The 72,089-nt window shown below is 47.6% G+C and overlaps 1 protein-coding gene across 1 annotated transcript; it reads left to right on the forward strand.

The window, feature by feature from the left end:
* Nucleotides 1-24,074: 24,074 nt before the first annotated feature.
* On the forward strand, nt 24,075-44,885 carry LOC146782936 (uncharacterized). Its single transcript, XM_085637590.1, has 8 exons — nt 24,075-24,677; nt 25,273-25,391; nt 36,032-36,135; nt 36,230-36,407; nt 36,510-36,627; nt 41,312-41,400; nt 41,944-42,065; nt 42,700-44,885. Exons 1-8 carry the CDS (start codon nt 24,279-24,281, stop codon nt 44,847-44,849), a joined length of 3,279 nt encoding a protein of 1,092 aa, XP_085493716.1. The 5' UTR covers nt 24,075-24,278; the 3' UTR covers nt 44,850-44,885.
* Nucleotides 44,886-72,089: the final 27,204 nt, after the last annotated feature.

Consider the following 72,089-nt stretch of genomic DNA (forward strand, 5'->3'; position numbering starts at 1 on the left):
CTTGGAGCTGAACCAGGGAGCTCTGATTAATAGGGGTGTTATCAATTTTGGAGAGAATTTTCCTGACCTTCTAGAAAAAGGATTGGAAAGCATTGCAGTCAATGGGTGCGGCCGTCAATTTCTCTTCAGATTTTTGGCTTAGTTCTTTCAATATTCTGAAAGTTTCTTTCTGTTTGTTTGCCGCGACTGAGATTCTTCTCTCGTAATACTCGGCTTTCCTGGTCAGAATAGATTTTTGTATGGGGTGAGTAAAGTTTTGTAACTTGGCAGCTCGGCTGGGTGATATGCTTTGCGTACATAAAAGGAAAGAAATGACGGAGCTTCACGGTAACCTTGGTGTATGACCGTGGATTTTCCACAGTGAGGTTAATCCATCTATGAGGAGCTATTGCAAACAGTTGTGTATTCAAAGGATCAAAGTCACTTTATTCGGATAACGTTGTATCCATAAAAGCACAAAGACACAGCAACAAACAAGTAAAAAAACCATAGCGGCATGCAATATACAAAAATCTTTAGATTCAGAAAAATTCATTAGTAGATCGTCTAAAAGCTCAAGGATTAGACATCATTTGGCGAGCTCGAACTGCAGTTCTCAAAAAAGTGCCTGTGTGAAAGACCAACTGTAGGAAGGTGGATATCTGACTATGGTTACCCCCAAATTTTTGCCTAGTGTCTAGCTGGTTTTTCGACTTAGTTGGCCTGAGACCCTGCCATTCAGGATCTCAGCCTGGCTGTTCTCTCTTTAAAATGGACTCCATGTACCCTAGGTACATAACCTATTGGAATTGGATCACCCTGTGAGCCCCTGTACCAGTGTACACTAGGTACCCAGGGCATTGGTGTATCTAAGGCCTGCCAGGGGCTGAAGCATGTATTATGCCACCCCAGGCTTGGCCTAACAAATTTGACACAACTGGCTGATCACTCAGCTGGGGTAAGTTGGTGTAACCACCTCTTACTTAGGTGTAGTATACCTATACCTAACCTTAAATGGGACACATGTTAACCTATAAGTCACTCCTATGGCAGGCCTTAACAATCCTGAAGGCAGAGTGCTTGGTTCCATGTGAGATGGTGCTCTGGCATGAGCTGAGCCTGTCTGCAGTGGTCGGACAACTTCCTTCTACTGTTTCCAGATATCGTCATACCATATACTCTTAAGTGCATTATGAACCTCGCGGTTAAATGCTAACTTTGGTTTGGCTTTATCAAAACATGTCGAGTAAGGTGTCATACGAATTGGAATACTAACCCCTCGCCAATTCTGGCGACGGGGTTAGCATTCCACCCTTCTAGAGGGACACGACATGTACAGTAACTGAAACCCGGGTAAAATCAGACATAGCCTCAGCTCCACAAAATGGATGCTGCCACCACAGACACAAGTCTGCCCTCCTGCTGCTGGGAGTCCTTCCAGCTTGGGAGGTGTGGACAAAGGGTTTCCTGCCAGGGGAGGTGCGTGCACCACCCCAGACAGGATTTTGTGTATTGGTCAGGTAGGGCTTGAAAGAAACCAGACATGCCTGAGGCTCACAAGGAGCCTCGGTGCATATGCCAGTTAAATCCGGTCCTGGGGCACACCAGTCCCGGGCCTGGGGCGAGCTGGACAAAGGATTGGGGGTGTAACCACCCCCCTTCCTGGTCCCACCCTTAGGGAGGGACCTAGCAGGTAGTCCGGCCCCTAGAATACGCTTAAAGGTAGGAGCTGTGTCCTAAGACTTCAGACATCCTGGAATCAACTTGAAACTAAGAAGAAGACGGGAACTTCGACACTCTGCCGCACAGAGGACTGAAGCCAATCTCCCCTGTGGTCAGGGAGTGACCACCTTGCTAACGCAAGCACCATCCAGTGAATCAGTGTCTGCTTTGCCGCCGCCTCCCGCCGGAGCCCGAGCCCAGAGACTGACAAGACCTGGACCTCCAGACCTCTCACCGCCCGATCCACAGTCCCTGAAAACAGGAGACCCGTGGAGGCACCGAGACACGTGGAGCCAGCCATCTTGGAAAGACCAAGACAAGCTGACAAGTGCAACAACCGAGGCTCCCTCCAAGTTGTGCTTTGGGATCTGAGAAGCCCAACACCCGAGCCGCATCTGCACCAAAGGTGAGCCCTCCAGCAACTCCACAATCTGCGTGGGCCCTTCTGCATTTTGCCAATCGACACACCTAACCGGTTGCTGGCCCGCTGGCTAGTGGCCATCTTGGCAACGAACTTCACAAAATACACCACTGGTCTGGTTGCTCCAGACTGGCCCTTGCTCCCCTCCAAAGGAGCAGTCCCTCTGACCTTGCTGGTCAGAACCATCAGCTTATTTCATCTCCTACAACAATTGCTTTTGCCAAGGCTTGTTTGCTTCGATCAAGTCGCCGACACTGCCGACAGCGAGAGCCTGCGTGGGACAGCTCGTGAACCGACTCCTGGACGTCGTCAACCTTCAGGGACCACGTGGCTGCAGAGACAAGCTACACCTTTCTTCCTGTTCGCACCCGACATCGCCTGGTACCCACCTGGTGCCACGCTGGTCACTGGCTAGTGACTGTGAACACTGTCCCCTCTGCTTACAGGTCTTCAACATCTCCAATCCACTCTTGGATCCACCGCATCTCTTCCGGACCGGCCGCCTGCAGCATCTTTATCCACAGGCTCCATTGAACAGATAGAAGAAACCCGACGCACTTCGACGCCTATGCACCCGCTTCCTGTGGGTGAGGTAAAGCTGGCACTCCGGTGCCCAAGTGTAGAGAATCATCTCTAGTGTCTGTGTTTCCAATCTTAAGTTCCTAGGTCATCCGGAAGATCCTCTTTGCAGTAACTTTGTACTTTTTACGCACCCATTGAAACCTATGGGAGCACGCGTGTGACTATTTGCTCTGCACACGCAACCCGTGGACCTCCTGGTCACTAACTGAAGTTAGCTCCTTGTAGGCCCAGCGATTCTAGAGGCCCTGGGCCTTTTCCCTTTTCTGTTCGTGGTACTTATACCACTATTTTAGTATATGGTTTGAGTGGCCACCAGGGCCTATCCATATAACGTGCAACTTCTGTGTATTCTATTGTAATCTTGTTTGACGATTTGTGGTCCTGTGCTCATAAAGAGACTAGGGGTTACTTTGAGAAATAAATACATATATATTTTGAATATATATCTGTGTGGTGTCCTTTCATTGGTATAAAAGGGGGTTACATTTGGTAAAACAGCTGGCTTAACACGTTTCACGAGTTTTGCCTCAAAGACTGCTTAGCCTACGCTACCACTAGGGCAGCTAGTCCGAAAAGGTTGACTTACAACCACACCATAAGGGTTGCTTGGCATGGTACAAGGTGGTCACTTTAACTAGTGAACATCATATACCAGGCCAACTTCTCACATTGGTGAGCAGCGGTTGGATTTGAGCTTGCTGTGTTTTACCTCTGTAATCTCTTTGTTACCAATTGAAAGATCATACAGGTACCTTTAGGTACAGATAAAACAAGATTAGATATACTTAAGTTCTACTGAACTTAGTTGTTGTAGAGCAAAGGGAGTAGCACACCCTGACTACAACTACTAGATAGGTTTAGTAGGTAAACCCAAGTGTAGGTAGATTGCAACACATCCACCCACACTTAAGAGCAATGGCTGGGGCAGAGGGGTCCACTGTACCCATCTCTGTCGAGAGTGACCCCAAGAGGGCACCATCCATCTTTGCTACCCTAAACCAGAATGAGCTCAGGCATTTGGCAACTCTTAGAGGCCTTAAACAGCCCAAGAACCCTACCTCTGCTGAGCTCAGAGAACTCTTACAGAATGATGAAAATCAGAAAGAGCTCGAGAAAGCTTCCCAGTTAGCCCCTTTAGGGACAGGAACAGGAGGCCCCCCTTCTGAAGATGCCACTGAGGTACCCCCTTCCAATAGCCCTCCCTTAGATGAACACCATACTACAGAGGAGGAAAGTGATGGGGATACAGATGTGAGTGAGGATGAAGGGAGAACTAGCCCAGTGCCAAGTGTTATACTTGGCTCAGCTAAACTAAGGCTATTGGGGACGGACAGTGGGTTTACCCCATTGGATCTCCCCAGTGGACTTAACACAGGGCTTGGGAGGCAAAGGAATCGCTCAGGCGAATCCAATGCTTCTCATGGCTCTAGAGGCTCTCAAGGTCACTCCAGGAAAAGGATGACCACCCCTCAGAGGAGGGAACATGAGGCCAGAATGCAGGAAGCCCAGCTGAGGATCAGGAAGCAGGAGCTAGAGGTAGCCCTGATGGAAGAAAAACTGAACAAGGCTAGGCAACCTAGAGAGGGTGGGTCTATACCCACTGGTGGCAGCATTGTCCCTAAGAACAAAGATAGGGTCTTTGATAATAGGAACCTGTCTAAGGTTGTGCCCCCCTACAAAAGTGGGGATGAAATCCACAAATGGATAACTGCTCTTGAGAGAGCCTGCAAAGTACAGCAGGTTCCTGAAGACCAGTGGGCAGCAATCCTCTGGCTCTCCTTTGAAGGAAGAGGCAGAGACAGACTCCTCACTGTTAGAGAAGAGGATGTCAGAAACCACAGGGTCCTGAAGAGTGTCCTAGTTGATGGGTTAGGCTTAGCCACTGAACAGTACAGGTTAATGGTCAGAGACACCCAAAAGACACAGACTCAGGACTGGTCTGAATACATTGAATGTGCCACTAAGGCTTTGGAGGGTTGGTTGCTGGGAAGTAAGGTGTCTGATTATACAGGATTGTACAATTTGATGATGAGAGAGCAGATTTTAAGTAATTGTCAAAACCAGCTTCTCCATCAACACCTGGTAGACTCAGATTTGACCTCTCCCCAAGAATTGGGAAAGAGGGCAGATAAATGGGTCAGGACCAGGATCAGGCCTAAAAACCAGGGTGGTGACCAAAAGAAAGATACCACCAAGCCTCAAGAGAAGGGTGGGGATAAAGCAAAAGAGAAATCTTCCTCAGGGCCCCAAAACTCCACACAGGGTGGTGGGTCCCAAGCTCCCTCCTCTACCACAGCTAAAAAGCCTTACTGCCATGAGTGTAAAACTCCTGGGCATTGGAAAACTGACAGCAGTTGCCCAAGGGCTAAAAACAAAACTGTTCCTCCAATTACTCCTGTCACACCACCTATTACTGTCAGCAGCAATCCCCCAGGTGGTGGGAGTGCCCCCAGAAATCTGGGTGGGTTTACTTGGGGAACACAGGGGGACCCTGGCTTAGCCAATTCCCCTGCAGCAACTACTCTTGTCTGTGATGGTGGCATGGGGTTTGCCAACTTCACTGCCTGTCCCAACACTTTGGGTAGGTACAGACAGGAGCCCTACATCAATGGTACCAAAGCTGAGGCCTACAGAGACACTGGAGCTAGCATCACAATGGTGGCCCATTGGCTAGTTCCCTCTGAACAGCTTTTGCCTGGTTGCTCCTACCAGGTAACTAACATTGATGGCAAACAGAACAGTCATCCCATGGCAGAGGTGTGTCTCAGCTGGGGAGGTGTCACTGGCCCTAAAAGGGTGGCAGTGTCCCCAACCTTGCCTGTAGACTGCTTACTGGGGAATGACTTAGAACTCTCAGCTTGGGCTGGAGTTGAACAAGACACCCATTCTAAAGTGGTAGGCCTTTCAAAAAAGGGTAGTGGGGTTGTGCCAATCACAACCCCTGTCCAACTAGATTTCCTCCCTGAAAAGGTTGGAAGGGCAGTGGTAGCCACAGCCCAGGCACAGACAGACTTCCCTGTAGAGACTGGCAGAGCTGTGGCAGTCACAGCTCAAACACAAACTGAGTGCCCCCCTGAAAAGGTTGGCAAGGCTGTAATGGTCTCAGCCTATACTCAGACTGACATAGGTGTAGTGAAGCCTGAAACAATGGATCACTCCACACAAACTGAGAGTAGTGGGGAGGAAGAAAAGTCTCCCTCTCCCCAGACATTAGGAAAAAGTCAGCCTCCTCAGGGAGCTGACCTCACCCCTTGTGAAGGAACTGCCCCAGAGGTAGCCAGGCCTAGCCTGGCAGAACCTCTGATGTCAGTGGCCCCTTCCAAGGTGGGACCCAGTCTGGTGCAGGTAGCCTGCCTCTCTCTACCCTGCCTCAGTCAGCCCAGGGCTGCAGAGGTCAGGGAGGCCAGTGGACCCCCAGAGGGCCCCTGTCCACAAGCACCCCCCCCATCAAAAGAATGAGGATTGCCTGACTAGTAGCCCTAGTCAGGTGATGGGTAAAAACATTCCTGAGGGATCTCCTTTTCAGGTAGTTAGGGACCTCCCCCAGAGGGATTCTGTTGGGCACAGGCAAACATGGGACCTTAGGGCCCCAAACCTGACCTGTCCCTCCAGTAAGCCCACAAAAGGGACCCAGCCTCCAGCTTTAGGTAGCCAGAGGCTGACCCTGAGAGCACAGTGCAACTCAGTTAAGGAAAGAAAGGCATCCATGGTGGAGGATGATTGGAGGAAGCTGAGGCCTCACTTTGAGGACCCTCACTTCAGTACTCCATCTCAACACCAGCCTTTTACTTTGCCAAGACACACCAAAGGTAGAGATTCCCTATGGTGGAGACCCTCTGATACCCTTAGGGTGAGGGATTGCTTAGTGGACCATGAGACAGGGGGTAACCATGCCAGTGCTGGTTCCTCCTTATATGGCCACTTGGGCAATATAGGCTTACCTGGTCAAGGTCAGCCTTATCTCCCTTCGTTTGGGGGGGGGGGGGTTGTGTAGGAAGGTGGATATCTGACTATGGTTACCCCCAAATTTTTGCCTAGTGTCTAGCTGGATTTTCGACTTAGTTGGCCTGAGACCCTGCCATTCAGGATCTCAGCCTGGCTGTTCTCTCTTTAAAATGGACTCCATGTACCCTAGGTACATAACCTATTGGAATTGGATCACCCTGTGAGCCCCTGTACCAGTGTACACTAGGTACCCAGGGCATTGGTGTATCTAAGGCCTGCCAGGGGCTGAAGAATGTATTATGCCACCCCAGGCTTGGCCTAACAAATTTGACACAACTGGCTGATCACTCAGCTGGGGTAAGTTGGTGTAACCACCTCTTACTTAGGTGTAGTATACCTATGCCTAACCTTAAATGGGACACATGTTAACCTATAAGTCACTCCTATGGCAGGCCTTAACAATCCTGAAGGCAGAGTGCTTGGTTCCATGTGAGATGGTGCTCTGGAATGAGCTGAGCCTGTCTGCAGTGGTCGGAACAACTTCCTTCTACTGTTTCCAGATATCGTCATACCATATACTCTTAAGTGCATTATGAACCTCGCGGTTAAATGCTAACTTTGGTTTGGCTTTATCAAAACATGTCGAGTAAGGTGTCATACGAATTGGAATACTAACCCCTCGCCAATTCTGGCGACGGGGCTAGCATTCCACCCTTCTAGAGGGACACGACATGTACAGTACCTGAAACCCGGGTAAAATCAGACATAGCCTCAGCTCCACAAAATGGATGCTGCCACCACAGACACAAGTCTGCCCTCTTGCTGCTGGGAGTCCTTCCAGCTTGGGAGGTGTGGACAAATGGTTTCCTGCCAGGGGAGGTGCGTGCACCACCCCAGACAGGATTTTGTGTACTGGTCAGGTAGGGCTTGAAAGAAACCAGACATGCCTGAGGCTCACAAGGAGCCTCGGTGCATATGCCAGTTCAATCCGGTCCTGGGGCACACCAGTCCCGGGCCTGGGGCGAGCTGGACAAAGGATTGGGGGTGTAACCACCCCCCTTCCTGGTCCCACCCTTAGGGAGGGACCTAGCAGGTAGTCCGGCCCCTAGAATCCGCTTAAAGGTAGGAGCTGTGTCCTAAGACTTCAGACATCCTGGAATCAACTTGAAACTAAGAAGAAGACGGGAACTTCGACGCTCTGCCGCACAGAGGACTGAAGCCAATCTCCCCTGTGGTCAGGGAGTGACCACCTTGCTAACGCAAGCACCATCCAGCGAATCAGTGTCTGCTTTGCCGCCGCCTCCCGCTGGAGCCCGAGCCCAGAGACTGACAAGACCTGGACCTCCAGACCTCTCACCGCCCGATCCACAGTCCCTGAAAAGAGGAGACCCGTGGAGGCACCCAGACACGTGGAGCCAGCCATCTTGGAAAGACCACGACAAGCTGACAAGTGCAACAACCGAGGCTCCCTCCAAGTTGTGCTTTGGGATCTGAGAAGCCCCACACCCGAGCAGCATCTGCACCAAAGGTGAGCCCTCCAGCATCTCCACGATCTGCGTGGGGCCCTTCTGCATTTTGCCAATCGACGCGCCTAACCGGTTGCTGGCCCGCTGGCTAGTGGCCATCTTGGCAACGAACTTCACAAAATACACCGCTGGTCTGGTTGCTCCAGACTGGCCCTTGCTCCCCTCCAAAGGAGCAGTCCCTCTGACCTTGCTGGTCAGAACCATCAGCTTATTTCATCTCCTACAACAATTGCTTTTGCCAAGGCTTGTTTGCTTCGATCAAGTCGCCGACACCGCCGACAGCGAGAACCTGCGTGGGACAGTTGGTGAATCGACTCCTGGACGTCGTCGACCTTCAGGGACCACGTGGCTGCAGAGACAAGCTACACCTTTCTTCCTGTTTGCACCCGACATCGCCTGGTACCCACCTGGTGCCACGCTGGTCACTGGCTAGTGACTGTGAACACTGTCCCCTCTGCTTACAGGTCTTCAACATCTCCGATCCACTCTTGGATCCACCGCATCTCTTCCGGACCAGCCGCCTGCAGCATCTTTATCCACAGGCTCCATTGAACAGATAGAAGAAACCCGACGCACTTCGACGCCTATGCACCCGCTTCCTGTGGGTGAGGTAAAGCTGGCACTCCGGTGCCCAAGTGTAGAGAATCATCTCTAGTGTCTGTGTTTCCAATCTTAAGTTCCTAGGTCATCCGGAAGATCCTCTTTGCAGTAACTTTGTACTTTTTACGCACCCATTGAAACCTATGGGAGCACGCGTGTGACTATTTGCTCTGCACACGCAACCCGTGGACCTCCTGGTCACTAACTGAAGTTAGCTCCTTGTAGGCCCAGCGATTCTAGAGGCCCTGGGCCTTTTCCCTTTTCTGTTCGTGGTACTTATACCACTATTTTAGTATATGGTTTGAGTGGCCACCAGGGCCTATCCATATAACGTGCAACTTCTGTGTATTCTATTGTAATCTTGTTTGACGATTTGTGCTCCTGTGCTCATAAAGAGACTAGGGGTTACTTTGAGAAATAAATACATATATATTTTGAATATATATCTGTATGGTGTCCTTTCATTGGTATAAAAGGGGGTTACATTTGGTAAAACAGCTGGCTTAACACGTTTCACGAGTTTAGCCTCAAAGACTGCTTAGCCTACGCTACCACTAGGGCAGCTAGTCCGAAAAGGTTGACTTACAACCACACCATAAGGGTTGCTTGGCATGGTGCAAGGTGGTCACTTTAACTAGTGAACATCATATACCAGGCCAACTTCTCACACCAACTCTTCATCGTCCAGGGTAAGTAATCTTAAATAAGCGTTTTCCAAGCTGATGGGCAGTTGTGTATTCAGTAAATCTGTGAGTGGATGAAGAGTGTGACATCACAACAAGTTGTATGTGTGCACCTACACCTGCAGAGAGTCCCGGCTTCATTGCAAATGGAGCCACCATGCTTGAGTACGCAAGGACCCCACCCCCCTCCACTGAATTGAAGATGTCGGTGAGAAAATGGTGCTTGGACCAAGATCTCCATATGGGAGACTTGCTGGGGGGCAGCCTAGGAGCCCCCCTTCACGGAAGGGGTTTCGCCTCCTCCTCCGCTAACGCCTGGTGGGACATGGTCAGTGGTGCAGACGAGGGCCCCATGGGGTATGCCCACTCCTTCCTGCTGAGGACAGTTAACCATTATGGCTCATTACCTTGTTTTGCGGACAGAGCTCTTCCTGGCCACCTTAGCTCATGATGGATGGACTTCAGGGCCATAGAAAGTTCAGTGCAAAGTGTTGCCAATTCTTATGTTTTAGAAAATACACGAGTGTGCTCTAAAATATAGTTTTCTGGACAGCGCTGGGCGATTTTTAGGTCTCGCCTGAGCCAGCGCTTTAGCGCTGCTCTCGCGAGAGCTTTTGTAAATGGGGGATCTGGAAGTGCAAACGAGTGCTTTCAGGCCTCCAAATACAGTGCATGTGCGCCGGGCGCGCGCACCATTTGGCAGCCTGCACACCATTTGCTTTCACTTTCGCGGCCGCTTTGATATTTGATCGCAATCGCGATCACTTTCACTTTTGCGGCCCCACGGCCGCTTGTTTATCATTGCCAATCCTTATGCCCGTGCGCCACCAGGCCAAGTTAGGACCCACTGCCCCTATCCGTGCGCCACCATACCAGGGTAGGAGCCATGCCCTCCTTTCCGTGCACCACCAGACCAGGGTAGAAGTACTCGGGACTGTCTTGACCAGAAGCGCTCTCCAGATTGTACAAACGCACGTTTACAGAGACAAGTGCCCATATTACACCCGCCTGCCCCCGAGACAATCACAGCACCTCTGGAGGAATCGCCAACATTACACACTCCCAGGGTGAATCCGGCTGGGAAACGTGTTAGATGTGTGCCTGCTGTACAGTTGTAATATAACTAACTAGCGCGCGACGGGGGAGCAGGTTTAACATGTCAGTATTTGGAAGCCCCTGAGTTATGTGTAACCATGGCCGCTTACCCAAAGCTCCATCTAAAACTGCCCCTTAAGCGTGGCATATTAATACGGTGGTGCAGTGCATATGGCTAGATAGTTTGTGGAAGGGGCATTACTTTGGGGTGGCAGAAAACTTGGAGACTGCCATACACCGTCAATTATTATACGTGAATAGCTCGCGAGGCTAGGACAGTCGCCTTTTTTTTGCACATAATAAATGATTAGTGACCCTTGGAAGATAACAGAGTGGGTCTGTCAGCCCTGTATCTGTAGCTTGCGAGTGTGCCAGCAGTACGTGCTTAACTCGCTGAGCTAGCACTTGCTTAGTTCGTCACCTTCTGAAGGCTGAGAAGTGGTGTGAGTGAGCCAGCAACGATTCGAACCTTCGACTGCCAGCTGGCGGAGCTCCGCAGCAGGCGCGTTGACCCACCCCGGCTGCCTTGGACCCTGAAAGCATGCCTCCTTACCATGATGCGGGAGCGCTTTCCTTCCAGGCACAGGGCGGCTCCTTGCACGAGATCCGTGTCTTGGGACATCACCCTTCGGAAAAGGACAGAAAGAAGCGGCCTAAAAAAACAGGTGGCTCCGAATTTCTCCCAAGTTCTGCTTCAAAACAACAGGCTTATGGGCGCCTATATAAACCAGCTCCAAACAATAAATAAGAACTTTTCTAGTGGGCATTTAAACCCCCTTTTTGCAACAAAAGCTGTGTCTTTTTAATGAAGCAATTTGGATGTGGATTGGTTATTTTTTTCGCTGCACTTAACCCAGGGCCTCTTGAAGTAATCGCTCGGTTCCCGTGCAATCCAAGGCAGCGAAAAAACAAACTACCTGCAATTACAACTTGCCGTAAATGCCCGACACAAGAGGCTTCCGGAGTGTCAGTTTCAGCTGTCACTCAGCCAATCCATCAGGCCACCCAAAGAATTGCAAATTTGATTTTTTAATGGCGGTAATTAAAAATCGAATTTTTTTCCCAGCGCACAAAACGCCGAGAGGCAAAGTGGCTGCATGGAGCACGTCTACTATTCACAACAAGCATTTGCAATGCAATAGGTCTCGCATTTATACGAGTTTGAGCTATTGGCATTGTAAATGACAGTGCCTTTTATTTATGTTTTAAAAAAACCAAACTTAAATAAAAAGCATTGTCATTTACAATGCCAGTAGCTCAAACTTGTATAAATGCGAGACCTATTGCATTGCAAATGCTTGTTATGATCAGTGAGTGATTATTAGGTTACTGGAAGCAATGGGTGGTTAGAAGGAACAGTAAGCGGGTATAAAGTGTACCGGAAGTACACAGTGATTGCAAGGAGCAGTGAGTGATTATTACGTATATTGGAAATACTGGATGATTATAAGGAGCTTTGGGTGATTATTAGGGGAACTGGAAGGACATTGTGATTTTTAGGAGCAGTGAGTGACTATGAGGTAAACTAGAAGCACTATAATTATAAGGAGCAGTGAGTGATTATTAGGGGAACTGGAAGGACATTGTGATTTTTAGGAGCAGTGAGTGACTATGAGGTAAACTAGAAGCACTATAATTATAAGGAGCAGTGAGTGATTATTAGGGGAACTGGAAGGACATTGTGATTTTCAGGAGCAGTGAGTGACTATGAGGTAAACTAGAAGCACTATAATTATAAGGAGCAGTGAGTGATTATTAGGGGAACTGGAAGGACATTGTGATTTTCAGGAGCAGTGAGTGACTATGAGGTAAACTAGAAGCCCTATAATTATAAGGAGCAGTGAGTGATTATTAGGGGAACTGGAAGGACATTGTGATTTTTAGGAGCAGTGAGTGACTATGAGGTAAACTAGAAGCACTATAATTATAAGGAGCAGCGAGTGATTATTAGGGGAACTGGAAGGACATTGTGATTTTCAGGAGCAGTGAGTGACTATGAGGTAAACTAGAAGCACTATAATTATAAGGAGCAGCGAGTGATTATTAGGGGAACTGGAAGGACATTGTGATTTTCAGGAGCAGTGAGTGACTATGAGGTAAACTAGAAGCACTATCATTATAAGGAGCAGTGAGTGATTATTAGGGGAACTGGAAGGACATTGTGAATTTCAGGAGCAGTGAGTGACTATGAGGTAAACTAGAAGCACTATAATTATAAGGAGCAGTGAGTGATTATTAGGGGAACTGGAAGGACATTGTGATTTTCAGGAGCAGTGAGTGACTATGAGGTAAACTAGAAGCACTATAATTATAAGGAGCAGTGAGTGATTATTAGGGGAACTGGAAGGACATTGTGATTTTTAGGAGCAGTGAGTGACTATGAGGTAAACTAGAAGCACTATAATTATAAGGAGCAGTGAGTGATTATTGGGGGAACTGGAAGGACATTGTGATTTTCAGGAGCAGTGAGTGACTATGAGGTAAACTAGAAGCACTATAATTATAAGGAGCAGTGAGTGATTATTAGGGGATCTGGAAGGACATTGTGATTTTCAGGAGCAGTGAGTGACTATGAGGTAAACTAGAAGCACTATAATTATAAAGAGCAGTGAGTGATTATTAGGGGAACTGGAAGGACATTGTGATTTTCAGGAGCAGTGAGTGACTATGAGGTAAACTAGAAGCACTATAATTATAAGGAGCAGCGAGTGATTATTAGGGGAACTGTGATTTTTAGGAGCAGTGAGTGACTATGAGGTAAACTAGAAGCACTATAATTATAAGGAGCAGTGAGTGATTATTAGGGGAACTGGAAGGACATTGTGATTTTTAGGAGAAGTGAGTGACTATGAGGTAAACTAGAAGCACTATAATTATAAGGAGCAGTGAGTGATTATTAGGGGACCTGGAAGGACATTGTGATTTTCAGGAGCAGTGAGTGACTATAAGGTAAACTAGAAGCACTATAATTATAAGGAGCAGTGAGTGATTATTAGAGGAACTGGAAGGACATTGTGATTTTCAGGAGGAATGAGTGACTATGAGGTAAACTAGAAGCACTATAATTATAAGGAGCAGTGAGTGATTATTAGGGGAACTGGAAGGACATTGTGATTTTTAGGAGCAGTGAGTGACTATGAGGTAAACTAGAAGCACTATAATTATAAGGAGCAGTGAGTGATTATTAGGGGAACTGGAAGGACATTGTGATTTTCAGGAGCAGTGAGTGACTATGAGGTAAACTAGAAGCACTATAATTATAAGGAGCAGTGAGTGATTATTAGGGGAACTGGAAGGACATTGTGATTTTTAGGAGCAGTGAGTGACTATGAGGTAAACTAGAAGCACTATAATTATAAGGAGCATCGAGTGATTATTAGGGGAACTGGAAGGACATTGTGATTTTCAGGAGCAGTGAGTGACTATGAGGTAAACTAGAAGCACTATAATTATAAGGAGCAGCGAGTGATTATTAGGGGAACTGGAAGGACATTGTGATTTTCAGGAGCAGTGAGTGACTATGAGGTAAACTAGAAGCACTATCATTATAAGGAGCAGTGAGTGATTATTAGGGGAACTGGAAGGACATTGTGAATTTCAGGAGCAGTGAGTGACTATGAGGTAAACTAGAAGCACTATAATTATAAGGAGCAGTGAGTGATTATTAGGGGAACTGGAAGGACATTGTGATTTTCAGGAGCAGTGAGTGACTATGAGGTAAACTAGAAGCACTATAATTATAAGGAGCAGTGAGTGATTATTAGGGGAACTGGAAGGACATTGTGATTTTTAGGAGCAGTGAGTGACTATGAGGTAAACTAGAAGCACAATAATTATAAGGAGCAGTGAGTGATTATTAGGGGAACTGGAAGGACATTGTGATTTTCAGGAGCAGTGAGTGACTATGAGGTAAACTAGAAGCACTATAATTATAAGGAGCAGTGAGTGATTATTAGGGGATCTGGAAGGACATTGTGATTTTCAGGAGCAGTGAGTGACTATGAGGTAAACTAGAAGCACTATAATTATAAAGAGCAGTGAGTGATTATTAGGGGAACTGGAAGGACATTGTGATTTTCAGGAGCAGTGAGTGACTATGAGGTAAACTAGAAGCACTATAATTATAAGGAGCAGCGAGTGATTATTAGGGGAACTGTGATTTTTAGGAGCAGTGAGTGACTATGAGGTAAACTAGAAGCACTATAATTATAAGGAGCAGTGAGTGATTATTAGGGGAACTGGAAGGACATTGTGATTTTTAGGAGAAGTGAGTGACTATGAGGTAAACTAGAAGCACTATAATTATAAGGAGCAGTGAGTGATTATTAGGGGACCTGGAAGGACATTGTGATTTTCAGGAGCAGTGAGTGACTATAAGGTAAACTAGAAGCACTATAATTATAAGGAGCAGTGAGTGATTATTAGGGGAACTGGAAGGACATTGTGATTTTCAGGAGGAATGAGTGACTATGAGGTAAACTAGAAGCACGATAATTATAAGGAGCAGTGAGTGATTATTAGGGGAACTGGAAGGACATTGTGATTTTTAGGAGCAGTGAGTGACTATGAGGTAAACTAGAAGCACTATAATTATAAGGAGCAGTGAGTGATTATTAGGGGAACTGGAAGGACATTGTGATTTTCAGGAGCAGTGAGTGACTATGAGGTAAACTAGAAGCACTATAATTATAAGGAGCAGTGAGTGATTATTAGGGGAACTGGAAGGACATTGTGATTTTCAGGAGCAGTGAGTGACTATGAGGTAAACTAGAAGCACTATAATTATAAGGAGCAGTGAGTGATTATTAGGGGGAACTGGAAGGACATTGTGATTTTCAGGAGCAGTGAGTGACTATGAGGTAAACTAGAAGCACTATAATTATAAGGAGCAGTGAGTGATTATTAGGGGAACTGGAAGGACATTGTGATTTTTAGGAGCAGTGAGTGACTATGAGGTAAACTAGAAGCACTATAATTATAAGGAGCAGTGAGTGATTATTAGGGGAACTGGAAGGACATTGTGATTTTCAGGAGCAGTGAGTGACTATGAGGTAAACTAGAAGCACTATAATTATAAAGAGCAGTGAGTGATTATTAGGGGAACTGGAAGGACATTGTGATTTTCAGGAGCAGTGAGTGACTATGAGGTAAACTAGAAGCACTATAATTATAAGGAGCAGCGAGTGATTATTAGGGGAACTGTGATTTTTAAGAGCAGTGAGTGACCATGAGGTAAACTAGAAGCACTATAATTATAAGGAGCAGTGAGTGATTATTAGGGGAACTGGAAGGACATTGTGATTTTTAGGAGCAGTGAGTGACTATGAGGTAAACTAGAAGCACTATAATTATAAGGAGCAGTGAGTGATTATTAGGGGACCTGGAAGGACATTGTGATTTTCAGGAGCAGTGAGTGACTATAAGGTAAACTAGAAGCACTATAATTATAAGGAGCAGTGAGTGATTATTAGGGGAACTGGAAGGACATTGTGATTTTCAGGAGGAGTGAGTGACTATGAGGTAAACTAGAAGCACTATAATTATAAGGAGCAGTGAGGGATTATTAGGGGAACTGGAAGGACATTGTGATTTTTAGGAGCAGTGAGTGACTATGAGGTAAACTAGAAGCACTATAATTATAAAGAGCAGTGAGTGATTATTAGGGGAACTGGAAGGACATTGTGATTTTTAGGAGCAGTGAGTGACTATGAGGTAAACTAGAAGCACTATAATTATAAGGAGCAGTGAGTGATTATTGGGAACTGTGAATGATTGTAAAATGTATGTGAAGCACGGAATACCTGAGTGGTTAAAAAAGACAGTGAGTGATTATAAAATGTACTGAAAGCGCAGAGTGGAAGCACTGACTGGCTATACAGAGCAGTGAGTACTCCAAGCACTAAGAAACTGGGTGGTTATAATAAGAAATGTGTGATTATGAGACGTGCATTGTGCACTGAGTGATTAAAAAGTGCAGTCAGTAATGATATGACGTCATAGAAGCACCCCGTGATCGCTATACCACTTTCTTCAAGTACAGTGTGATTATAAAAAGTATGGAGGAGTGATAAAATACGATCTATACATGAATGCATATAAGGAGCAGGAAGTAATTATAAAATGTACTTTAAGCACATAGCAAATGCGTGCTCACAACTCCACAAGGAGCAGAGAGAGTCTGACTGCACTGAGTGATTATAAGAAGGCCCTCAAGGTCTCCCCCACCCCCCAAGCATTACTATGCTTGGGCTTCGCCGGACTGGCCTTCTCGTTCATGCTCTGTAGTTTCATCTTCCCTCCTCCCTGTTCTTTCTAAACCCCCCCCCCCCCCCCCTTCATTTTCCTCTTTCTCTGGCTTATCTTCTCACCCCTCTTTCTTCTGTCCCTTTCTTATACATCAGCATTGTTTGTTATTGGAGCACACATCCCACTCAGCGTTCATATCTCAAGATGGGCCCATGCTGGACTTGCACGTCACTGCATTCATTCGCTGTTATTACTCAGTGCTTGATCTATGGCGGCAAGACAAAATGCTGCAAAAAAGAAGCAATGTGTGATCATGAGGTGTAATAGAAAAACTGTGTAATAAGAAGTAGAAGTGACTGATTATACAGTGAATGGAAGCATCGAGTTATTCCTAAAATCAGTGACTGGTTCCAAGATTCCTAGAAGCACTGAGTGATTATGAGTCTTAGTGAGGGAATATTGGAAGCAGCAAGTGAGTATAAAAGTCAGTGAGTGACTATAAGAAGTCACATAAGCACGCAAGGATTATAAGAATAAGTGAGTGAGTATAAAATGCACTGGAAGCACCGAATAAACAGAAGTGAGTGATTATAAAATGTTTTGGAATGCCGCTAATAAAAGTATTGTCTGGTCTAAATGCTGTCTATAAACTAGCACCCACGTGGTGTAGATTTTCTATTGGGCGCTATTTTTGGAAACTATGTGTAGGACACAGTATTTTTGCCAGAGTCCATATAGGCCACAGCATTATTGTACCAATGCACCATGCCCTCTGGGTTGCATCCTTCTGTGAGAGGCTTTGGTTAGGCTGGTAAGGGGCTGGGGGCTGCCTGACGTGCTCATCATAAAGTCACAGAGCACCCCTTCTCTCTTGGAGGGAGGGGCAGCCAATGTAGTGGAAGGTATGGACAAAAGGCGGACAAACCGACGGATTTCCACCGGTTTATGCGGGTCCCCTTGGTTACCGGCCTTTCAGACCCCGCACGGCTGACGTCAGCAACCTACAGGGGACGCCATGTCTGAAAGGCCCCAGCGAGGCTAGGCCTGTTAACCCTTGATTTGGGGTCCTTTGTCCCCTCGGTCTGCATTCCCAGGGGGGTCAGTCTGTTGCGGGGCGCTTCATTCTCAGAAGCGTGCAGCCCCCAGTCACCTCCACGCCCAGGGAAGGCGCAGGCCTCAAAGGGCAGCTTTTAAAGGTGGCCGTCTCACCGTGTCCACTCAGTGGGATATCGGTTTTAGTAGGAAAGATATCTGTTTCACTAGGACATTCGAAGTTCGGGTGCTGTTTATAGGGGGCAGTCGGGGCCCCCTGCCGGAGGACCCCTCCTGTACTCCGAGCCCTTCCCATGGTGCTGTGGGGCAATGCGTGGCATCTCTGTGGACTTCAGTGGGGACCCGCATAACTCTGGCCTCTGACTCTTCTCAACAGGAGACTGGGGGGGGCAAGAGGGGGGCAGGCGGCGCCACAAATCATGGGCATAGAGGGGCCCTGCTGCAGCGCGCTTGGGGTAAAAAGTGCGGTTATATTGGATGGCACATGAGGGTTTAGTCCCCCATTGGAGAGATGTTCTATGCCACGTTTTATGCCTACAGAGAGTAGCATTTTGCCACGTTTTATGCCTGCAGGGAGTTGCATTTTGGACCACAATGGTGCTTAGTGTACAAAGTAGGCGCTGTCATCGCAATGTGGGGCGACTGAGGGTGCAAAACAGGGTCGTTCGAATCATGATTGAGGGCCGCTCTGTGTCTCAAATTATGGACATATAGACAGGGCCACTGGAATTATGCGATTGTGCGGTCACTGCGTTTCTCGCATAATTATAGATTGGCCACATAATCCGAATGTATGACGGTATTCCGCATGCATTTATCACGCAGGCCTTGGGAATGACGCCATTAGAACCAACGCGTCTTTAGCACGCATTCGATCTGCACGCAAGTCATTATAACGAGTTGCCTTAGGGGGGTGCTGGATTTTGGAATAGTTTAATTTACTATTCCAACTCCAGTCTGTGCAACAGCAGGGAAGATGTTTGACTTAATTCCAACACCATTCCACAAATGCGCCCCCCCAAAGCAAGTCGTTGAAACGACTTGCGTGCACAACGAATGCATGCTGAAGACGCGTTTGTTCTGTTGCTGGTGCTGTGAAGGCACAACGTTTCCCCCTAATCCACCATCTGCTGCATAATCTGCAGATTTTCACCCCAAAAAAATGTTTGTAGCTCAAGCGGTTCAAAAGTTACTAGAAGTGCAGAGACACATGTTGCCGCGCAATGGAAGGTCCTTTTTGTTGCTTATTGCTATATTAGAGTGTTAATATGGATCTAATGACAGCATTTACAAGTACAAAAATGACATAATGCTATCATCAAAAGTGCTGCATTACGCCACATAATTTGCCTTTTCTTGCCACATAATTTTCTCGGCCCTACCACATAATTTGGCCCTACCCTGTCGCATTATTCCAGCGGCCCTACTTATAGAGTTTGAAAGGCCGGGTGGTGCGCGCCCTACTCCAATCACATTTCTAGTTATAAACGTGTCAAATTCAGGAACATCTCTTACGCATGGCACGTGACCCGAGAGAAGGTCTCAAGCAGAGGCTGTTGAAGGCATTGGCACAGAGGGTGATCGTCCAGGGCACTCACCTTCCAACACCCCCCCTCCCCCAGAAAGTGATCTGTCTCTCTATATCACCTCTGTTTATCTGTCTCAAACTTCTCCCATCTCTAGCTCAGACCCTGTCTCCCTTTACTTAGAGCCCCATTTCAAGGATTTTAGGGACCCAGCCCTGACATATTTTGCCTGTTTCCGTGTGGCCTCGATTCTGAAAATGGTCAATAAAATTCAAAGTAGCTCTGAATGTTGGACTCAAAGTATGTCTTGCCCGGGGCCCCAAAACTCTTTAAGATACCACTGGTCCCAGTGTTGAATTCTTTCAAAGCCAAATCTGCCTTTCGCCCTTCTGAGGACGATATATGCATTAACGTGCAATTATGGCTTCTGCCCAAACCAACAAAGGACTGGTGGATTGGTTGAGTATCATGGAATTGGGTAATGATAGTGATTGCTATTAAACACCACCTTAGATCGAATTACCTGTGTTATTATTTCAAGTCCCTGTGTCCCAGAGCAACTTATTATGGTGTTTTATGAGTCTTTGGGGCTCATAAATTCAAGGTACCACAAGAAATGGAGCATTCATTCTACTATGTGCATGTTTCTTGAATTCTCTCTCCATATACCCCTATTTACCCGGGTGGGATGGGTGTAAGAAGAGAGTATTTCTATAGCGCTCACAGTTCTGTGCTTTAGAAACACTGCAAACATGAGGTGTCTCAGTAACCATAACTCAAGGCTATTGCAGCTCCTGTTTCTGAAATCTGAGGAAGATCTTCCATGCAGGTGCTCGTATTCTTTAGACCAGCGGTGAGTGAGGCGATGCACTTATTGAACTTGGAGAGTGTTAACAATGTTTCGACCCATACGGCCACCGCCTAGTCTTCCTCAGGTCAGACAGAAAAAGCAAGAGATACTCTTCACCTAATTTGTAAAGTAATTTTTTAAAACAAATTCCATATTCTCATTTTTTAGAAACTCCAAATAGATTAAGGGGTGACTGATACAAGCATCCCTACAAATACCTTCTATTTGGACTACATACAGTACCCATCACCTTTCACATGTAGTAAAGCTCTTGATGGTGAAGATTGCAAATAATTACAAGTGCTTTCCTTCACACGTGAGACCTCCAGCGAGCGATACAATCGGTAGATGTACGCTATACATACGTATTGTGCATAAAAATCATTTTCGTCACAATGTGTAAACTTTCTTTGGGTTGTCATTTTTAAGAAACATGCTTTCTTCTATTGATCACATACCCAACAGGATTAGTTTGACAATCTGATGACTTACAAATCGCCTCCGATATGTTTCAGCATGCGTTAGACAAATGGTACATTATCTTTTACCTGTAGCTGAAGTTTTCTTTATAATTTATCTTTGTTCTCTGTATCCTTTGTTTGCGTCATCTGTCGGCTCACACCTACAGGTGTGGACATGTGACTTTAAGGATGGTGACATATCTGGATATTTATAGGTGTCTCCTGTAGGCTGTACCATTGTCATTTACAGGATCAGTACAAAAATAGACTCCTCTACTCTCAGAATTTACTTTTATCCGTCCTTCTCATTGTGACTTACCACTTCATTAAACATTGTAATTGTAAAAAAGATCAGGTCAATAGGGATACTGAGGCCATCCTGGAGAGACCTTGTGCAACAATGTGTGGGCTTCACACTCTGTCAGGGTGACGTGAGATGCTCGGTGCCCTCAGGATGACCAAGATGGCGTGGACCAGGCCTTTCATCCTCCCGGAGGCCCATCTGAAGCAATGGGCCTGCCGCAAAACCACCTGGTTTAACAGTAGGCCCAGTTTCACCTAATGTTATCGGCATATGCATAGCGCCTTCTACTCTTAGTGTGGCACAAAAGCGCTTTCCTAATCTGGAAGACCTGTTCATGTGTTTCTGACTTGGTGATAAGTTATTTATGTATAGTTATTGGGTGTGTATGGTTAGCAGAGATGTGTTAAGTGTTAGCCAATAGTTGATGTTGGTTAGTGTGGGAGTAAAATGAGTTCAGCCCAACTGAAGGTCTTTGTAGGACCTTGCGTCAAGCTGAGTGAGGTAAGGGGCTGTCCCTAGCCTGGCCGATGGTTTCAATCCAGCATCGCTAGCCAGGTATGGTGGATGACGCCAAGCTGTGTGAAGGGGGTGTGGTATGTTTGAGCTTCAGGCCCAATGCCCCTGAAGGTCTGCGTCAGATTTGCCTGGTTGCCGCTTATTTTCATTTCTCAAACACCTGACAGCGCTTCACACCCGCCCACTGGACATTCTGAAGAGGAGGCTGGGGATGCGATGCTTTTACAACCCCCATACTGGGTGGGCAGCCTCTCATTTTCAGGCCTCTCTGTGGTCTGAGACTTAAATGACAAGGGTGAGCAGCAGTATCCAAGAATTGTCAAAGCCCCGCCCCTTACGTCATAGTTCCCTGAGGTCTTATTGGGTCCACAGGGCTGCTTTACATAACATAATATGTGTATTTGTAAAGCGCACGTTCATCCAAGGGTATCTTGGCGCTGAATAACCTATGTTTATTGTTACCCAACTCAATGGTACTCATTTTATCAACCTCAGAAGGATGACAGGCTGAGTGGCTCCACCGGGATATGAACCTGTGACCATGAGGTGAAACACAGGTCCTATGGTGGGCGCATTGGTCCACTGAGCTACCAGACCCTGCTTGATAAGGTGCAGTTTCCACATGGGCCCAACTCCCCCTTGGACCCGTGGTCCCCATAGTCCTGGCTTTCATCGTAGAGGCCCCTTTCCCTATCGGCCTAATTTCCTAGTAGGCCAACTTTCTTACAGATCTGGTCTTAAGCCTGACTTCCGGTAGGCCCAATGTCCCAGGAAGCATGACACCCTCTTCCGGTGGGCATAGGCGCATGAATGCTGCTGACGCGTGGAAAGAAAGGGGACGCCAGGGCCGTGGGACCCGCGCAGGGGCGACGTGACACCCCGGCCCTGCCATCCATTACAGCTCCCCCTTTATCAAGTTTAGCGCCGGACAAATGTCTCTTCCTCTAGGCCGCAGTAGGCCCTGAATAGACATGGCTGCCCCATCCCTTTCACTGGGGCGGGGGGCGGTGACATCTCTGGGGAATGATGGACTCTTTTTAACGGGGTCCCATTGTCGCTGGCCCCTCAAAAATGCCTCAGGCCACTCTGTTGACACCCCTAACCTGCGTCATCCGGCCTACGTATGTTGGCAGTTGTAATTATAAATTAGGCGGCCTTTGTGAATGCCACATGGGCTGTGGTTTGTTTCACTGAAAGGCAGCAGCCTGCCAACCTGTTTTTTTAGGTCTGCAGAATAACTTGAATTTGGGGAAAAACCTTAGAAGTGGGTCTTTTCCGCCCATCTTAATTTTCTTGGGAAGTTGCGCCACTTGACACACAGCCCTGATTAGCACAACCTATGTGAGAAGTGATTTTCTTGGAGACTGGGTTCCCCATGCCAGGGGTGACATAAGTGGGCACATTCGCCAAGTGCTAGCTTTTGCAAAAAAACATTCTGCATTCTGGGATTTGTAGTAATCTTTTTAGCATAGTGTGCACTCAAATAGCCCGACATGTGCAGGGACTTTGAATAAAAAAAAGTCTGGGCCGCCTGACGGTGCCACACTAGACTTCGGACACGCTGAATCCTGGGATTTGTGGTTTTAATAGAGTGTTAAGTATACACCCCAACAACAAGCCTCAAAAGGTAGTCCTCGTTTTGCTTCCCTGCACCCACGTGGACTATAAATGCCATCTAAGTGAGAGTGTGTTCAACAGGAACACAGAACCGGGGCCATATGCCACCCCATATTCTTAAACCAGTGGAAAACATGTCCATGGATTAATGATTCAAGGGGGGTGGGATGGGGTGGGGTGGAAGGCATCCATTGAAGTCAAAGTCAGGCCTGAACGGAGCATCTGTTTCCGGTTGCATTTTCTGACTTGTGACTCTGTCCTGTTATAAATGCCACGTGGTCATGTGACCCAGTGTCATGAGTGATGTCTACAACGACTCGACGTTTTAGTCAGTGGAACGCTGCATTCTGGGACTCGTAGTGTCATTTTTAAGCTTCAGAAATCCAAAGATGCAAACTGTTGTTGTTCTGTCTGACACGGAAGCACTTGGCAGCGATGTCAGATTAAAGAACCGGAGGACAGGACGGGTTAGACACATTTTAAGACGTATAGTGCTGACTTGAGTCTGGGGGTACACGTTCTCTGCTCAAACATTAAAGTTTGGCCCTCAGCCTTGTGAATACTTAGACCATGGGATGCCTTACTGCTCACCTCATGGGGCAGGTCTAACCTGAGGACAGTGAGAGAACAGTTTTTAATTGGCTCTGTGTTTGCTAGGAAGGGAGTGTCATAGCCTAGGATTGGCTCCGGTGTGAGTGCACCGGGAAGCGGCTGTCGGTGACCTGGGATTGGCTGAGGGTGTCAGTTTTTTAGGAAAGGATACCATTGGTTGCGCTATCAAGGGGCTGTCATGATCTGGGATTGGCACCAGGTGTGCCAGGAAAGGCTGCCACTGACCTGAGATTGGCTCCAGGTGTGATTGAACCAGCAGGGGGCTGCCAGTGACCTGAGCTTGGCTGAAGGTGTCAGAAAAGGGTGCCATTGGCTTGAGACTGGCTCCAGGTGAGAGAGAACCCGGAAGCAGTCGACCTTGGCCTAGGCCAGTCTGGAGCAGCCCCAGGTGTGCCAGGAAAGGCTGCCGGAGACTGGCTCCAGGTGTGATTGAACCCGGAAGGAGTTGTCATTGGCCTAGGCCAGTCGGGAGCAGCCCCAGATTTGTGGATATAACGGCTGTCTTGGCGGCTCTTCTCCACGCTGTGTGTTCTTGGCATCATGGGGTGGTGTTTGGTCCTCGGCACTGGTCTCTGGTTGATGAGTTTTGGGCTCTGTCTTGATAAGAGGGGCCCTGTTTGGGACTCTTCCCTCTGGGACTCCCGGAAGAACTGGTTTCCTGGCTCCCAGTCCCAGGTGGGGGTGGCCAGCAGCGGCCTCTGGGTCTCATCCGGGGGCCCGGGTAAGTCCCGGGCCTTGCCTGCCCTGCAGCCGGTGAGAGTGCAGTGCCAAAGTGACAACATGATGGTGACGGTGCAGAGGGACCTCTTCGGGACGGGGAGGCTGGTGCAGCCGGGTGACCTCCGGCTGGGGGCCGCTTTCTGCAGCTACACGTCACTCAACGCGGACAACACGGTGACCTTCGAGAGCGCGCTGCACGACTGCGGTAACACCAGGCAGGTGGGTGCGCTGCCTGCTGGTCCGTGGGGTAAATGTCTGCCCCTGGCACGTGTCCTCTCCCCTGCGTGCCCAGGGCGTTGACTGTCCCAAACTGTAAGTACCAGAATACAAACAAAAGGCACCCCCTTAGCACATCATGAGCAAACCTATATTGCTCAACTCGCACCACTGGTCTCCTCTTCATTCAGGATCAGTGCCGTCATCCCTGGGTCGCCTTTTCCAACCTAATGCATTCTGGGAGCTGTAGTTTTTAAATATCGATTAACTGCAGGCAGCCTTCAGACAATGCTAATCTTATGCATTTGTTACGAGTTCTTTAGTGGGAGGTGAGCGGCTCAAACCCTGCACTTGATGATTCCCCAAAATTCCCGTCAGAGGGCGCCCTTAATAGCTGTTGGGTATTGGGCGCCTCAGAGCACCTGGAATAACTGTTTCTGAGCCGGTACTTCTCGATATGCTTCCCCCTCCGACAGGCCTTTCTGAAGATGTAAAGGCCCCGTTGTTTCCAGATGTGGTCATCTCTGGCTGGGTGTGGGCGGGGCGCCTCGCCTTGTGCCCCCGAACTACCGATGACCAGTATCTTTCTGTTTCCTAGGTTACCCAAGAGTTTGTAACCTACAGCTCCGTCCTGACCTACGCTCCCACCCCATCCGGCAGCCTCGTCATCACCAGGACCAATCAGGTGTCCGTCCTGCTCCAGTGCGTCTACCCCAGGTGAGTGCAGCGCGGGCACCGTGCCCGGGGCGGTTGTCCGCGTGAGGGGTTGTCGTCGCTTTAACTCGGGGTGTTAAGGGCTCAAGGTGAAGCGAATCTTCCGGACCAGCTCCCCCAATGCTTATTTCTAGGCACCTTGCATCGGCCTGGGTTAACGTTCTCCTCCCCCTCCCCCAGAAGGCCTTTTGGGAAGGAACTGAACTCACATTCATTAGGGTGGTGGAGGGGGGGGGCTAAACATGTAACTTACGGTACACCTGTGTCTGACTTTAGTAATGTGGTCCAAGTTACTCTGAGCTGGTTGTTGCACCGTATCACAAGCCGCTCAGAACATCCTTTTGAAGGTAAAGGAATGTGTAGAATCCGTCCATGTTTCTCATTAGGAGGCCGGGTCGCCATCCTGGCGAGCGTGGCGAGAAGGATGCAAGCCCAGGGGAGCGCTGGTTGAGCTAGATCTGGTCCAACTCGTGAGTTGGTAGGGAGGTTGGGGTTAAATGCTGAGCTACATGACGATCTGCTATAAGGGGGAGTTGGTGGGGAGAGCGGGTGACATGCTCGGCTAGATATGGTATAACTGGAGTTAGGAGGATGAAATACTCGGCCGGATCTGCATATTGGGGGGGGGGGGGGGGGGGGGGGTGTGTCACGGGTCAGAGGGAAGCAGTTTTTTCATGAACTGCCGATCTGGGGTGACAGGAAGCTTACAAATGGAACTCGGACTCTAGTGGCTTCTGATTCTGTCCCGGAATAGGGGGCTGTGGTTCTCGACTCCTGTGAATCCCTGTTAGTGCGGGGATCGGCAGAGGGAGTTGGCGGTGTCTGATGCATCCAGAAGTCCCCCGCAGAGTTCTCCTTCGTGTTGAGTTCCAGCACGTGCAGCCTGACACGAGTGGGCTGTGGAATGTGTACTGTAGCATGTACTGACCGCACCACGCAGAGGGTGGTGGTGTAACCGCCAGAAAGCCATAACGGACGCTGCTTATCACACCTGATCAATAAGGGTATGGTTTACCCGGCATTAAACACCTGGGTTCTGACAAACATGGAATCGGGTGGGGGGGCAATCATGGCGAGCAGTGACCGTGCTGTGGCACTCTATGGCGGGGTGCAGCACACATTTGTTCCAGTGTCTACCTGGACATGGTTTCATGCATGCTAATTGGAAACATATGACCATACACAGAACGAGGTATGAGGCAAAAGTGACTGCACCTATCATTCAGTGGGGGCCAAATCGCTATTCTCTTTGGGTGCCAAGGATCTGAGGTTCAATACCTCTAGGATCTGAGATCCTACAAGTCGTAAATGAAACGCAGTGATCCAGCACACCAGTCTGTTCAAGATACAGTAATGAAAGACAGAATGTCAGTCCATTCTGCAGGTCTGGTTTCAAATTTTCTTTATTGAATTCTTCTTTAAAATCAGCGTAGCCAACACGTTTCGTCTTCAAGGACTTCTTCAGGGCTACAAATGAGTAAATGCATAATGGTTACAAAAAACACGATCATCAAAATATTTTTTTTTTTAAATTTATTTTTATATATATACACACACACAATCTAAAATGAGCTGTCTTTATATATACAAGCTCGCAGGCTTTGGTCTTTGCTGCCGGTCTCGGGACTCTCGTGTGGAGCTGCTGGATCTTACTGCACAAACGTTGCTACGGACGTTGGGGTTTTAGCACTCAGGACTGCGAGGCCCAGGGCATATTGCGCGAACATCATCCCCAGCACCTGGCGTCCTCTTCATGATTCCTCCCCCCTAAAGCACATCACACCTCGCGGCCCCTGCTTCGCGGGAGCCGCTCGCAGGCTTTGGTCTTTGCTGCCGGTCTCGGGACTCTCGTGTGGAGCTGCTGGATCTTACTGCACAAACGTTGCTACGGACTTTGGGGTTTTAGCACTCAGGACTGCGAGGCCCAGGGCACATTGCGCGAACATCATCCCCAGCACCTGGCGTCCTCTTCATGATTCCTCTCCTAATTATTTAAGTCACTCCAATACCTGCGCGAGCGGGGCGAAGCCCAGGCCCTCTTAGGCCGGGCAGGGCAAGTTCTTTTAAATTTGCTTTAAACAATTTGTTGCCTCCTGTTGTCACTGATTTTATTGTAGTTATGGCGCAGAGTCCGGTCAAACTTAGTTTGGAAAAACCAGGGGGTATGATAAATGGTCCCTTAGATAATTATTTCACAAGGGTCCAGACGGTTGTAGATAGGGAAAATACTTTGGCCGAACGAAGGACAGAGCGTAGATGCTCCGTTGAATCCTTAAAATTTAGGGCTTTTAAAGAAACCACACTCCAGCCCCTTTCCTGGGACGGAGGTAGAGTTGGTGGTAATGAAGTTCCTCCTTCGCAGGAGAGTGTCCCCTTTTTGCTGAGGGATTGTTCCCCTATACACTATGCCCCCACTGTTGAAGATACAAGTGACACCCCTCTTCACAGCTCTTCATGCAGCCCCGCTGACCCAAACATACAGATCCCTGTCCTTGGCAAACTGGTTAGAAAGAAGGTAAAGAAATCCGTAATGGACAAGATTCATGGCCCACCACCAAGTAAACTAAGACGCAAGCAGGGGGGGGGGGGCGGTTGGCTAAATCCAAGAATCGCCATTCAGATTTTGGGAAGCATACAAAGCCCGCTGCTAGGACTGTATAGGGGTTAGCGGCTGCACCAACAATCTTGACTAATTCTGCACTCTTTTCTCCATCTGTCGGCAATGATACTGTTGTGTGCAGCACTGAGTCACCCTCTAGCCTTGTTGAACTGCTGACAATGGCAGCACCTTCTACTGTTCCACAAGTCAATTTGGGTCATTTGATTAAGTCTCTCATCTTGCCAATTGTTGAGAGTTTGAAGAGAGTGGAGAAAAGGCTTGCGGATATAGAATCCGCTATAAGTAAGACGGCCGATTTGGATAAGGCTCAGGTGAATAGGACTGCTCCTTTCACCCCCATTGTTCACCTACCACTACTGTACCCATAGTCACACCACATTCTAGTCGTTACGTTACAGCCCACTAACCAGTCAGCTCCTGTCCACCAAAGGTCACTGCCCCTCAAGAATGTAATTATTCCGATCGGCAACACAGCTAGCGACCCTTTGAGGGGAAGCTTCGAGGATCATACAGAGAATGAGTGGGGAAGTTATAGTAACAACAGGGTCACAGCGAACTGTGGACCACAAGTAAATCTACCCCCAGAAGCTGAGCCCCTGGTGGTGGTCTTGACGAGGGTGCCCACTTTGACAGATAACACGAGGGAAGGGTTCTCCCAGTTGAAAAATAAAACTATGCATTGGCTTAGTATAAATAGACCAATTTTAAAGAACATCAACGGTGAGAAACTGCACGTTAGACGTCTTCCTTGGTTGGGTGGCAGACGTAAAGACATTGAGGGAGACATAGTGTTGGTAAACTTTAGAGATCCACGCGCAGTTGATCATATATTAAATTGGCCTACGGGAAATGGTAACCACTGTATCATCCCTGTGCCTTGACATATTTTTACCCTAGATCCCTGGTGTTTCCCCCAACCCACATAAGTGAACAGTCTCCCACATATATAAACCCATCTATGGCACCCATCATGAGGCACTTTGTACATGGCCACCCCACAGTTCCTGCTACCGATCCCATCGGGTGGAACACTGTACCCCCCAGATTTAACAGAATTAGAAACAGGAGAATAGATCATATGAGACCCTTTACTCCCCTGGAGACAGGGAATAGGTTCGATGTGTTCACCGGTATGGAGGAATGTGATTGAAAATTACAGTCCTTGCTGGGCAGGAGGGTCCGTTTAGGCGCCACTAGTCGAGTGGACAACGATCTTGAGGTTTCTAGAAAGGCCATTATTCCTGGCATTGAGAGAGATTCCATCGGTAGCCAATAGACTTGATATTAGCGGGATACCAACCCCAACACAACCACTGCTCCTTGGGTGCACTGGTGACACTTGTCTAGTTTCAAAATCAATAGGCCCACTTGAAGTTAATAACGATTCTCAGTCGGGTGGTGATAAGGGAATTAGCCCTGATACACTTGTAATAGGTGATGAGGCCATCCATTTGGTATCCTGGAATGTGGCTGGGTTGGGGAAAAAAGATGGCCCTTCCATTCTTGAAAAGTTGTATGTATGTTCCAAGAAACATGGAGTCTGCATCCAATACACAAATCTGGTTATGCAACCCTTTGCTTGCCCACTTCTAGTTGTGGGAAGGGCAGACCAGCGGGCGGTTTACAAGTTTGGGTTAAAATTGACTTGAATTGGGATGTTTCTACCCATGAATTAGTGAGTAGGGACATTCAACACCTTTCATTTGCAGGTCATAAAAAGGGTAGCAGGTTTGATTTATTAAATCTATTCTAGAGGGTCCCAGGGGGACACTATCTCTTGTACTTTAACGATTTTAGAACGGGCACTAGCCAACTGCCCCCCATCCTCTAAAATAATTGTGGCTGGGGATTTTAATTGTACATTTGAACCCCTTAGTGGGGAAGATCCCTTGGGTATAGAGGAGGTGGACTCCCGGTGGTCCATCCCAGCCCTGACACTTGCTCCTATTAAAAAATGGTCTTCTAGGGTAATACAGATCAATGCCCTTACAGCGGAGTACAACCTAAGAGCAGTAAACGGCAGATAATTTTCTGACCGGGCCGGAGCGATGACATTTAATAGGCTCAGTGGTCCATCCAGAATCGATTTATATCTTACTGGATGTGACACTGTGGCGCGACGTAATAGATATGGAGGTGGTACCCTCACAGGATAGTGACCACAACCCCCTATGTATGAAGTTAAGGTGGGGCAAACCAACAGGTGTTCTGAAGCACGCCCCCCTGAGGTCAACCAACGAGCTTGTCCCCTACAATGGTAGTCGTAGGCTGAAATGGGACAAGTTTACTCACAGGTTGATAACTTGACGAGTATCGGGGAGCTCGTAGTAGATCTGACAATTGAGCTGGCGGGCCTAGAAATGGGTATAGATGGGGATCAGGGGCCGCTCTTCCCCTCGGTTTATTAAAGTGTAATTGAGGAAGTTGGCAATTTCTTTTTAATCCCGGCCAGAAGTAGCAGATTGAATAATAAGCCCTACAACCCCTGGTACTCGGACCAGTGTAAAATGAAAAGGAAGGAGATAACAGTTGCCCTCCGTAATAAGAACCAATCTTTAGTTAGAATAGCCAGGAAGAATTACGCGAAGGAACTGGTGCGGGCCAAACGTGAGTGGGAGGAACAATACTGGCAGGATCTTAAACGTGCATCTAGCAGTAAGAACGCATTGCTGTTTTGGGAATTGATTAACAAGGCTAGACAGCATAGCAGGCCACCAATAGTTAATCACATAAGCCAACAGTGGCATTCCCACTTTTCTGCACTATATGGCGGTTCCGAAACGACCCGCTCTTCTCTCCATAATCCAGTTAGCAGGGCCCCCTCTTTATTGATGTTTGAAGAGCCATTTTTGGCTTTCGAGGTAATATTGGCCATTCGACACTTAACCCCGAAGAAAGCCGCTGGTCCCGATGGGATACCAGGGGATCTCCTTCTGGAAGATCCTGCAGCTTGGGCTAAACTCATTGCCCTAATAAAGAACTTGATCTCTAAAGGTCATCCGGTGCCTGACTCGTGGAAGGGAGCAGAGGGGATAACTGTGTACAAAAAGGGCGCTAGAGATGACCCTGCCAACTACAGACCGATCAGTCTGATTGACGTGATCCAGAAGGTGGTTGGCAGGGTCATTATCTTAAGGGTGGGTATCTGGATGGAAGAGGAGCACATTCTCTCTCATTTCCAAGCCGGGTTCCGACAAAAGGTGGGCACGATGGACCAGGTCTTCCGCTTCTTTGCGATCTATTGGAAGTCTGTGACCATCAATAAAGGTAGTCTTTACCTGGCCTTCATAGATCTCAGAATGGCTTTCGACCTGGTCCCTCGTGCACAGCTGTCCGATATTTTAGAGAAGATGGGTCTCCCAGGACCACTCCTGGGATTTATTGTAAAGCTCCATGAGGGGAATTATGCGAGGATCAGATGGGGCGCCCAGGGTCAATTGACTGAGAGGGTGCCGTGAGGAGAGGAGTACGCCAGGAATGTGTTATGGCACCGACCCTGTTACCACTCTTTGTGAATGGAGTGGTGGACCATCTGAGAGAGGAACCGGCAGACGCGCCCTCCCTGGCAGGGGAAAAAACACCTACCCTACTCTTCGCAGATGACACCATCTTGATCTCCAAAACCCCAGCAGGCCTCCAAAAGCTCTTGCAACGTTTTAGTGAGTTCTGCATTGATAGAGGTCTTACCATCAATACCTCAAAAACTAAGCTTATGGCCATATCACCCCCTAAGAATTTTAGGAACAACATCTTGCTCAATGGTGAACCATTGGAGTTGGTTGATTCCTTTGATTACCTGGGTATTAGGGTAAACAATCGGATGAGCTGGAAAGATCATTTGGCCAAAATGCTATTAAACCATAAAAGAGTTTCAGGGTTGGTCTTGAGAGAACAGCGGGAGTCGTTGAGCAAACCCGTGGCACCGACCCTAGCAATTTATGAGGGCCAAGTACATCCGTCTGCCGTGTTGTGTCCAAATAATTATTCCAAGGGCCACACTTACCATTGACCCGCAATATCCCTTAAATAAGGAGCAGTTGGCAACGTGGAAGGTTCAAACGTTTATTGTCATCATAGATCTCTATATAGAGGAGCCTCGTCGATCCTCACCCATCAGGTGCGCCGAGGAAGACTGCTGGCTCCTTGACAGTAACACACTTTTATACATTTATCAGCACAGCATACAAAACCTTATATGTGGAAAAGTACCAGTTAGTCCTGCCGCCCCTAATGAGCTCATGCCTATTTCTAGTTTCGGTTACACATACAAAGGGTTACTATCTTTACAGAGAAGGTCGGAAGGGTGACTCCCTTCTCGTCCCAGGTCTGGAGGAATTCGCTTGATACTCCCTTTTAGCAGATGTGACATTGCTTCTCAGCAACTCTGTCTGTCTCCTAATTATTACCGTGAAAAGGGAAGGCAGATGGTGTGTAAGAGGCCACGTGACTCCTAAGAGCAGGAGCCGCAATCTAAGATGGAGGCAGTTTGGTTCTCGGCCCTTTTGTCATGCTAAACGTAACGGGGATTTCGATCCTTCCAATGCACCATGGCTAAGCATACCGTCATTAGATATACTGCGCTAATCATACCATAATGACCTGAATACCTCAGCCGTATATGGATCCGAACTCTGGGGGTTTGAGAATACATCGGATCTAGTTACAGCTGAAAATAAGTTCCTGAGAGATTTGGTAGCCCTCCCTGTTTCCACCCCGTTAATCCCATTACGGTTAGACCTGGGTCGGCGCCCAAGATTTAGTGCGCCTGCGCCCATTACTCTTTTTTGGGTCCGACTGAGAAGGACCGGGGAGCTTCAAAACTATGCAGCTGTCCTAGTTTAACTTATTCTGCTGGATTTAGGTAACCAGATCAAGTGGCTGAGTAATCTGAGACAGCTGGTTGTGCAAGTGGGTCTGAGAGAATCTTGGAAGAGTCAAACACCGCCCCCCCAAACTAGAGGTTAAGAAGCTGTATTGGGATTGGGTTCAGAAGGAGGCCATATGTAGAGGTGCAGGGGGTCCACTTACGGAGCGTTTCTTGGAGTTTAAATGGTCAAGGAAACTCGACCTGGTCTTTGATTACATAGAGAAACCCCTGGATAGATCACTCTACCTAAAAGTTAGGCTTGGGATCCTTCTGGTGAATGATTTCACCTCCGGATGGAATCGACAGGGTGGCTCTATGAAAGCCTGCCCGGGTTGTGTAGCCCCCACTGAGTACTTGGCGCATTTCTTCTTTGCCTGCCCAGCATACAGGGTGGCCAGGAGGATATGGTTCAAGCCACTATGTAAGGGGTTGGGCCTTAGGTGTCATAAAATGGCCTTGCGGGTTCTTTGCACTGATAAGACTTCTTCTGCCATGGTGTGTGGTGTAGCTAAATACTTGGGCAGTGCATGGCTGACACGCATGAGAAGGATCAAGTCCCCCTCCCCCCCCTCACCTACCAAATAGTTAGAGGGCTCTTGGGTAGGTAGCACCCGTGTAAATTGTTAGTTGTTTTATGTTCACTTACTAAAATGAAATTGTATAGTATATGCTGATGTACGTATTTTTGATTGGGTGGGTATTTGGTTTAAATTCTTTGTACTGTATAAATTGCATACTTTTATGATGGAATATTTTATCGAATAAAGTAAATTACTACATATACAATATTTAAAAAGATGAAACGGCCCATATTTTGCTGTTTATTATACACCTTTTATAACAAGACTGGAAAAATGATCTTCACTGTCTTTAAACCTGCTGAACCAGTATACAGCATGTATCGGACTTGAATGCCACTTCCTAAGAGATGTCTTTTGGAACAAACATTCGTTAACAAACTTATTTTTTTTTTTATTTTATTTTTTTTCTCCAGATAGGGCAAAAACAGCCATTTATAGTCACTATTTAAGTTCTTTCACAGATGGGGCAAAATTGTTTCAATAGTGACAACAATGTTTTGGGGATATAATATTCCAACAGATCATAATGGATACAAATATACCTTCTAATGACACATGGGGATCTAAGATATATTTATTATATTTCAAGACCAAATTTTTAATCTATAAATGCAGAACACAATCTTACCTGAGTTTGAAAGCAAAGGGGCTTAATTTTGTTCTTCTTAAGAACTGCGGTCTATGGCCAATGCTCCCTATATTATTTTTTTGTTTTGTTTTTTTTGTTTTTTATATATATATTTTTCCCCCAAACCAAAATTATATGTAGCCTAGGTATATAACTAGGCTACATATAATTTTGGTTGAAAGAGCATTGGCCATAGACCGCAGTTCTGCATTTATAGATTAAAAATGTGGTCTTGAAATCTAATTAATCTTAGATCCCCCATGTGTCATTAGAAGGTATATTTGTATCAATTATGATCTGTTGGAATATTAGATGTCCAAAACATTGTCACTATTGGAACAATTTAGCTGAAACTAATCCTATCATGTTTGGTATCAAACATATTGGAATCATACCCCCACACTGTAAACGGTGTTGGAGGTATAATTCCCAGTACTGGAACGGGCCTCAGTTAGGCTCTGTGCTCTCGGTATCAGTCTTCTAGATCCGGGCAGCATATAATGGTTGCTGCTGACCAGAGACACATTTCTGCCCTCCTGCTACTGAGCCAAGCTCTAGCAGGGGCAGGCAGAACAATAGGCATCCTGTCACAGGGAGGCGTGACCACCTTCCAGACAGGATGTATTGGGCCTAGGTGGGTGAGCTTGCTAGCGCCACTAAGTCTGCATGAGGGGCACATTTGGTGCCTCTGCACATAGTCCAGTTCAAAATAGCCCTCGGAGCCGTTGGCTCCTGCTCTGGTGCAAAACTGGGTAAAGGACATGGGAGTAACCTCCTGCTTTCAGCCCCCCCCCCTGGAAGGATCTCCTGAATCGTACCAACCCTTTCCTTGGGGTACCTTTAGCTTGGTGTATGTCCCTAGATTCTTCGTGGGACAAGATTCTAGTCAGACACCACTTCTACATTCTGGGCACTCTGGACTTTGTTTGGGCTCAACTTTGTCTCCCTTCTAGACTGCTGCATCACCTGTGCACCATACAGGAACCTTCCATGGTCTGTGGGCATCAAAGACACCAGAAGGCATCTCCCTGGAAGGGAAGGAGTCACTTCCCTGCATTCGCAGGCCCCGCAACTAAGCTGACAGCTCTGCTGATCCTGAGCTCCTCAGGATTCTGAAAAGTTCCGCAGCACAGGTGGTGGTTCTCCACAGCTCTTGAAGCCTGTCCTTCTCTCTCAAAGTTGGATTCCAGTATCCCTTGTGGGAGCCGCAGGAACCGAACTCTTGTTTAACGTGTTGCCTTGCAGTTGCAAAGGCTTGTTGGTGTCCTTCCACAATGATCTTCGGGCTCTAAGTAGCTCTAACCTCAAACACCTCCAGTAACCAGAGTCTTTGTCGACATCCCATCGTTTGCACCCTGGCCTGCATCTTTTGGTGAGCTGCATGAGGTCCTCTTGCAACTCCGTGCCTCCGGCCTGGGGGTCCTGTTGATGGTTAGCTTTGCTTCTTTTGGGCTCTCCTGCTTGCTTGGGGCTTGCGCTGACCCCCTGCTTGTGGTGAGTCCCCTTGACCTTGCTGGTCCTGACATTGCAACTTCTTTAACTTCTGTATTGTTGTATTTGCCGAGGCTTGTTGGTGCTGATCCTCCCCCCCCCCCCCCCCCCCCCCTGGCACACAGCACCGGTTTCAGATTAGTCTGAAAAGTGGAGTCTGGCGCAGTAGGCCATGCAGATCCAACTGTCGTGGAAGTCGCCCAACGCTGAATTATTGGGGTGGTCTACCCCATTCACCCTCCATGAAGACACGCCCCTCTGACCAGTGACTGCAGGCCATTTATGAACACCTGGGAGGGTTGAGCGCGTCGTTGTGGTGTTGGCGAAGGGAGAGTTTACTGTCTTTCCCACACTTTTGTGTGGAAGTCACTGTGCAGATTCCTGCAGGCAGGTCTTGTGTTGTATTTACTGCCTCCTTGTCTAGATCCGTCACTGAGCTTTACTTCACCCTTGCAGGCATGCCAACGTGAGCAGCAAGGCCATCGCGCCCACCTGGACCCCCCTGCGCACTACAGTGTCTGCAGAGGAGGCGCTGTCCTTCTCTCTGCGCCTGATGACCGGTAGGTGAAGTGTGGCTTGGATGGACATTGTGGGGTGACCCCCCCCCCCCCATGCTCTGCACCCCCTCCTCAACCTCTCTCCTTGGGTTTCTAGATGACTGGGCCTCTGCCAGGAGCAGCACTACCTTCCAGCTGGGGGATGTCTTCCACCTTGAAGCCTCAGTCGGGGCTGTGAGCCACTTTCCTCTTCGAATATTTGTGGACAGTTGCGTGGCCGCCCCAACCACGGACCCAGACTCCCGCCTCCAGTATGACATCGTGTCCTCCTATGGGTAAGATTCCGTTTGTCCTGTCTGTGCAGCAGTGGGAAGGTGACCAGAGGTTCCATCACTCCCTTCTGTTAAATTTGTTTTTACCCCCCTTTCCTACCTTAGGTGCCTGGTCGATGGGAAGCTCTCTGGCTCGTCGGCCTTTGTATCTCCCCGGACGCAGCCAGATAAACTCCGGTTTACAGTAGACGCCTTCCGGTTCATTGGGACAACCAACTCCCTGGTATGACTGTTTGTTTGTGCTGGTGAAAGAGTTGGTCAAAACTCTAAGCCTCTGACTCCGTTGCAGTGTTCGGCCCAAAACCAGTCATGTGACACTAGTGACTCGAGTTGTAGGCCTGAGACTGCGTTTTATGTAGAGCGCCTTCAGCGCTGAGGTATTTTATTTTATCAATTTATAGGGCGCAACAGCTACCCAACAAGGGTTTCCCGGCGCCTAGACACAGCTAGCATTGAGGACCGAGGAAGGGATGACTGTTTGGTGGTTATTGTTCATACAGCCAGGTCTTTACAAGCTTTCTGAACCTACAGTAGTTTTCTTCCTTCCGGATACCAAGGGGGAGCGTGTTCCACAAGGAGGGTCCCAGATGGGCAAAGGATCTACCGCCTGTTCTTGCACGTTTAAACCTTGGAATGCAGAAGTAGGCTGCTGTCTGTGACCGGAGGTTTCTCTGAGGTACATAGAGACGGGCAAGAGATTGAAGATATTTTGGTGCTGTTCCTGCTTTTATTCTGAACATGTAGTTCAGGGCCTTGAATCGGATTCTGCTCTCTATCCTGAGCCAATGAAGATTCCGACGATGGTTCGAGACTCCAGAGTTCCTCGGTATGTTACAAAGGAGTCTGACCGCAGCGTTTTGTGCTACCTGTAGTCGACCTATCACTGATTTATTTGCGCCTAAATAGAGGATGTTGCCGTAGTCAAGCCTTGATGTGATAAGGGCATTGACTACGGTCTTTTGCGTTGACACTGGCAACATCCACAGGATCTTCCTCAACCATTTAGCTATGGTGAGACACAGGCTGGTTACTTTACTGGCCTGTTTGTCCATGGATAAGGTGTTGTCCAATATAAAGCCCAGATTTCGAGCATGGGGTACCGGGGTGGGAAAAATGCCCATCTGGTCCGGCCAATGTGCAGGATTCCAGAGAGCTTGATCCTTACCCAAAATCAGTATTTCCGTCTTGTCGCCGTTCAATTTTAACTGGTTAGTCGTCATCCAGTTCAGGATTTTTAATAGTCCTTCCTTGAGTAACGACGGAGAGTGGGGACAAGATTCAGATAGGGAAAAAATGATTTGGGTATCGTCGGCATAATTCATAAGCGTTAGACCTAACTTTTCAACAAATTCTGCCAGAGGTTTAAGATAGATATTAAAAAACAGAGGGCTCAGGATGGACCCCTGAGGCACTCCATGTGACGCAGGTAGGGTGTCTGACACGGCTTGTGCAGATGTGATCTGAAAGGTTCTATTTGCCAGGAAGGATTTAATCCAATCCAGAGCCTTCCCTCTTACACCATTTCTATGTAACTCTTTAATAAGTGTTTCATGAGAGATGGTGTCGAACGCCGCACTTAGGTCTAATAGCACAAGTGCAACCGTCTGGCCTTGATCAAGGAGTTTTCTGATGTGTTCAGTGACACCTAGCAGGGCAGATTCAGTCGAGAAACCAGCCCTGAAGCCAGATTGCGAAGAATGGAGTAGGGAATTTTCTTCTGCAGAAGTGGCTAAAGTAAAGTGTACGTGTCTCTCCAGACATTTAGAAAAAGCAGGGAGCAGAGATATAGGTCTATAATTGGCCATTATTTCTGGGTTTGCAGTAGGCTTTTTCAATAGGGGCGTCACCATGGCATGCTTCCATATGGCTGGGACGGTGGCGAGATCGAGTGATAAATTTAAGAGATTGGCAATGATTTCCAAAGACTGGTCATCCAACTTCTTAATAATTTTAATAGGGATGGGGTCCCTAGGGGAGCCGGATTTAACAGTCTTTAGGATTCCTTTCAATTTCTCTAATGAAAGAGTAGGCCATACTTCCAGTAAATTTTTACCCAGTGCAATGGGCTGAGGAAAAAAAGGGTCGGAAGGAGGGGGAGGATCAGAAGCCGAATTTATTGTCTTGATGTCTGAGATGATTTTGTCGATTTTCTCAGTAAAGAAACAAGCAAGCGCCTGGCATTGTTGTGTGCTTAGTGGGGGAGCGACGGCTGAGGTATGTGCGCCCGCCAATTCCTTAACTTTGGAGAAAAGAGTTTTGGGCATGTTAGTAGCTTCAATAATAGTTTTAGAGACAAAAGCAGCTCTCGCTTTTGTACAGGCAGCATGATAGTGATTTCTGGCTTCATGATAACTTCTTTTGGCATTAAGATCGTACTTTTTACGCCATTTGCGTTCTAGCACTTAGCCTTAAAATAGAAAAATCAAAATGCAATCATTAAACCATGGGGCTGGAGGACGATGCCTACTCCCTTTGGTGCGAGTGGAGGGCAGGCAATTATTATTTGCTGCATTTGTTAGCCAGTTTTGTGTTTCTATTGCTACGCGGTCCATGTTGGAATTTAGGCTAGGAGGGTTATGTTTTAATGCCGCGTTTAAGGCATCGATATCGACTGACTTCCAATTTTTCCTGGGAGTGACATCAGAGTTTTGTTCCAACCTGGGGGTGGGTGGAAGAGTAATGCTAAAATTAAGAAGGTGGTGATCGGACCAACCGGAGGGTATGGTGGCAGTATACGTAAGTTCCCTGATGTTGGATATTATGGGGTCCAACAAATGGCCCGCTATGTGAGTAGAGCTGGAATTTAATATGGACAAATTGAATGCAGCTAGGTCTTCCAACAGATTAGAGCATGAAGGGATAGTGGAATCTTCAAGGTGTAGATTTAGATCACCCAGCAGGGAAAAATTGCTTGATGACATATAGTAAGGAGTGATAGAATTTGCAAAGTTAGATACCCATTGAGAAGGGCTGCCCGGAGGTCGATAAATCAGAAGGCCTGACATTGTAAAATTAGGGTTCAATGAGATTTTAAAAAGGCCCGCTTCACAGTCTGGAATAGATGCAGGTTCCAAAGTGCATTTAAATTCTCTGTTAAAAATGATAGCAATCCCACCCCCAGCCTGATTTTCCCTGTCTATTCTGACAATGGCATAGTTATCGGGGAGGGCAATTGCAACATCCGGGCCGGCGCTGTCATGTAGCCATGTCTCAGTTAAAAAAACTGCGCTAGGACTTTTTTCTGCAAGGAGATTGAAGATATCATGCTTATGTTTTGGCAATGATCGGCAGTTTGTACTATAAAAAACGTATGTTGGCGGCACGTCTTTACGTAGCAGTTTGCATTTCCTGTGTCTCCTAGATGGGTCGGGGTGGGGTTGGTAAACAGTGGTGGATAGATTACATTCGGAGCAGACATGAATTCCAACTTTGTGAAGGTTGAACAAAGAGCACTTCGGATTGAGGTTGGGGCGCAGCGCTTTCAGAGCAGAAGATGTTCTTACCAGCCTAGAGGGTGTAATAAGAGTAGGAGCCTCTGCCTCGTGCCCCGTCCTGGCACGGACGGGCACAGACGGGCTGGTCTTTGGCGTGTCTTCGGCGTGCTGATGGTGTGCCCGCTGCGCTCGACCGCTGCGCTGTCGAGTAGTGAGCATGATAAGAGGGGATAGAGGAGTGGGCGTGGCCCCGTGGGTGGGCGTGGCCCCGAGTCACGTGGGTGCAGTGACGCTGAGAAGGGAATTTGGACTTCCCCCTCGGCGCAGTTACTGCAAAAGAGCCAAGCCGCTGACTCAAAGTAAGTGTTTAAGTCTTTAAAATAAACACAAGAACACAGTGCAATTTAAAAAGATTTACAAAAACACACAAGTCTAGCAGCACTTAACAGACACCCCGGCTTCCGCCTCAGGGTGCTACGCTGGTCAACCTGTGAGGTCTTAATCGCTCACAGGTTTGAGAAAGTTGCAGGAGTACAAATAATTCAATTCCCCTATTGCAAAGCTCAAATGGAGCAGGTCTTTTCTGCGTGTAGAAGTGAAACATAAACGTGTTTCAGCTTTGACGGAAGATGAGCCAGCCTTCTTCAGAGCAAACCATGTGTGCTAAAGTCTGGATTGCTACAAGATTTCAATGTTACTGGTTAATTTTCCTGGTGGTTAAACTCCAAGACAGGCCAGTGTCTTGTCCTTGAGTCCCTTGAGATGCATCAGTGTTTATCTTGTCCTGGTTCTGCGAAATCTTCACTATGGGCCAAAAGTGCTGTTAGAGATGGGGTTTCCTGGATTATTCACATGACTGCAGTGACCTGCATCTGCTCCTGAAAGACCTGACCAGAGCAAGACAGGCCAGTGTCTTGTCCTTGAGTCCCTTGAGATGCATCAGTGTTTATCTTGTCCTGGTTCTGCGAAATCCTCACTATGGGCCACAAGTGCTGTAAGTGATGGCGTTTCCTGGCTTAGTCACATGAAGGCAGTGACCTGCATCTGCTCCTGAAAGACCTGACCAGAGCAGTTTGTCCTCCACCAGGTTTGAGGGTTGTCCGTTTAAAACCCACAAGAGGTGGTGGAGTTCAGGCTGCGCTGACCCTACTGGAGCAGGGTCCAGACTGATTTGCATGGTGGGTGAGTGGTTAGACTTGTTGCGAGCAGCCTCCGCTGGTGGCTTTGCCTTTCTGTACCATGTGGAGGGTGCATGTGATGGGTGGTACTGCACCTTGAATAACTTTTGTGTTCAATTGGCGCTGGGGTCTTTCCAAGCCTGCACCCCTAACATCCCCCCCCCCCCCCCCCAACCCCCAAACAGTCCTTTGTGGGTACACCGGAGGGCACTGTAGGCCTTAGTTCTCAGGAGGGTGGTGGTCTGTAGCACGTGTGGTCTCGTGCCATTCTAATGTCTGTTTCTTCTGTACCCAGATCTTCATCACCTGCAGCCTGAGGGCGGTCCCTGCAGACAGCGCCCCCAGTCCCACGACCAAGGCCTGCTCCTACCAAGCTGGCAGTGGGTGAGTGTGCTCGGGAGCTGGAGAGTGGTTGGTGTGGACTGTAAGGATGGTTATTTGTTAATGCTAGGGTTCTGAGTGGACTTCGGATGGTCTAGGATTGGTGGATGGTCTGTGGTCTGCCAAGTTGACTGCAGGATAATCTGTGACATTGTGTGTGTGGACTGTGGCAAGATGCAGCGTTCTGTGGCCCCCTCCGATGGTCGGCTGTATGAGGTGTGGCCTACAGGGTGGTCTGTATGGCTGTCTGTGGGCTGTGTGATTGGTCCCCGTCGGGTGACTGTGAGATTGGTCGGCGGGTGTCTGGGCTGTGTTATGGGTCCCTGGAGGGTGTCTGTGGGCTGTGTGATGGGTCCCCGGCGCGTGTCTGTGGGCTGCATGATTGGTCACTGGCTGGTGTCTGTGGGCTGTGTGACTGGCTCCCGGCGGGTGTCTGTGGGCTGTGTGACTGGCCCCCGACAGGTGTCTGTGGGCTGTGTGATTGGTCACTGGCTGGTGTCTGTGGAGACTGATGGACCTCTGGTCCTTTCATCTCTTCCTTTGCAGCTGGTCTTCCGTGGAGGGCCCACCTTCCGTCTGCAGCTGCTGTGACTCTGACAGCTGCGCCTCATCTGGAGGGTCCCGGGCCTTGCACCACTTGTCTGCGTCCCGGAGGCACGGGAAGAGAGGTCAGTAGCAGACGCAACCTGTGATCTTCTGCATGGAGGGACTGTGACGTGGTGTGGGTTTCTAAAAATGCGGGTTGTTGCTTTTGAGTTGTAGTGGGTGGGAGGTGGAGCAGGAGAGTCCACTTGAAGGTAAACGCCAGTTCTGAGATGGTCGGTGTTAGACGTGGTCTCAGAACTAACCTAAAGGCAGGGCCACTGGAATTATGAGGCAGGATTGAGTAAACTATGCAGCAAACAAAGGCATAATGCTGCACATTTTGTAATATTACCTCATCAATTTGAAACTTGGTAAGATTCTGGGCATTCGCTGCGCCTCGTTAGTACCAGTTTAACACCCAAATACCGCAATAAGCTACACCCAAATACCGCAATAAGCTACAAAGGTTATCAGTCCTGCTTTGCACAGGGCCTTCCACTGTGCGATAACATGGGTTGATGCATTTTAGTAACTTTTGATCTGTTTGAGCTAGAAACACTTTTTTGTGTTATCTGGACTAGGAGGAGGCAATAAAACTGTCATGGCTGCACAATCATGATCCCAGTGGTCTTTCCTTAGGGTTGTGCAGACGGTGTACTTTTAGCTGGGTACTCTTCCTGTAAGAAGGAAAACTAAATTACCATGTTCTGTCTGCAGGGGAGCCGACCTTCAAGTCCCGAGCTCTTGCCGTTGGACCCCTCGTTGTGCTGAGTGAGAATGATGCCACCGGGGCAGATGTGCCACCACTGGATATCCTTGGCCTGTCTGATGGAGAGCCCAGGAGCATGCTGGGACTGCAGTCTGAGCTCCTGGCACCTGCGATGGTGCAGGAGGGCGAGCACCATCACAGAGAGGAGAGCGACACAGACTTTGGCATGGAGGATGGGTCTCCTGAGGTTGTGGACTGGGACGCTGGCCTAGATGAGCCTCTATTGTTGGACCAGAGATTAGAGGGGGACATTGTGCTTCTAGAAGCGGGACCAGGAGCAGAGGAGCTGGTTAGTCCCCTGATGGAGCAGGATTCCCTGCTGTTGGACTCCCAGGCAGAGGATCTTGAGTCCAGGCTGCAAGAAAATTCTGAGTTGCGCGTCGCTGGCCCTGAAACTAAATCAAGAGGTGCCCAACTGAGTCCTACCCCCCTTGAACTAGCTGAGGAGTTTGGGGTTCATAAAAACTGGTCAAAGGACAGTCCTGATGTGCCACAGGAGCACAGTGCCCAACCCGGATCTCTGCTGGCGCTAGACCAGCCTGGAGCCCACCCTGTAGGCCATCCTGCAGTACACACGGCCCAGCTAGGACCCCTTGATGTGCTGGACCTACCTGAAACCGATCACAAGATGCAGATTGCCCAACTAGGACCTCTCCAGGTGCTGGACCTACATGAAACTGATCCCGAGGTGCACATTGCCCTGCTAGGACCACTGCAGGTGCTGGGCCTACCTAAAACCGATCCCGAGGTGAACATTGCCCAGCTAGGACCACTGCAGGTGCTGGGTGTACCTGAAACCGAGCCCGAGGTGCACATTGCCCAACTAGGACCACTGCAGGTGCTGGGCCTACCTGAAACCGATCCTGAGGTGCACATTGCCCAGCTAGGAACACTGCAGGTGCTGGGCCTACCTGAAGCTGAGCCCGAGGTGCGCATTGCCCAGCTAGGACCACTGCAGGTGCTGGGCCTACCTAAAACCGATCCCGAGGTGAACATTGCCCAGCTAGGACCACTGCAGGTGCTGGGCGTACCTGAAACCGAGCCCGAGGTGCACATTGCCCAGCTAGGAACACTGCAGGAGCTGGGCCTACCTGAAACCGATCCAGAGGTGCACATTGCCCAGCTAGGACCCCTGGAGGTGCTGGACCTACCTATAACACAGCCCAAGTTGCACATTGCCTTGCTAGGACCCCTGGATGTGCTAGACCTACCTGAAACCGATCCAGAGGTGCACATTGCCCCGCTAGGACCACTGAAGGTTCTAGATGGAACTGAAACTTCTCTTGAGGTAGCCATTCCTCAACAGGGATCACTGGAGGTGCTGGACAGATCTGAGAACCATCCCATGCAGCTGATGCAAACGTCACAGTTTGGACCCCTACAAATCATGGAAGATCACATCACTCTGGGTGAAAAGCTCTCGGGCATCGCTGAAACTCACCCAGTTGCAGAGGGGCTCCGTAGTGTGCATGTATTACAGACTGTCCATTCTGAGCCTATCGTCCTAGTGAATGAAGAGGGTTTCCCAGTAAGTGAGGCGTTGTCGAGTTTGCTGAATGTAGGCCATGTTGTAGACTGGGCTAAGCCTCACCCAGGGCTTGAGGATCCGAGGAAGATGCTGCAGGTTGTGAATGTTGGGCCCATCGTTCTTCAGGACTCCTTATTTGGTGATAATGACACAGCAGTGCTTACTGGGCCAGACACTGAGGCCTTGTGGGAAGGATCCGGTAGCCCTTTATTTGAAGCACCTCGTGCGGAAGCTGCAGTGATGCGGATGGAGTCTCCAGCGGTGGTGCAAGGTGAGGGATCTGCCTCTGGACCAATGCCTCAATCAAACCATTTCACATCACTGGAGGAAATGCTGGGGAACCCACTGCAGCAGAACATCCAACGACAGCCCCTGTTACCGGAGGGGACTCCGCGTCTGGCTGGTGATGGGAGAGTACCCCCTGAGCTTGAAGGGATGCGGGTGAGAGCAGCAGCTCCTGAGAGGCTGGTGGAAGTGATGCTGCTGACTGTTGGCGGGGTGGTTCTGGCCTGCATGGTGGCACTGGGAGGGTTCTTGGTGCACCGGAAGAGAAGACTTTCCCTTGTGTGAACAGCACGTGTCGTTACAATAAATGTTTGTACACTACGATTGTCTTATCTTGTACTTCTGCTGAGTGGGGTGGGGGGGGGGGTTTGGTGGGCAGGAGGAATGGCTACTGAAGGGTCAGATCTTCCTAACCGACCACTTAAGTGGTCTGTACTTTGGTCATTCTGGGCGTGTTGTCAGCTCTCCTTTTATTCTTCTCTCCTTCCCCCCCCCCCCCCCCTCCCCAGCAGAGGGGTGGGGTGAGGGGATTTGACCCGATTTAGGGCCACCCGGGTCTCTCGCAACCACCTCTCAGCCTTCCATACAAATGAAGACTGTCAGGCAGCAGAGAATACAAACCAAGTGTTTTTTTTTTTTTTTTTTATTCAGGTACACTCGAGCGGAGTCCAGTCTGACGAGACTCCTAGAATTTCTGCAGAGGGACTGACTTCAGCAAGCATAGATACATTATGTAAATATTTGAACCAAGAATGTCCCACCCATAATGGAAATCTACTAGCAAGTGCAGCTAAAGCAAAGAGGGAAAGGAATGTTGAGTTTAGACTCTGAGGCTGGGCACACATTATCTATCACTAGTCTAGTGGGAGAAAGCCTCTATCTATGGGAAAGGTATGTGTTAATAAGAACAGTGTTCATTAGAAAAGCAAGGCCTAACCTTGGGTAAATGGAACTTTCTGCATCCTGCTTCTTGACGGGAATATGCAGTTGTCGACAATTCAAAATGGCGGTTAAACATAAAATGGTGCCACAAATGTTAACTTATAAGAACAAAGCACAAGTAAGGTAGCTAAACATAGTGAATGCTAAAAAGAGGGTATGATGTAATTACTAATAGTTTAGATTCTGGGTGACAAAGATGTGATTCTGAGAAGCAAAAGGACATCACCTAAAACGATCCATATACTCAGTAACAGAAGTTGCAAGGGACACTGTAGAACCAAAGATACCCTCAACAATCTGCATCATGTCCTTTTGCAACATGATAGCAGCGCTAGTGTCAAGAACTGACTTCTTTGGTTTAGGGATGAGAACACTTAGAATTGCAGCAGGTCGGGAGACTGCATGCAAAGGCAACATGTGAAGAAAATACCAGCAATCACAGCTAGGAAGTTAAGTATCTTCTAGCCTCTGGACGTGAGCATACTCCAGAACCACCCAGATAGTTCAAGTACCATTTTTCTTGGTTTGTGTCAGATGAACCTATGCAATTTCTGTATGGCAGCATACACATTGGGAGGGGGGGGGGGGGGGCATGGTCAGGTATGTATACGCAACAGCTACTGCCAATGACGCAACAGGCCTCAACCCTATCTGCAAGAATGACGTCTAACACATCTGGATCTACAGGGTAACTAACCACGTAGCCTGAAGCTCAGCAGTGATGTTTGTCAGTATACCAGCTGTTGTATAAATAACCCCTTCAACAACCCTTGTTAACTGGCCAATTTTAAGGCTATTGGACCTGGGGGGGCGGGGCAAAAGGGTATGATACCTCAACTGTTATTAGGTGGTATGCCTCTGATCTATATCCTTTGCGTCAATGATCCTTCTGACTCTGGGCAAGTATACACTCCTACGCTGCAGCTGATGTTCTGTATGGTAATTGGAGGAGCAACATACACCGGGATGAAGCCAGATATAAGCTTGGGGATCCACAGACAAAATAGACATTAGGGGGTAAGAGCAAAGGAGGACTATTAATAGTGCTGAGTGGGTAGGTGAAATTGTTCCCCCCCCCCCCCCTCTGTGGACACAGAGCAGCTGCTGAGCTGACCACAGACACTGGTATTGGTTTGTCCCTAGTGACAGTACTATCTTGGAAAGATTGGGAATACTTAGAAGTGTTTAAACTTCTGGAAATTAGCCGTTTCCATTCGCAGCCATGTGTTCTTCACCCTGTCATATCTTCTCATACAGGAGATTAGGGACAAAGTACCAGAGATGTTTTGTCCTGCCTTACCTATAGGAGTAAATCCATGATGAAAACATAAATCAACTACAGTGCAAGATTCAACAAGTGTCATGACCTGATCAAAATGGTGGAAGTGAAACAACCCTTACAACTTCCTAGATATGTAAATCAACGGATGTGTGGTATAGGTCATAGGTATAGAGGCGCTTCAAAGGAAAAACACATACATATCATGTAATTCACTTATATGACGGTGCTGTAAGGTGTAGAGAAACCACAACACTCTACAGGGAAAGCAAGCGCTCGACGTAACTGTTTATCAAATCTCCAGCACACGTAATTATTAAACTTTGTTTTTAAACTTGACCGAATGTAAGTCAGATACAGTACATAAACATCAGTGAGTCATATATGATTTCTTCTTTGCTCTTTATTTCAAGAATCTCTCAAATGAGACATCACAGTCACAGCCAACACGTGTTTCGTCGTATAGGGAAAGCAATCCCACGACTTCCTCAAGGCTATTTTCTGTCCAAAAGGTTATTCTAATGTGGTTAAAATTCCGGACCACATGGGGGTCTGATCCTTGACGGGGAATTGGAAATTCTCAATCTTTTCACCAACGTTGCGTGTATATCGCTTAGATCTGACTTATAAGTTGGTGTTCCATGTATCTGTCCTCACTATCAAGAAATGGAAGCGCCGAGTACAGCGGCCCATTTCGCGTGTGTACACACGCAAAACGGGCCGCTATACTGTATCTGACTTGCATTCGGTCAAGTTTAAAAACAAAGTTTAATAATTACGTGTGCTGGGGATTTGATAAACTTCCTAGATATGACAAAGGCATGGACAACTAAATATCACTGATGAGCAATCCACAAACCCAACAATTTGTTGTATTGGACATGTCATGAGCGTGATGCAACAAATGTATAAATACATTATCTGTCTTTTGGTGCTCCCCTTTGTGAGGGGCCAAAGTAACAAACATGTGTTCAGAGGGAATGGGTGTTGTACCAACCAAGGAATGTATGGGATACTTCTTATCACCAAGATATTCCAAGTATTGCCACTAGGGCAATCGCAACTATTAATGCAAAAACTGTTTTACTCTTTGTAGACCAACCCCATGCTGGATACGGTGGTTCAAATGGCTGCTCCTCCTCATAAATAGGCCGACCAAACGGATGCATTATGAATAAGGGTGGGTGGAATTTGCGAAGTGCCTCTCGCGAAACAGCAAAAAATCTCTGCGATCACGTGAAATTTTGCATGATTGCGGATATTTTGTGCTGATTAATGCGTTACTGAATTTGACCGTCAACTCGGGCACCTGCTTTATTTATATCGAAGTGCTTCCTGTTGAGGTTTAAGTTTTGTAACAGGAGCATCGTTCCAGAATGAATCCTGCCCTGCATATTTATCCAAGAAGATGCCAACTGGAGTACTTTCTACTGGCTAATCAGTAAGTGCTAATTCGTTGGGTAAATGTATACTGCTTTTCCTACACTACAGCTGTGTAAAGGGCCAGAAGAGCTGTCTCCAGCGACCCTGTGTGTCTGTAACTTTGCCACTGTGCTGATGGGTGCCAGGGTCCCTTGAGTGAGCTACCCATCATAGTGGGGAAAGGGCAGGAAGATGTTGCACACTGCCAGTGTGTGTGGCGGGGCTTCTATGCAGTTCACATGCCTCTTGTTTATAAAGGGTCCGAGACTGACCAGAGCAGCAGATGAGGAGACAGAACCTCCTGGTGTCGGGAACTACATGGGGATTGCGCTCGAGAAACCCATGGATGCACAGGCCTCCATCCATGATTACAGCAAGTTGCTGATGGTAGATATGGGGAGAAAGCACACCTGCCTAGCCTCCACCGTGCTCACAAATTTTTTGTGCTGATTAATGCGTTACTGAAAGTGTCCTTCAACTCGGGCACCTGCTTTAAATCTGTTTGTGCTCCTGATAGGAGAGGTAGTCCCTTAAAGTTATATACTGGCAGTGGATGACACTGGTATTTTGACTAAGGGTGGGCGACCATGTCTGTTCGATTGCGGAAGTTTCGACATTTTCGCATTCTGCGAAAAAAATGTCAATTTCCATGAGCAGAACGGAAATTGTCACCCACCCTTAATTATGAAGCAAAAGGGACTGCAGTAAAAAGTAATAACAAAGGCAATGGTTCCCAGTGTTCGTCTGAGCCTCACTGGTACAGGCTCCTGTTGTTCATCAATGTTTGTGCTCTTGAGCACCGGCGGTGGAGCTGCTCAGTCCTAGCTCTTGAGGAATCGCACGTCGCACAGGATGTGGCCCCCTCCTCCAAGGGAGCACGTTCGTTCTATCCTGTCCATTGTCAAAACAACCCACCAATCTTGCCTCACCCTAAACTAACTGGTATTATGACAAAGTACACCCTGACTTGCACAGTCCATTCCTAACTAATCTGACTTTTCCTTTGGTGCACTGTTCTTCAACAGAGGACCCAAATTGTACCTGGTGACTCCAGGCACAGGGGGTGTCCACAAAGAGGCTCTGGTTTTGGGAGGGACTGCTGTATTTAGTGCATCGTCCTTCTCTGCATCCGTTTGGGTCCATGTAAGCTGTCCGTCACTAAAGGTGACGAACTAAGGTATCTTTTCTCCATCAGTATCCCCAATACCCCATCCCTCACCCATTCATCATAGGGTAAGGGAACTCTGCGGCAGTGACGGGAATTAATCTAATTCTTTCGGCCAGTGACTGCCACAGCAGTCCTGGTAGCGAGGACGACTTGCTGCGGCCCCTTCCGATGGGGCTCCAGGCTCTTCTCCCACTGGAAGTTTTGGAGCCATACCCAGTCCCCTGGCTGGATGTCATGACTGGGCCCCTCTGGTATGGGTGGAAGTGATTCTCGAATCTGTTGGTAAATAGAACACACATTTTCAGGTAACTGACACAAGTAATTGGCCAAAAAGGGTACTCCATCTCTGAAAACTGTTGCGCCAGACATTCGCAAGGTGTCCAAACACTACCTCATAGGGTGACAAACCTGTCCTAGAATGTGCTGTAGTTCTTGTGGACAAAAGAACTAGTGGTAAGGCATCTGGCCACTGCAACCAAGTGGTCTCCTGAATCTTTGCCAACTTCAGTTTGAGAGTATCATTGTACTTCTCAACCAAACCTGCTGACTAGGGATAATTCACAGAATGCAACTTTTGTGTGATGTGTAATCCCTCGCAAACTACCTGAATAATCTTGGCATAGAAATGACTTTCGTTATCACACCAGATCAAACCGGGCAAACGGAAGTGAGAAACTCCTTCCGGAGTATCTTTGCAGTCACAATGGCTGTATTTTCTTTAGTGGGGGTAGGGCTCAACCTATTTACTGAACACACAGACTACCACCAATACACTTCAAATTATTTTCCCTGTCCATCTTTGAAGTCTATTAGCAGGACCTCAAAAGGGAGGTGCAAAATTACTGAGTGGGGTACCCTTGCCAGGATTGTGCATCATGCAGTATTTCACTAAATATGTAGCTGTCTTTGAGATGTTGTCGTTTTGCCATAAGGGGTCTCACACCTTGCAAATACCCTTAGCACTGATATGAGCTGGGCAATGTAACTACAGGAAGAACGTGTGCATCTGGCAACATCCATTTTTGCTTCCCTGACTTACCAATTCAACATCGTTCAAGTTTGCTGAACTTTGTTGCCACATTGCTAACTTCTCCACCGTGGCATTCTGTATTTCTTTTACATTTTCAAGTGTATCCTAAAACATAGAGAACTCTGGCTCCCACCTGGCGGGACCTGCTACAAACATTCTTTTCATCTTTGTTCGGGCTGTTTTCTTAACGGTCTGATTTGCCAAAGCAATCCCCTTACCCACATCGTCGGTAACTATTTTTTATGGGTGCTGCACTTCACGACTGACAATTCTTAGGGAGTGCCAAAGCAGACAAAAGCCTATATTTGAGAGGGCCGTGCTGCATTCGTGTCCCATGGGAAGTAAGGAACCCTCTCTGCCCGAAATTATGGGTGACTCCGAAGGTGTACTGGCTGTCAGTATAAATATTAACAACCAGTCCCTCGCTCAATATACAGGCTAGTATTAGGGCAACTAGCTCTGCAGCTTGGGCCGAGTGATAGGGAACTTGTGATGTCTGAACTACCGTATGCAGTATAGTAATTGCATACGCAGCTGTTGTGGTACCATCTGGTAATATAAAACCAGAACCATCTACATGGTTCCCTTTTGATGGTCAGATGAGGGAACATCAGTCAGGACTACCCGTCCTTTCTTCTCCTCTTCTGTCTGGAAGATACAATCATGTATGTCAACGTCCTCTTCCTCAGAAGGGAGGGGTAGTAGCATGGCTGGTTTCAGAGGGGCACCGCGTTTGATCGTAATGTGCTTTTGAAAGGGTGTTGGCTCGTAACCTGTCAGACATGCACTGGTTAGGTGATGGGTCCTTGTCTTAGTCAAAAGTGTATCCACAGCATAGGGTATCATAACTGTGAGGTCAGTATAGCGTACAAGTCCTGCCAATTGCCTTTTTGAAATGGCCACAGCCGCGAGGGCTTGGGCAATGGGATCAAGCACAGCAGAGAATTAAGCACAGTTATCTCCAAATTTTTGTATTAAAACAAAGTGCACAACCACCCATCTCATGGATGTACAATATGAAGCATTTAGCGTAGTTAGGGGTACCAAGCACTGGAGCCGAAAAGTGCATTTTTTAATTGCCCAAAAGACTGCTAACATTCTGGCATTGAAGGCAAGGATTCATGCACATCTTTTAGTGTTGGCGAAAGTAGGGGCTTAATAAGCAGTGACTAGCCAGGTATCCACTGCCTGCAATTGGAAGTGATACCTATAAAAGCACTCACATCTTTGAGTTTGTGGGACAGACATTTTAACAATGGTACTGATGCGCTCAGGGGTCAGTCTCTTACCCTCCTTTACCAGTAGGTGACCTCCTGTTGACAATACTGAAATTTGGAAAAGGATACTTTATGGCCATGTTGAGCTAAATGTAGCACAAATTTAACTGTACTGTCACTTCAACCTTGTTCTGCATCCAAGGCGTTGAACATGTCACCGACATATTGAAGCTATACATTACCTGCAGGGAGTGACAAGGAATCCAACTGACATTTCAATGCCTGTCTGAAGATACTGACTCTCTGTATAGGCTTGAGGAGCGCAACAGAATCTAAATCTTCTACCGGCGAGGGTGAACCCAAACCGATATCTACAATCACAATGAATGGGAATACTGAAGAATGCATTTTTCAAGTCAATGACAGAAAATACTTTAGCAGAAGAAAGAATCATTGTCAAGAGTCGTAATGTCAGGGACCACTGGAGAATCACTATTTTGTTAACTTCACGCAAGTCAATCACAAAGTGATCAACATCTTCCTGATACTCAAGAGGAACCTGAAGGTGCCCATTTGAGAAGGAGAAGAATAGGGCTATTAAAAACATTAATGGTCATCTCCTCAACCACTCCTTTCTCAAGCAACGCCTGCACAATTTGTATCAAAGCTCGCTCACCTGCCTGCGGTATCTTATACTGAGTAAAATAGCACCTTCCTTGACCTGCATCGAAACAGGTGATATCGGCAACAAACCCAAATCTGGGTCGCTTGTTGCCCACAATGTGGGTGGCACATCCTTAAATTCAGCAGGGAGGGGCACATCTTTGGACAGACATTGCTTAGCGCACACCACATCAGGGCCAATTGTCATATAGACGCCTGCTGGGGAGCAGTAAATTGTAGCATGCAATTTCTTAACCAGTCCAAACACATCAAATTTCTCCACTATTGGACGTTAACAAGAATGGTGAATCCACAGTGAAAGGGTCAATAGTCAACGCAAGAGGTTTTGAAATGGGGCTCACAACCGGTACACCCGAAAATCCTACCAAAATATTACTATGGCCAGACAGAGCTGCCCCAGGCACCAAGGAATGAGAAATAGAGCTGTTTGCACCTGTATCCTCCAAAAACTCCTTAGTCGAACCATGCACATCCGCAGTAACATATGGACCTTGTTGGTCTACAGGAATCAAAACTGGTTCCTCCCCCTGTTCCTGGCTGTCCTAGCTGTAAGACATCCTGGTCACCTCATCTATATCATTGTCATCATGATAAAACTGCTTGCCAAAGTAGTTCTGATCAGTACGACCCTGAGCTGCCACAGCGTTCTGAGCCCTGTCCTGGCCACCATCTCCATGACCCCGTCCACGTGTCCCTAGTCCTCTTAAGACCACCACCTTCTGCAAAAGTACAGGACACTTGCTGGGCCAGTGTCCTTCCTCCTTACAATACTCGCACTGATTCAGCACTACTGGTGTAGCATTCCTGCTAGTACGGGGAAGCTGTCAGTCTAAGCCACCATGTCCTCTACCATTCCCTCGAGAAGCCTGCTGCAACAACACCTTCGTCTTCAAATCCTTGTGCTTCTTTTCTGCCTTCTCCTCATTTTCCCTGTGCTCCTAATACTGCGCCATATTCAAGATAACGGAAGGAGAAGAGGTGGACCAGGTACTCTCGGAAGCCTGCTATCAAGTCGCTATCTCGGGGAGCAAGTTTGAAACAAATCTATTGACCATCAATTGACAAATCTAGCCCACTATAATCTAGAAACACACCTTCAAACTCATTGTCTTCTGATGACAAGCCGATAGCATGTCCCAAGGAACCTTTCTGAGTGGGATAAGTGAATGCATATACGTGATAATGCGGCCTGGCAAGACAAGTGTCTCTGCTTTAGGCTTCTCACCAGGTCCCATACTTTAATTTGATCCCAGGTACTGCCCAATTCCACAACATGATCCTGTGTGTGTACTTGTCTCCAAATGTCAACTGGTATCGATAAACCAAAGAACATTTCAATATCCGCAAGCGTCATTACCGTTGAGGCTGCCTCAGTCAATTCTTTAAGATCTGCAGTAGGTGTTTTCCTAGGGTTAGGTAACGGGAGTCTTACCGGACAAGACCTCCCTCCTTTCCCATGGAGTATAAACCCCCTGTTCTTGGAAACGGGCCGCTACCCCCCCGGTCTAGTAACATTATGCTGATCCCGCAGCTCTGGTATTTCAGGGTGATATATGAGGTGGACCTCCCTCATTGGAAATTGAGCTACTGTCATTTGGCTCTTCTCAAGCAGCCATGCTGTACAGCCTTCTGAGTCAATGTTTGCATTCTCCCCTTCCGGGCCTCCTTCTCTGCTTTCATTTGCCTCAGTTTAGCCTCTTTTTGCCAAGTTCTGAGGGAATCAAACATAGACTGCCTTCTTCTCGCAAACAACTTCTCCTGTAAAAATCCAATTTTTTGTTCATCGGAAGTGCCCGTCAATGGCCACTGCAACTCTGCATTGTCCCTCGTATATTTGTGCCATAACGTACTAAACATAAGGCCATGTTTTATATACATGTCCAAATTCGGAGTGACCTCCAGAGGCGCTGGCTCACTTTCTTCCAGTCGAGCATCAGCAGAACAACAAGTAACCCAAAAACGGGTAAACCCAGGCATTTTCAAAAGTAAGCCTTTCAAAGTGTTCACAAACACTTTGTATCCAAATCGGTCATCAGACGGTACCAAATGCAAACCGAAATCGGTCCTCAGACCGTACCAAAGACACATCAAAATGGTACCATATCCACAAAGAACCAAGACTCGCCCACCTGGCGCACACAGATCAAACAAATGTATTCTCCACTGCCGACTCTTCGGACCAAACCGTCAGATCCAAGGTTTTGCCATTCAGGACCTCAGTCGGGATGACTGCTGGGCGAGGCACCGATCGGCCAGACAGAAGGAGCAGCTGTGAGTTCAGGATTCTCTTGTGCAGGTATCCCTGGTCTGTCCGTCCTACCCAACAATGGCCCTGACCTTCACACCCATCCGCGGGTGAGGATGGGTCACCCAATGAAGTCCCTGTTTGGGCGCCAACTGAAAGAAGTGACCTAATTAGGGCCACTCGGGTCTCTTGGGGCCACCTCTCAGCCTTCCATACAAATGAAGAGTCGGTCAGACAGTAGAGAATACAAACCAAGTATATTCTATTCAGGTACACTCTAGCGGAGTCCAGTCTGATGAGCCTCCTAGGATTGCTGCAGAGGGACTGACTTCAGCAAACATAGAGATACATGATGTACATTTCTGAACCAAGAATGACCCGCCCATAATGCAACTGCAGCTAAAACAAAGAAGAACAGAAAGATGAGTTTCGACTCTGAGGCTGGGCACACATTATCTTTATGCCATGATTGTTCTGGTCTATCGCTAGGCTAGTGGGAGAAAGCCTCTATCTATGGGAAAGGAATGCATTAATAAGAACAGTGTATTCATTAGCAAAGCAAGGCCTAACCTTTGGTATATGGAATTTTCTGCAGCCTGCTTCTCGAGAAGGGAATACGCAGCTGACGACATGATTCAAAATGGTGGTTAAACCTAAAATGGTGCTGCGAATGTCAACTTAACATAAGAACAAAGCATGAGTAAGGTAGCTAAACATATTCATTTTATCAGAGGATGGCATGCAGTGAATTTGGAAGTAAGCTGGAAGGATATCTGCAGCATTAAATGCGCACCACCTTATACTCCCAAAGCTTTACAACACTTAAGGGCTTTAATTGGAAGCTTGTGTATCTTAAACCTCCTTATTCTGAAAATAGTTTCTGCATCCCTGCTTCTAGGTGACTTTATGATGCTTAAGAGACAAAACCAATGGTAATACCGGGTCTGGTGGCTCAGTGGACTCATGCGTCCAATGTAGGGTCTAGTGTTTGACCGCATGGGCACAGGTTCAATTCTGGCACATCCACTCAGCCGTTCGTTCTTCTGAGGTGGATAAAATGAGTCCCATTGAGTTGGGTAACAAACATCAGTTCAGTACAACTACATGTTACAGCTCTGCCACGAACAATGAAACAAAATATCTGCCCCAGTCCCCTCCAGTGGACGGACCACTGGCGTGCAATGCCAGTCTGCCCAATCGTTGAGTACTGTGAAACGGACAACCGCCCGATCACAAAACCTTTTGTTTCAGCCTTACACTAGCCTGTTGTAACCCCTCCAAATGGGGCAGTGAAAAGGGTTTGGATCACCTCTCTCCTTACCCAGTGGGAGTTAAATGAGGCTGCCTGGGGCGCACGTAGTGCACCCATTCAAAAGGTGGACACCTTAGTGCCACATTAGGCTAATCACAACACTCTAGTCATGCCCCCCCCCCCCGGGGGGCTTCCAACGAAGCCTGTCGCTGATGCCACACCACTTCTGGAGCTCAGAGGGTCGGGGCGAGGTACTTATACCTGCCCCCACCCACTGGCCTTCCTCTTTGTTCCTCCTGGTCACGCTGGGCCGAGGGCAGGTCTTGACATTCCTGGGCATTAAGCTAGTCACGGTGGAGGGCGTGTCCAGACTACCGTTGGGCAAAGTGCAGGCCCTGATCTAGGGCATCCAGACAATGCTGGCGAAGGACAAAGCTTCCTTTGGTGCCATTCAGAGCCTCCTGGGTGAACTAAATTTTGCAGCAAGGGACATCCCAGCGGGTAGGGTTATTGCCAGACGGCTGGCCAGGGCCACGGCTAATGTCCTAAAGAAACACCACCTAGTCAGACTTAGCAATGGATTGAAACAGGACCTCAGAATGTGGGCAGAATTCTTGACTGATTTCAATGACACTGATATGGAGAGCCCCCTGGGTCAGCAGCCCCAAATTGTACCTGTACCCGGTGCACTTAGAGCGAGAAAGCGAGTTCACCTTAAGTTGGAAGGGTATGCCCAGACGTGGGACCCTACTCACTTTGCCAATGGATTCAAGCTATCCTGGCTGATGAGGGCTGTTAGCCCGAAACCGGTCCCAGGATGCTTGTTTCCGTTCCAGGGAAGACCTGGCTTTGCAGTGTGGGCTGGACTGTTCCCATGAGGCACAGGGTCAAGACTGATTTACATATAGCTGTGTCTGGACTGGGGTGACGAAGTGAGCTAAAGAACAATGATTGATTCAACCCAGATCTGTGACTAGTGGTGAGTGTCTGAAATGTTTCAGCGCTCCCTACATCATCTCCTTGTGTTTGCTTTGTTTACAGATGCATCAGGCAGGGAAAGCTTTGGCGCAATAATGGGAAGTGAGTGGTGTGCAGAGAAATGGCCTACGCTTGGTGCAAAAGGAAGATTACAGCCAATGTCATAATCTTGAAACTGTTTCCCATAGTGGCAGTCCTCCACCTATGGCCAGAGGCTTTGGCGTATAAAAGGGTTTTGTTTTGGTTGGATAACATGGCAGTGGTACAGGCCATAAATGTGCAATCTGAAAGTGTCCATTGGTAATCTGCCTACTAAGGGAACTAGTGAGGGCTTTCCTGCATAACAATGTGGAGTTTCAGGCTCGGCACATTGAAGGGGTCGTTTTCAGTGGCTCTGTTTCCGGGAGGCTTGGCCGAGAGTGGAGATGACTCCTTTCCCTGCACACCTCTGGCATCTTCTTCAGTGGAACAGCGCTTAATGGAATTGGGTGAACTGTCCCTCGTGCCGGTGACCAAGAGCTAGTACAAGTCCTGCGTCTCCACTTTCTGTAAGGTGTCAGGGACATAGGGCGGGGATACGGCAACACTGGAGCACAAGGTGCAACAATTTGTCCTGTGGGCCAAGGATTAGATTAAGAGCCACCCCTGGATCACGGGTCACTTAACTGCAGTGAGCCACCATGCCAAACTTGGGGGGCAACAGGATCCTGCCAGGGCGTTCCCCATACATATGGCGCTGAAGGGATGGGCTAGAGGGGGGACACGGGTACCAGACTCCAGGTCGCCCATTGAATTTCAAACCCTGCAGGGCATGATAGAAGAAGTGCACAGGGCCACATATTCGACTTATGAGACCAGCCTCTTCCCTGCTGCATTCAGCCTGGCATTTTTGGGGGACTTCAGAATCAGCGAGTTGGTAGCCAGATCGAAGAGGGTTGGGTCAGGGGATGCTATATGCAGACAGGACGTTCAGTTGCTAGGAGACTCACTAAGAATATCTGTGAGAAGATTTAAACTGACCAGGTGGGTTAGGGGAAAGTAATAGTGCTACAAACTCTGGGTGACAGAAGGTACTGCCCTGTGGGACTGGTCTCAGACTACTTAGCCCTCCGCCCCAATACAAGGGGCTACCTGTTAATACATGTGGATCTTGTGCCCCTCTCCAAGTTGAGCAGATTAGGAGGTCTTTCCTTGAGTTTTCAGGAAACTCTGGGTCGGGAAAGCGTTTTTCCAGTCATTCCTTTCGAGTTGGAGCGGCCACCTCAGCCTTTAAGGTTGGCCTTCCTCCTGACCACATCAAGAAAGTGGGGTGGGGGGTAGGATTTCCAGTGCTATATTCGCCCATGAAGATTCGCAAGGGAATAAGGGGGGTGAACAATGTGATCTAGTGTGGTTTGTAGAAGCGGGTTATCCGCTTGCAGTGTTTATTGTTTACCTACATTGTGGATTTGTAGTGGTAAATTGGTGTGTGCAAGGTGTGGGTGATCGGTCACTCCTGCATCGCTAGGGTTGCACAATGGGCAGAGACCAGGGTCTGGAGGCATGGGTTCTTCTACACACAGCCTGGTTAGGGATCCCTGGCATGTGATGGCACAGCTTGCTCAACAAGCTGCAGCAGAAACTAGCTGGGGGGGGGAGACCCCTAAGACCACACGTCTATGGGGAGAGAGGCACTAATACAGGCAAGGAAAGCCATGATGGGTGAAATTAGCAATTGCATGGGGCAATGTGAGTTATGGTGTGCAGAGATCACACAGTGGAGCATTTGGCATGGGGCCAATGGTGCCAGGCCATCTAACACTGCCTTAGAAGGGTAAACAGCGCCATGCGCAAGTTCACAGAGTGGAGGGGTTTTGGCTTCATTAGACATGGACTGATACATGCCAACACAAAGGGGTATTTTGAGGCGGACGGGGTTCACCTGTCAAAGGTGGGAATGGACTTTTTCTTGTTGGACCTGGGTGAAGCTCTGGTAACAGCGGGTTGTTAGTGAAGAAAGTTGCCTGCCTGTTGGGGGGGGGGTTCAGCGGCCACATCCAGAGCATTGACAGAGTTACATGGCGATTTGGAGGCTGAATGGTACATAAGGGTAGCCTCTTCAGGAGCACATTAGGGGTGGCCTATGCCCAACCCCAGGAGTCTTTACGGCAGGACCCTGGATGAAAACGTTGGCGCCCGCTAGTCCTTCGGGTGGTTGTAAGCCGGAGCAACCGGGGGCTTGCCTTGCAATGCTCCACCCCCCAAAAAGGCGTGAGTAAACTGATGGACTGGTGGTCCACCGTATTTAAGGGGGATAATCCCCACGTAAATAGTAGCACCGATTGGGTTGGCCACGGTGCAGTTTGGCTCATCAGGCGGGCAGGGCAGCTTAGGTGAGTCACTGCTGCCTGCCCTTGGATCGCCCGTAAGTTTACCCACCCACGCTTCTCTCTCCTCCCTGGAATCCCCTTACATCTCCCACAGATTCCATACAACTTCACTACAACACCTCTCCTTTTCTATCCAGAAAGAATAGTGCCATAATACAATGGTGCCTACTACACAATAACACATTAGGCAGACCAATATTATGCAGAGAACTCATAATACAAGGAAAAATGAATTACACATTCTTCATATTGCTGTGGAGGTAATCTCCTAACTATGCTGGGGGGGGGGGGGGGGGGTCTCCAGTTCTTTTTTTTTTTTTTGTAGAATCCTCTTCTACAGCATCAATGTTTGTGCCAGAATTGGGCCGTGAAGATTATGAAGGCCTACCTAAACCAACCTTTGATCTAACATTCATGTCACCACGAGAAGTGGATCTAGCAGTTTCTGAAGTAGAAGGAAAAGGAGTTGGAACTGAGCCCCTTCCCAAACAAGTGTCATTGACAGAATTCTACCTATCCCTCTCCCCCCCCCCCCCCCCCCCGAGTATTAATCGTTCACGCTTACAGACTTCCCGGGTCTTTTAATGCACGCCTATCATCAACTTCTATATCGACAGGTTGTACATTCGGCCTCGCATCACAACATCACTTACGTTTGTGTTCTTTCCGCACTGTTATGAACACCTTCCACAGACCATTGCTCAACCCTAGTTTGAAAAAACCAATCCGGATTGTGTTTTGATGTTGGAGTCCTTCCTCTTGTGACCGTCCTCTAGCCTCGTTCCTGGAGCCGCAACGACACGTTTCCAAGGTCTGTGATCGAATCTTGATTGCAGCCTGAATAGACCTTTTAATCACTCGGTTAAATCTTTCTACCATTCCGTTGCCGCTAGTATCGTACAAAGAAGTATTTCTATACCCAATCTTTCAAAGTAAGATTTATCCTGATACAAAATTCCACATTATCACTCATGTGTGCTAAAAATAAACTTCAGAACAAAAAATATGATCAAGGAATTCTAAAATGGATCCCTGTCAACGATTCTGGCGAAAAAGGAATTTGGTGACATGGTGAAGACAAGTAGCCATTTCACTGATTTTTCATAAGTGGAAAATTTTCTACAACAATGTTGTTGTTCAAATGACGCAAATCAACGCATAATCTGATTTTGCCATTGATAAGCCTTGCCATGACTAAACGATAAATTCAATGGGACGCTTCAAAGTTTAAATCTATTTGAAACTAATTTCTCCAACTCTTTTGAAACTTTATTGCGAAACATACTAGGGGCATTACTTACTTCATGAATCTTAGGAGAGACCTTCTTCATCGGCAGTATATAATGCTCAAACCCCAGCAACTTGCCTAATGTTGATCTGAAAACGTTTGAAGTTACGCAAAATTATTTTTGCACAAATTCCCAAACACTAGTCAACAATTAAAACTTGCTCCGTGCTTTTGGGGTCTTAAACTATATGCAGGTCTTTCATCAAACCGCCCTAAAATTAGTGGTTCATACTTTGTGACATAAATACTTTCCCACGAGGGGGTTTCTTCTTGAAATTAAAGAAGCATATATCTTTTCTCCTCCATATCCTTATGGATGTTTATTTGATTCTAGCAATCGTTCTTAATGAACAAATCCTTCCATGTTTGTGATGGTGAAAGGAGGCACAGAGTATATTCAACTGTACTTCTCATACATTCTGGTTTGTTCTTGCATTTACCATAATTTATATTTAAAATACCAGGTTGTTTCGTATACACATGATCAAATATGTATTCAACTCGTCCTTTTCAGATTTGGACTACTATATTATTATACAAATTAACTTTTCTTCTTGCCCCCCCTTTAGCGAAATACCCAATTATGCCACAATTGCTACACTTTTGTTTGGTAGTTGGATAACCTCTGCTGTACGCTAAACCACAACCGTAACATTTACCTTGTCTTATCTTTTGACTTTTATATATGGATGACTTCTGATCCAAATTATTTTTCGTATCTACACATCTACTAGAAATTTCAGACTTGCAAACAATTGGTGGAACTTCCTCCAAAGAGGAATCCCCATTAACCCAAAACTTTTCCTGGGTTACTAGCATGCAAAACCACTTGGTCACTGATCAAATCCTCAAGCAATACACCAAGCTTGCAATCCAAAGCCAATTTCTTTAACTCTGACACACATTCATCTACCAACTCCTATTTGCTTTGTTTCCTCTGAAAAACACAACTGTGTGAGAAGCTGGCCTGGTAAATGATGTCCACTTCTGAAAGTGGGCACCTTCCACCAGTCCAGACAACCCTTATGGTGATTTAAGAGGTCTTAGACAACCTTAGAAAGCTCTCTAAGTGGAAAGCAGCCTTAAGGCTTAGTCCAGAAGGAGTGTCAAGCAGCTTGTTTTTACCAGAATGCAATCTTATGGTATAGATTAAGTGAAAAAGAACCACACCAAGTATTTATAAAAATATGTATTTATTATATAATACTCTCTAGTATGTGCAAATATCTCCTACATAGAGATAAACACAATGCACACAATACTTTAGCAAAGAAACACTTTAAATACACAGTGGACCCCAGGGTGGGACCAAACCATATATTAAGAAAGTGGTATAAGAACCACGACTCGAGTCAGGACGATGTCGAGAGGATATAGAAGTGCTAGGGACGCACAGAACCACCCAAGGTAAGTAGATAGAGACCCCATGAAGAGAGGGTGCAGCGTGGGAACACGACCACATGCTCCGTACGAGTCTACGTGTAATCGTGGTTGGATTTTCAAAAAAATAAGGACCCTTCCCAGTGGACCCTGAAGAAACTCTGGGGAAAACAGAAGGGTGGAGAGCCACCCCACCTGTTTACACTCTAGTACCCACATTACCTACACAAGTAAAGCTGGGTGCAAACGTGTGAAGTGGTGTCGGGAAAAACTGTTGAACCCAATGGAGGACTTCAGGAAAGTGCTGCTGTTGCAGAAGGAGAAAGTGTCCAGTGGATTCTAGATGAGAGGTACCTGCAAGCAGAGGGGACAGAGTCTAGGTCACTCAGGAGTGACCAGGAGACTTTGAATGCACTCCGATGTTGGGTGTTGCAGGTGAGAGGATGATGACCTTGACTCTGCAGCTGAGAGGACCAGGCATTGCTGAAGCGGGCCAGGAGCCATGCTCTAGCTGTCCCATGCATTGCTGAAGAGGGCCAGGAGCCATGCCTTAGCTGTCCCACATCGGATGTCGTGTACTGAGGGGTCGGTGTCTGGCGGGAGCACCAACAAGCCTCGGCAAAGGCAACCAGCGCAGGAATTGAAGCAGTAGCAATGTTGGGACTAGGAAGGTCCAGGGGACTTACCACAAGCAGGGGAGTCAGGGCAGGCCCCGAGTAATCAGGGGAGCCCAAGAGAAACAAAGGTGACTCGAGGACCCATAGGCCGGAGGCACTAGAGTCTCAAGAGGACCTCAAGCAGCTCACCACAAGATGCAGGCCACGGTGCACACGATGCAGTGTGGCTGAAGATTCTGGTCACTGGAGGTGCTTGAGGTTTGGGCTACTTGGAGCCCGAAGATCTCTTTGGAAGGAGGTCAACAAGCCTTTGCAACTGCAAGTTGACGCTGTGCACAGGGATTCAGTGAGTGTGGCCCCATGAGGGATACTGGCCTCAAACTTGGGAAGAGGGCAGGGCAGGCCTCAGGAGCCTTGGAAAATCACCACCTGAGTCACAGTTACTTGTGCTTTGATTCTTTCTCGGCTAGACTATGCCAACTCCCTTTATGTGGAGTCTCCTGGTTATCTGATCAAGAAATTGCAGGTGGTACAGAACACGGCTGCCAGACTACTACTGGGTATTTCCTCAAGGAAGAGTGTCACGTCTCACCTGCACTCTCTTCACTGGCTTCCGGTTGCGGCCAGAATCAAATTTAAGTCTCTAGTCCTGGCTCATCGTGCTCTCCAAGGTCAGGGTCCTTTATATCTTCAGAGACGCTTTTCCTTCTATGTCCCCGCGCGGACCCTGCGCTCGGCTTCTTTAGGCTTGGCACTGATCCCGCGTTATAAGCTACAGAAGATCGGGGGCTGCTCTCTTGTGGTTAGGGCCAGCAGGGCCTGGAATGCCCTCCCACTTGATCTCCGTCTCACTCAGGAGCTCGCAGTCTTTAAAAGGAAGCTTAAAACATTCCTCTTCGCTTGATTGTCTTTGTTTGCCCTCAGGTTCACGCCGGGACACTCTTGAGTAGCCGAGCGCGTTACAAGTGGAAATAACATAACATAACCTGTGTTGCGAAACCGTTCGGAGGAGCTCAGGAGGGCAGACCGGCTGACCTTGTTGCGGTGCCTGTGAATGCAGGGAAGTGATTCCTCTACTCCAAGTGAGATTCCTTCAAGTGTCTTTGATGCTTCACTACCTTGGAAGGTTCCTGTATGATGCACAGACACAGACGATGCAGCAGACTGGAAGGGAGACAAAGTCAGGCCCAAACGAAGTCCAGCGAAGTCCCGAGTGCCCAGACGGTAGAAGAAGAAGTGGTGTCTGATCGGAATCTTGTCCCACAATGAATCTAGGGACCCACCCACAGGTAAGCCCTTAAATCACCTAAGGAGAGGGTTGGGATGATTCAGAGGAGGGTTTGGATGGGGGGGGGGGGGAGTTACTCCCATGTCCTTTGTCCAGTTATGCGCCATAGCGGGTGCCAACGGCTTCCAAGACTCGTTTGTACTGGTCTATGCACGGGGACACCAAATGTGCCCCTCATGCAGACTAAGTGGTGTTGGCAAGTGCACCCACCCGGTCCCATACACTACATCCTGGCTGGGAGGTAGTCACACCTCCCTGTGACAGAATGCCTATTGTTCCACCTTCCTCTGCTCGAGCTTGGCTCAGCAGCAGGAGGGCAGACATATGTCTCTGGTCAGCAGCAACCATTTTGTGATGTCCGGGTCTAGAAGAATGGCACCAGGAACACTGGGAGCCTATCGGAGGGCTCTTCCAGTGCTTGGCATCGTACCTCCCACACAGTTTACAGTGTGGTGGATATGATTCCAGCATGTTTGATATCAAACATGATCAGATTTGTTGCAACCGGTTTCAAGATGGTCATCGTGTGATTACGCAGTGCCCCTCTATATGGTATATGGCTGTTTCACTGCCAACCCGGGAGAATGGACTCCGTAGGCTGCAGGGGTATCCTGCTCATGCAGGGGCACCCTCTCACTTAGAACCAAGGACCCTATGGATGATGCTGAGGCAAGATGGCGGCCGCTCTCCTGGCTGTGTAGGTTGGGGCCGTGAGCTTCCCTAGGTAATTCCTCCCAAATCAGACGCCCCCCCCAGCTCGGATGTTAAACTGTGCTAACTAAAGCTAACTAAAGCTATGCCATGCTGAGACGACTCGCACAGCTTCACAAAAGACTCACTGATAAAATATTGTGGCTCTGGCTTGGATCAGCACCGGTCTGTCTCAGTTTTCACTGTCGGCGTCTGCCTCATTGCTCCGGTGTTACTATGGCCCCGAAAGCAGCAGCAAGAAATGCGACCGGAAAGGCACGGGCCTCGAGCACGCAACCGATTAGTCCCGGCAGAGTGCACAATGGAATGAAGGAGTTGTGTGTTGGAAACGCTGCTCACGATGGCGATGAACCAGCAGCTGGAGATGCAGGCGCCACGGACCCAGCCCTCCCGGCGGGCGGTAAGGTTAAGCAAACCCTGCCTGCTTTGTTCAAGTTACAAACAGGGAAAGTCAAGACACCGGTAGGCGGGGGGAGGGGGGGGCAATAAACGGGAGCTGTCAATGTCATCTAAAATCCCTAAGGATGCGAGTTTGAAGGTGAAAGAGGCAGCGCCTACTGCTAAGCCACTGGTTTCCAGTCTTGCTGAGGGTAGCAGTGTTGTGACTCCCCCCCCTATGTGAAGACTAGCTCTGGATTTCAGGAACATATCCTGCCTAACATATTGAATCTTAATGGTCCTGATAAGTGCTTTGTTTGCTGGAGGGGGGTGAAAAACCTCTTGAAGCTGTTAATGGAGGTAATAATCATTCCCAGCCAGGTATTCTTCCCCCTGTGAGGAGCATTATGGGAACTGTAGTCTTACAAAAACCCGAGTCGTTTATTCAGTGCTCTAAAGGTCAAAGCCTAGATGTTCAAGGGGTGCGTTTAAACCCCCTTTCTGGTTCTAATGGTGACATAAAGGAGCCTGAGGGGGGAGACAAGTTCTTTTCAATGTCAGACCACACTGGATCCTCATTAGATGATGGCCCAGATAAAGAATGGACAGATGATGATAGCGATCCTGCAGATTGGCGCTCCATGGAAGTATCTAAAGATGAGATCTCATTGCATGATCCCCACACGATCCGTAAAGCTATGAAAGGTGATCTGGTTTCAAGTAAAGATCCAGAGTCTTTTGGCTCCAAGATCTGGGACTATTCCTTTTCTGCACAGCCTGGCTTAGTTGGCAATGATAGCTCTGTTTCTGGAGCTGGCGCAGCCCCCCATCCACAGGTGCCGCCTGGTGAAATAACCTTGTCAGTCATTTACCAAACTATCATGGCACACCGTGAGGAGACCCGAATTGAGAGTGCCAGTACACAGGGGGGCGTGCCGTAGGATGCAAAACTCAATACCAAGAGTAGCAAAAACATGTTCAGATATTGCTGTGAGGATTGTAGAGGCTGAGGAGCGGATTTCCAGTCTTGAGGATGCGATGGCTACTCAGAAGGAACTTGCGGAAACAGTTAAAGTACAACGGGAGGACATGCTTTGGAAACTGACATGGAAAATAGGGCCAGGAGAAATAACTTAAGGATTTTGGGAATCCCCGGAAGGTAGGGAAGGCTCAGACATTAGACAGTTTGTTCTGGATCTATTCTCCGAAGCCTTCTCGGAGGTTACACAGTGGAATTGGCAACTTGAAATCCAACGTGCGCATCGCTTCCCTTTTAAACAGAAGCAGAAGCAGAATTCTGGCCTGGCTGGCGATAGGCCGCGTGCAATCCTAAACTGTCTAAATAACTTTCTGGCCAGAGAGAAGGTTTATGATTTAGCTAGACCGGACAAGAAGAGGGTGCGGAAGGATTGCTCTTTTTTTGTAAGACCAAACTTTTGTCCAGCAACTGTTGAGCGGAGGTGGCAGCTCCGCCAGCTAATAGCTCCATTTCAGGCAAAGGGAGCTCAATCCTTGCTGCTCTATCCATCTAAATTGAAAGTAATTTATCAGGCCCAGACTAGATTGTTTGTATCGGAAATCCAGGCGAAGGAGTTTTTGAATTCAATTTAGTCAACAATATATTATTATTTTTTTGGATTATCATTCTGGGGGAGGGGACATGTTCGGAGAGGGACTGAGCTGAGTTAATCTTCTTGGTTGTCTATATGGTTTTGTCTTGGCTATGCCCGGCTCAGATCCTCAATTTTCGGTCAAATGGGAGGTAGGATCTAGGGGAGAGTGGGAGGGACCAATCTATTCCATCACTAGGACCTCGGTCCTGATGTCTCATAAGGGGGGTGAAGGGTTGGGGGTGGCTGGGTGAGTGGGGGTGGGGGTGGGGGGTGTTGAGGTAGCACTGGGTTGGGGGGTGGGGGCTCTTGGGGGGTGAGTAAGATCTTCTGTCCAATTTTTGGTTGTGGTATTAGTGGTAACAGAGGTGGTTCTATGTCAGACTTTATCATTAAAAATAATTTATTTGAGTGGAGATCAGGAGGTATGTTATTTTTTAATGCCGCGGGATGGATTACGTTTAAGCTCATGGAACATCTGTGGTTTGAATGATGGGAAAAAACGGGCCTTTCTCTCTAAAATTGTTCAAACTATGCAGGTTGAGGTCCTGTGTCTTCAGGAGACACATATACCGGGGGGAAAACGAGAGTGTTTGAAAATCCCTGGTTATGATCTTATTGCCTGCTCTCGGCAGACATCAATGATTAGAGGGGTTGCTATAATGTTAAAGAGAGGGGTAGAATCTTGTAAGAGAACTAGAAAGGATACTGCAGGCAGGTGGGCTATTGCGGAAATTGTAATTAATGATAGGCCCCTATCTGTCTGTACCATATACGGGTCAAATTTAGATGACCCAGAAATTATAAAATGTCTAAATTTAGAACTAGCAGCATGGCCACATCCTATGTTTTTATGTGGGGACTTGAACATTAATCTGACAAGCAATTTCAATTTGACAAGCGATCAAAATTATTCTGGTAGGAAGCCTCGTGTGTTTAAGGCTCTCCAGACGCTAGTTTTAGAACATGGGCTGATTGATCTCTGGTATCAACATAACAAAGATGATAATGGCTATACATTTTACTCTGCCCCTCACAACAAAATGGTCCGGTTGGACTATTTTGTCATCTCTGATCAGATGGCAGGGGCAGCCTCTATTGTAGTATCTCCAAGAACCCTATCTGACCATAATTCATTGATAGTGGAATCCCCCTGGCGGAGGCTGGGTAAAGTTCCTAGATCATGGACTTTCGAAAGAAAGTTACTTCGAGATCAATTATATCGAGGACACATGGAAAAGTGGTTTACTGAATTTTTAAACATCAACAGGCAAATGGCATCCGATTGCACTGTTTGGGATACATTCAAGGCAGCACTGCGTGGCGAGACCAAAAGTTTCTCAGCCCATCGATGGAAGATTATTCAGGCACAGATTAAGGGCCGTTTTGACGAGCTCCGGGTGGCCGAGGTAGAATCAACACGTAATATTCAGTATGGCTACAATGTTGATCAGAGTCAGCAGGCGGTGGCTATAACCAAATCTAAGCTGCTAGAATATTTTGTTCAAGATTTAGCCGCAAAGTATGTGCAGTACCGCACTATGATGTATGAGTTCGGCGAAAATTCGGATAAAGTCCTTGCCAAAAGATTGCAACAGAAAAGCATGGCAAATCGGATCGATAGAGTTCAGGATCAGCTCGACTCTATTCAAGATACACCTGACGGGGTTATCGATGTCTTGGTCTTGGTCGATGGTTTTCTCCAGAAAATCAATACGTTGCAAATTACATCAGGGCAAAATGAAGTACTCTCAGCTTTAATTACTTTGGAAGAGGTGGAGCGGGCAATCAAATCCTTGGCCAATGGGAAGGCCGCTGGCCCAGACGCCATCCCTTTGGAATTCTATAAGGAGTTTTTATCAGTAATTGGTCAGGATATGCTGTTAGTTTTCAGGGCAGCACAGTGTGGCGTCATACCGGATTCTTGGCATCAAAGTTAAGTCCCGCATCTTATCGACCAATTTCACTCATAAACACTGATAGTAAAATAAACTCAAAAATATTATCTTCTAGACTTGCGCAGGTAATTGTTCCGCTGGTCTCTCTGCGTCAGCATGGTTTTATCCCGGGTAGGGACACTGCCGACCACATTCGTTGGGTCATCGCCTTACTGGACTGGGCTCAGACTATGGGGTCTCCCCTCGGTGGGATCCTGTTGGATGCCGAGAAGGCGTTCGACAGGGTCTCTTGGGAGTTTTAATGGGCAGTGCTCCGCTGGAAGGGCTTTAATCTAGATTGTATCCAGGCTATTCAGTCATTATATATCTCTCCAGTGGCAACAATCCGGATCTCAGGGCAGGAGTCAGGGCGCTTTAACATCAGCAGGGGGACCAGACAAGGATGCCCCTGCTTCCCCTTGCTCTTTGCGCTTTATATTGAACTCTTCCTTAGTAAAATTGAAGAGAGCATAGATATATCGCCGGTTAGTATTAGGGGAGTAGAATACAAGACATTTGCCTATGCTGACGATATTATGGTCTTAACTAGCTATGTCGGACCCGCTTTTGCAGCATTAGAGACACTATCTCTACAATATGGTTTATTATCCGGATATATGCTAAATGTCACTAAAACACAGGTCATCCAGTCAGCGACCATGCCTCCTTCTAAAGTTCCTGTAGTCACTGAAGCAGTGTACTTGGGGGTTAAAATTACGGCAGAAGTAGGTAAAATTCCTGACTTAAATATTCTCCCAGTGGTTGACTCTGTCAACACTAAATTGCAGAGATTGGATCATCTGCATCTGTCACTTTACGGCCGTTCTAATGTACTAAAAATGTTGGTCCTTCCGAAGTTCATGTACCTGTTTAGGACTATCCCTTTGGAGCTTTTGCAAGCAACCTTGGCCAAGGCCGAGAGGATCTGCTTAAGGTTTCTCTGGGGATATCGCCGATCGCGCAGAGCCGCCAAGTGGATATGTCTTCCTAGGGATCGTGGGGGCTGGGCGGTCCCCAATCTTATACTCTATTATTGGTCAGCCATGTTGCAACCCTTTGGGCCGTTGCTGCTGGGTGACAGGGCAGATGTCCCGCTCTGTAACAGGCCATCTATTTATGAGATATCCTAGGGGGAGGCGGCTAAGGGCATATTAATGCGGGTACTGGAACCTAGCTACTTTAAAAAAGTTAGGTTCAAAGTCATTGGGTCTATATTTACGGTTTGGCAGAAAATCCGCCGGAAATATACTATCCCAAAAGTTAATATCTATACACCCTTCAATGCTGTAGTTGTTTTACCGCCTATCTTTCAGGATCAAGTTACCTTCAAATGGCAGAGTTTGGGTTTGAAAGTTATAGGTGACCTTTGCTCAGCTGGGCACATATCCTCTTTTTCTTTTTTAAAGGAATAATTTCATATACAGACGCAAGATTTTTTTAAATATCTCCAAATTAGGAGTTTTGTTGGTAAATATTATCACAATACCCCCGCAATATTTGATAAGTTAATCTTAATTGAATTGACCCAAAGGAGGGCTAAAATAGGTACTTTCTATCAACATCTTTTATTAGGCCTTCCGGATGATCTGGACTCACAAAATGTCAAGTGGGCGGGTAAATTGTGTAAGTTAGGTGTGGATCTAAGGCCTGCGTTAGAATTAGCTAACTATGTTCTTGTTTCAGGTAGTTTCCAAACTCAAAGTTACATGGCAATGTTTGATTTATATTATACACCGGCGAAAATTGCAAAATGGGGGGGGGGCAGAAGGGAGATTGTTGCTCCAGGTGTGGTCTCCAAGCAGCCGATTCAATCCACATGTTCTATTCATGTCCAAATCTGAGGGATTTTCTCTCTGACATTGAAGTTTTTATAAATAAGGTGTTGGATATGCCGGTTGCGATCTCCCCAGAGCTGGTTATAATGGGATGTGAGTCTATCAATACGGTCGGAAGACCCAGACAGACGGTTGCCTTCCTATTTATCGTGATGGCAATGATTTGGTTATTCATCACATCCCAGTGGTTAAGTGTGGAAGCTCCTACATTTTTTAACTGGAGAGCTCGGATGTTAGCTTTGTATAATTTGGAATCCTCAGTGTATCTAATAAGGGGCAGAAGAAGGAGGGAGTTGTTCTCTAAAATATGGGCCCCTTTTGAGGAATGGTTTAAGAACTGAGAAATCTCTATATGTTATTAATGAGTCCTGTGTTTTTTCTTCTTTTATTTTTTTGGTTTGGCAACATCATGTCTCCACTCAAGCTGTATATGTATGTATTTAAGTATGTTTATTCTGATGCCGCGACTTGTCTTGTATTTTTATGATAAATATAGAAAAGAAAGTTTAAAAAAAAAATAGAACCAAGGACACTGCCTTCAGAATTGTAAAGGTCTGCTAGAGAGGTAACTTATAGGTTTTAAGTGCAGTGACCCTTGATATAGGAAACCTATATCTTTAGCAAGTGGTGCAAGCACCAACCCACACAGGTTGCGATGGCAGGCATGTAGTTCCATTTTGAATGGTCTCTCATGGGTGGCATAATACATGCTTCAGCCCATGTGGGACCTCTCGGGTACCTATGCCCTGGGTGCCATATACTATGGACTTATAAGGGTACCCCAGTATCCAATCAGGGTTGTACCCAAGTACCGAACACAACAAATTAAGGGAGAAAGCAGATAGACTGGGGTCCTGATGAGCAGGATCCCAGTCAGACTAGACCAAAAACAGATTAGCACCAGGCAAAAAGTGGGGCTAACCATGCAGAAGGATCCTAACTTGCTACAAACTGGTTATCCCAAAAACACTTTTTGTGCAAAATGGTTATCACAATCTCATATTACTGCATTAAAAGCGTTAGTCTCACCCGTAACTATTGCTTTAGTCATTTGAGTTTAAACCTTCAATCCTTTAGGACCAAAAAAGTGTAGTAGAATTTTCTTCTTCATCTGCTCTGGAGACATTTTGCTCTTTTCATCCACAGCTACTATCTAGTTCAATAAGCATTTACAATGCAATGGTCTCGGCATTGTTAAAGTTAGAGCTATTGGCATTGCTCATGACATTATTTTTGTTTGTTTTTGTTTTTAAAACATTTAAAGAAACGGCATTGTTATTTACAATGTCAATAGCTTAATCACTCTCAAATGCGAGACCTATTGCATTTGCACCCACACACAGAGCCACACACACAAAGCCACCCACCCACACACAGCCACCCACACAGAGCCACTCACATAGAGCAACCCACACAAAAATAGAGCCACCCACAGAGCCACCTACATGCACACACACGCAGTCCTACTTACATTATGTGCACTTTGTGATCTGCATGGTACATGTTCTTTGCTGCAGGCACATTAACCCTATGTGCTACCTTTCCAGGAGTCAAAACTTCCACTAGACAAAACTCCGATCTCTCTCTAGGAAGAACATTAAACACCAGAGTCATCATGACATTTTTATTGTTGCTGAAAATTGCTGGAGGCCAGGAAGCTCTTTTAAAACCTTAATTTACTTGCAAACATAATGTCTCCACCCAAAGTCAGGGCCCGGTCACACCGGTTGCACTGCCCTAGAGCTGGCCCCTTCTCAAGGGTCCTGTGACCTCAGTGACAGAGTCACTGTTGTTCTTGGCTGTGCTGCTTCATAGGCCTGCTAGCAAGACTGGAGGTGAACTTCAGTATGGATTGTGGTGGACAAACCTTGAAGGTTAACCCAGACTTGCCAGTA

This window comes from Triturus cristatus, chromosome 12 (genome assembly GCF_964204655.1).
Source record: "Triturus cristatus chromosome 12, aTriCri1.1, whole genome shotgun sequence".
NCBI lineage: Eukaryota > Metazoa > Chordata > Amphibia > Caudata > Salamandridae > Triturus > Triturus cristatus.

Bases quoted from the DNA above. Each gene is read 5' to 3' on its own strand.
- LOC146782936 (XM_085637590.1), top strand. From the start codon at position 24,279: ATGGGGTGGTGTTTGGTCCTCGGCACTGGTCTCTGGTTGATGAGTTTT. The intron at 24,678-25,272 runs GTGGGTGCGCTG...TCTGTTTCCTAG, and splicing joins ACTGCGGTAACACCAGGCAG to GTTACCCAAGAGTTTGTAAC. The intron at 41,401-41,943 runs GTGAGTGTGCTC...CTTCCTTTGCAG, and splicing joins TCCTACCAAGCTGGCAGTGG to CTGGTCTTCCGTGGAGGGCC.